At 41.3% G+C, this 72089-nt stretch overlaps 2 protein-coding genes and 1 pseudogene across 24 annotated transcripts in view; 1 reads left to right on the forward strand and 2 right to left on the reverse strand.

The window, feature by feature from the left end:
• Positions 1–6543: 6543 nt before the first annotated feature.
• On the reverse strand, positions 6544–6662 carry LOC111745987 (annotated as a pseudogene).
• Positions 6663–9572: 2910 nt separating this feature from the next.
• Positions 9573–37299, forward strand: LHFPL4 (LHFPL tetraspan subfamily member 4). The gene is made up of 3 exons (XM_023536911.1): positions 9573–10696; positions 32468–32704; positions 35145–37299. Exons 1-3 carry the CDS (start codon positions 10291–10293, stop codon positions 35243–35245), a joined length of 744 nt encoding a protein of 247 aa, XP_023392679.1. The 5' UTR covers positions 9573–10290; the 3' UTR covers positions 35246–37299.
• An 11138-nt stretch (positions 37300–48437) lies between these two features.
• The window catches only part of SETD5 (SET domain containing 5), a 73718-nt gene continuing 50066 nt past the window's right edge, over positions 48438–72089 (reverse strand). For 13 of the 23 annotated variants that reach the window (XM_023536884.1, XM_023536890.1, XM_011370629.2 and 10 more), the window contains 8 exons: positions 68021–68150; positions 61287–61543; positions 57981–58037; positions 55621–56091; positions 52977–53275; positions 51994–52127; positions 51424–51512; positions 50057–51092 (listed from right to left, as the gene is read on the reverse strand). In XM_023536884.1, coding sequence (XP_023392652.1) covers positions 50484–51092; positions 51424–51512; positions 51994–52127; positions 52977–53275; positions 55621–56091; positions 57981–58037; positions 61287–61543; positions 68021–68150 — 2046 coding nt within the window. In that variant the 3' untranslated portion in view covers positions 50057–50483. Of the gene's footprint in view, positions 51093–51423; positions 51513–51993; positions 52128–52976; positions 53276–55620; positions 56092–57980; positions 58038–61286; positions 61544–68020; positions 68151–72089 lie in introns of all 23 variants that reach the window. The other 10 variants (XM_011370638.2, XM_011370640.2, XM_011370637.2 and 7 more) reach the window with 3 other exon arrangements.

Below are 72089 nucleotides of genomic sequence, written 5' to 3' on the forward strand. Positions count from 1 at the left end.
AGTTGTGCAAGATTTGAATGCTGAAAACCACAAAACACTAGTGAAATAAAGCAAAGAAAACTGAGACAAATTGCATGACACCTTGCTCATGGATTATAAGACTCAATATTGTTAAGATGTCAATTTTCACAAAATAAATCTATAGATTCAATCCAATCTACTTCAAAATTCCAGCAGGAATTTGAGTAGACACCATCAAGCTGATTCTAAGAATTATGTTGACAAGTAAAAGAAATAGAATAATCAAAATAATTTTGAAAAAGAACAAAGTTGGAGGACTCATACTACCTGGTACCAAATCTTATTATAAAGCTACAGTAGTCCAGGTGAAAGAATAGACACAAATCAATGGAACAAAATAGAATCCAGAAAAAGATCCAAACATATAGTCAATTTATTTTTAAAACATATTTTTTTGGAGATCATTCACATACCATAAAATTCACCTATTTAAAGTGTACAATTCAATGGCTTTAGTATATTCACAAAGTGTGCAAACATCACTAAAATCTAACTTTAGAATACTTTAATGATGTCAAAAAGAAACCCCGTACCCATTAGCAGTTACCCCTCACTCTCCCACTCCTCCAACCTTAGGCAACCACAAATCTACTTTCTGTCCCTATAGATTTGCTTATTCTAGACATTCCATATAAAAGGAATAATATAATTTGTGACTGACTTTTTTTTACTTAGCATACTGTTCAAGGTCCATCTATGTTGTAGCATGTGTTAGTACTTCATTCCTTTTTATGGCTGAATAATATTTAATTGTATAGCTATACCATAGATATGTGTATTTCTACACCATAGAAAATGTGTCATTTTATGTTCTAGACATCAGTTGATGGACATTTAGGATATTTCCACCTTGGGGCTGCTATGAATAATGCGTTATGAACATTCATGCACAGGTTTTTGTGTATACATATGTTTTTTTTTCTCTTGGGAAGACCTCAAACTTGGAACACATGGATAACATTTAGTTGCCCCCAACTGTGTGTTAAGGTGTGTACAGCCTTTCTGGTTTCCAGATCTGAGGTTATGGTTTAGTGATTGTTCACCTATGTGAGGAGTAGAATTGCTGGACCTATAGTATTACTATGTTTAACATTTTGAGAAACTTCCAAATTGTTTTCCAAAGTAGCTACTCCATTTTACATTCCCACCATCAGTGCATGAGGATTCCAATTTCTACACATTCTTGTCAACACTTGTTATTATCTTTTTATTTTTAGCCACCCTAGTGGGTGTGAAGAGGTATCTCAATGTATTTAGATTGATTTTTGACAAAGGCTATTGAAAGGAGAAAAGACAGTCTTTTGACAAATAGTGCTGGAACAATTAGATATCCATACACAAATGATGAACATAAACCCTAATCTCTCCTCAAAAAAAAAAAAATTAACTCAAAGTGAACTATGTACTTACATGTACATAATCTTCTAAAAGGAAGCAGAGAGGAAAATTTTTATTACCTAGCTCAGGCAAATTTTTCTTAAATATTATATTAAAAATATAATCCATAAAATGAAAAAAATGATAAAATGGCCTACATCAAAATTAAGAACTTCTGCTCTTCAAAAGATATTGTTAAGGGAATAAAAGATGAGCTACAAATTAGGAAGAAATATTTGCAAAACACATATTTAAAAAGGACTAGTATCCACAATATATGAAGAACTTTCAAAACTTTATGAGATAACCAACAGCCTAATAGAAAATGGGCAAAATAACCTATACATGAATGTCTATAGTAGCTTTAGTTATAATTGTCAAAATGTGAAAACAATCCAAATGGCCCAAATAGCCTTCATTAATGAACAAATAAACAAATTATGGTTTACCTATACAATGGATACTATTCAAACTACTGATACACCCAACAATTGCAAATGCATTATACCAAGTTAAAGTCAGACTCAAAAGGGTACATACTATATGATTTCCTTTAGGTGACATTGTCAAAAAGGCAAAACCCATAGTGATAGAAAACAATCACATTGTTGCCCAGGGTTCAGGATGTGATGAGGAGCCAATGTCAAAGGGGAATCAGGAAATTTTGGGGAATGATGGAACTGTTCTATATCTTAACTGGGTAGTGGTTACACATCTCCATGTGTTTGACAATGCTGAAAAGAGTGAATTTATTGTATGTTAATTATCCTTCAATAAATCTGACTTTTAAAAATTATACTTTGGGGGTTTTCACTAGAAATGGAACTAAAAATACATAGGCAACAATAACAATGAAGATGGAAGAATATGGTTCTAAGTTAAAATATTCTAAGATCCATTTCTGCATAGGAGTATAGAGATCTTGATTTATTTTAGATATTAACTATGCATGTTTAAAAATTTAAGGGTAATCAACTAAGAGTAGACATAAAATACAGAAATCTCTTGCTTAACATCAGTAATCTGTGTTAGAAATCAGATGTTTTGTGTGAAAACACAGACTGGAAGGAAGCCTGGTTCCCATTATTTTAAATGGGAAATATTATATGCATGACATGTCAACATCAAGCCCCAAACAATTTCCTAAAACATAAATAAAATACAGTGAAACATCTATGTACAAAGCAACGATCTATCATGTTAAGATTTAATATGATTAAAACCCTTGCTTTCTTCAAAACAATAATGCTGGCATAAAGATAGACTTACAGACCAATGGAATAGAATAGAGAGCCCAGAAATAAACCCTCACATGTATGGTCAGTTGAATTTCAACAAGAGTGCCAAAATCATCCAATGAGGAATGGACAGGTTTTTTCAATAAATATTTCTGGGACTAGATAGCCACATGCAAAGAATGAAGTTAGACCCGTACCTTACACAAAAATTAATTCAAATAGATCAAAGAGCTAAATGTAAGAGCTAAAAACTATAAAACTTTTAGAAGAAAACTTAGGGGAAAACTTCATGACATTGAATTTAGCAATGATTTTTTTGGATATGACACAAAAAGTACAGGCAACAAAAGAAAAAAAATGATAAACTATACGTCATCAAAATTTAAAACATTCGTGCATCAAAGGACACGATCAAGAAAGTGAAAAGACAACACACAGCATGGAAGAAAATATTTACAAATCATATATCTGATAAGCAACTAATATTCTGAAAATATAAAGAACTCCTGCAACTCAGCAACAAAGAACCCAATCCCAAAATGAGAAAATAATGTGAATAGACATTTCTCCAAAGTACATGAAATCAGTAAGCAAGTGAAAAGATGTTTAACATCCCTAGTCATTAGGGAAATGCAAATCAAATCAAATTAAATTAAAGGGAGGTAATTAGGTTTAGATGAGGTCATGAGAATAGAGACCCTATAATGGGATTAGTGTTCTTATAAAAAGAGGAAGAGACGTAGAGCTCTCTTTTTCTCTCTCTCCTGCTCTCCCTCTCTCCCCGCTCTGCCTTTGCCTCTCTGCCATGTGAGGAAACAGCAAGAAGGTAGCCATCCATACCTATAAGGAAGAGAGCTCTCACCAAGACTCGATTATTCATAGTCTGGTATCTTGTAATAGCAGCCAGAGCTGACTAAGACAGTCAGTACGATTGACTAGCCTGGGACCTATATTCACTTCTGACCAAAGAGCGGGGAGGGGCAGTTCCCTAAAAGAAGCTGAGTACTATTATTAGAAGAACGGAAAATGGAATGCTGGACAGACAAACCCAGCAGATATTTCATTATTGCTTCATACATACATTTAAGGATTGATTCCTTAAGAGGTGACAGTGTTATTTATTTTACTCCTCACAAACACAATTGGATCTATTTTTTTGTTGTTGTTGATGTTTTAGAGACTTATAGATAAGTAAAGAGTAAATTCTGCATAGGGGTAAATATGAATCCTTTAGAATGTTCCATCTACCCCCATTTTTTAAGGATTAATAATGTTTTTAAGACAGAATGGTTTCATTGTCTCCATATCTGAAAATGGACTTTCTTTTTGTTTCTTTCTTTAGTCTATCTCAGTTTTCTTAAACTTTAGTACCTAAGAATGACAGGATGGGGTGGTATATGTGAAACTTTGCATACTGTACTTTATGAACAATTAAGAGATTTTTTTAAAGGGTAATTTATACCAGGGGTCCTCAACATCCAGGCTGCAGACTGGTACCAGTCCATGGCCTGTTAGGAACTGGGCTGCACAGAAGGTGAGCAGCAGACAAGGGAGTGAAGCTTCATCTGTATTTGCAGCCGCTCCCCAGTGCTACCAGCATCACCGCTTCAGCTCCATCTCAGATCATCAGGCATTAGATTTTCATAGGAGCACTGGTTCCTGATGCCAAAAAGGTTGAGAATCGCTGATTTATACCATATTTCCCCCCAATTGCATTTGTCTTTAGAAACTAACCTCCTACAAAAGACAAAATTCTCTACTAATGTTTACCGAGCATCTACATATTTTACCTCATTTAAACCATGTGAGGTTATGTAGTTGTTAGTTCAATTTTATAGATAAGAAAAATGAGTTTCAGAGAATTTAAATAACTTGCTCAAAACCACACAGTCTGGGTATCAGGGTTAGAATACAAACATCCATAGCTCTTGTGCCTCTCTGTAGGAACTCAGTAACTTTGTTGTTGTTGTCGTTGTTTTGTTTGTTTGTTTGTTTTTAGGGGAGGCAACCCTTGGTTGACCTCACAGATTGCAAGGACCTCGTCAGTTTACAATCCTTATTTATTTTTTTATTTTTTACGCCTACAGCACCTGGTCTTCCTAGGTGGTCTCCCATCCAAATACTAACCAGGCCCGACCCTGCTTAGCTTCCAAGATCAGAGGGGATTGGGCTTGTTCAGGGTAGCTCAGCAACTTTGGATAGTTCAGTGTAAGGGTTACGTGCATTAGCTTTGACCAAATCAGTTCTACGTTTGAATCCTGGAGCTCCCACTTTCTAGCAATGCAATGATAATAGCAAATAGCTTTGAATGTTTTCCAAGTGCTCAGCACTTTGTGTGCACAATATCTCATTCAACCTTCCTGAACACTCTTGAAGAAAGATACCACTATTATCATCAACTCCACTTTACAGGTGAAGGAACTGAGGCTTAAAAGCAATCAAAAGCATAAATAAGACTTGAAGCCAGATATCTGATGCCACTGCATGTGATTATAACCAAAATATATGGGTAAGAAAAGGAAACAAAGGTAGCTGAGAAGAATTGAATCCACCCTCTAGAATGATCTCTACGGTCTGGTTATTAAGAATGTGGACTATAGAATAGGCTACCTGGGGAACCATCTCAGGTCCTCCACTTGTTAGATGTGTGACTTTGAGCAAGTCATTTAACTTCAGTGTCCTCATTTGCAAAATGGGAATATAGAAGTACCTACATGTATTAATTTCCTAGGGCTGCCATAACAAAATACTAGACTGGGTGGTTTAAACAACAGAAATTTATTTTCTCACAGTTCTGGAGACTAGACATCCAAGACAGTGTTGTCAGCAAGTTTGGTTTCTTATGAGACCTCTCTTCTATGGTCACTTTATTTTTATGTTCTTCATTGGTGTTTCTTGGTCTGTGTCCTATCTATGTCCTCCTGATCGCCACTTCCTATAAGGACACAATCATATTGGATTAAGGCTCACTCATATAACCTTGTTTTATCTTAATTATCTCTTTAAAGGCCCTGTCTCCAAAATACAGTCACATTCTGAGGTACTGGAAGTTAGGACTTCAATATATGAGTTAGGGGTAGGGAACAATTCAGCCCATACACACAATCTCATAGGGTTATTGTGAAGATCAAATCAGACAATATATGTAAAGCAAAGGTAAGGAACCTAAAATGTTGTGAGAACTTAATGATTATGCAATGTAACTGAACACTTGACTTAGGCATAAGAGTATCTGGAAAGTTACAAAGCTTTCTTCACCAGAATATTGGCTGGAAGTGCCCTAGAGGCTCCTTTTCTCCTGATTTATATGGGGTGCTCAGTCCAGCATCATCTTTGCCTTATGGTCAATAGTCCCCATCTTGATCCCGCAACTGTTTCATTCTGGTCTGGCCACTCCCTGGGGACAATGAGAAGTTCTTTCTGTAGAGAGTGATCAAACTTTCTTTCTATAACTGCTCCAAGGTTCGTCTTTAAAAAGAGGAGACGTTCTGTCCCAGCTACTCACCACTCAGCAATTGCCTTTCCAATACTACTTCTATTTCTACTCCTTGGGCAATCCACTTATTAAAATTTAATGACAATCACTTATATTTATAAAGCCATTTTTAATTTACAAAGCTCTTTTCTATCCGTTATCTCTTTTAATCCTCACAACATCTGTAGGAAGGATGTTTTTCTCCATTTTATAAAAGAAGAAAATTGGGCTCTGCAGAGTATCATCACCATCCTGGGTCTCACAGTTGATCAGTGGCAGAGATGGGCCTCAAATTCTGGTCTTTTAATTCTAATATGTCAGGAGTAGCTCACCTAGTCAGGTATTCCACAATATAAATAATCCAGTATACCAGCCCTGCTCTCTTTTGGGGGAATGTAGGTAAGTTATTTGGACTTTTTTTTTTTTTTTAAACGCTTACAGCACCTAGGATTTCTAGGTGGTCTCCCATCCAAATTCTAACCAGGCCCGACCCTGCTTAGCTTCTGAGATCAGACGAGATCGGGCACTTTCAGGGTGGCATGGCTGTAGACTATTTGGACTATTTTGATTGGAAGTGGCAAAAACCCAACTCAAACTGGCCTAAGCAGAAATCGAACTTATTGGCTCACCTAACAGAGCAATCCAGAAGTAGGTCTTCAGGCATAGATGGATCCAGGTGCTCAAACTACATCATCAGAACTCTCTCTCTCCACTTCTTATCTTCCCTTTGTGTTCACCTTATTCTTGGACAAACTCTCTGCTTGGCATGTCAAAGATGGCCCCCAGTAGCTAAAGCTTACCATTCCCCCAGCTCAACAAACTTAGTAGAAGGAGAGCACCTTTTTCTTGTGAACTGCAACAAACGACCTGGATATTATCCTCAACTATTTGGGTTGGCTTATGAGCCCCACCCTTGAATCAATCATTGTGTGTAGTACAATGGATTATTCTCATTGTCCAGGCCTGATTACTTACCCTACTATGGAGAGGTGTATGATGGCAGGGTGAGTCTCATCAAACCTAGGGACTGAGTCGATGGAGAAAGGAATTTCTTTAAAGAAAGGTACTGATGTCAGAAGTGGTGTGGGTTGTAGGCAGATCTCTACAGAGTGCCTTTGCTCTGCAGAGCTAAAATAGAACAACCGGTGAGGAACTGGGGGGCTATCTTAGCAAGAACTCTCAGTTCTTGCCTTGGGAGTAGTAAGTGGACTTCTGTAGGTTTTTTCCTGGACTGCTTAGCTTGACTCAGCAGGATAGAAAAAAAGGCAATAATTCATAGCAGAGTAAAGAAAAAAGATGGAGTTTCTGGTTCCAATAACTTGTGTTCAGAATAGTACCCAAACTAAGAGCACCCATGGAAGGAGACTTTGAAGTACTCTTTGAAGATGACTACTTGCCTGCTCCCTCTTCCCAGCACCTTCTATCTCCCCATGAAGCTGTGAGCTTCAGGAGGACAGGGACCACATCTGTTTTATCCACCATCTTCTTTCCAGAGCTTAGCACTATACTTTGCCTGGAACATAGCAGGGGCCTATCACATATTTATGCTATGTATGAATAAACTCATGAATCAGGTTTATCATCCTAACTGGCAGGATCGATCTACTTCTTTGTATACTTAAATCTCCATCTTTTATTTTTGTTTTCCATCTGTGGGAGAAGGTATAGAACAAGACTCTCCACAGCCCCTTCCAGCTTATGATTCCATTATCTTAGGGCTCTCAGGAGACAGCCAAGATACCTTCTGCAATGAACTGATGTAAGGTAATCAAACTTATTGAGCACTCTGTGCTTAGGCGAGATGACCTCATATGGGTCTGAGGTCCCCAAATTGTGAGATTTCATGGACTCGTAATTTTTTTGCGGGGAGGCGGAATGAAAATGATACTGCTTATTTTTAATTTTGCCCAATAAGGACATAAAAAAATTCCTATTAACTATCATTACCATTTCTTTTAAAAAGGAAATTTTTACACTAAGATAGCAGGAAATACATAATCTCAGAAAAACAACAACCAATCCCTTTCCCTCCTGGAAAAAAGCTGGCAACCTTACATGATGATGATGATGATCATGATGATGATGATGATGATGATGATGATTTGCAGACAGATGTAAATTTCATCAGACTGATCCCTGCCTGGGGTCCAGTACTCGGAAGGCCACTAACAGAGATTAGTTTTCAACACCCCCTTCCACTTCTAAGTGGGCTTAATCTGCCTACTTTGCAGATGGAGAAACAGGTTCAACGAGTGCAAGTGCAAGGTCACAAGGATAGTAAATAGTAGTCAGTTCGTCAGATCCCTTGGCAGATTCCAAACCACAGCTATTTTCTTGTAGGGAAAAGATGACCCACACTGGCGCCTTTGGAATGCCCCCGAGGTATACTCGGCCTCACCTTGACCCTGGATTTGGATGCTTTGTTCTTAACGATGTGCCCACCTCATGCCAGGCACAAGCGAGAGTGCAGGGAGTGAAACCAACACGTTCCCAGCCTCCTCTCCTGTTCCTCGATACTTACCTGTTCCCCAGGCCCGGCTTCTTGTGCTGGCAGCCAATAAATCCCCACTGCAGGCGTGGGCTGCTAATAGTTTAGGGGTTCCCTCTCCCGGGGTGTTGGCAGTTTCCTAGGAGACTCTGGGAACCTTAACGCCTCCAAGACCCAAAGGACAGGAAGCGTAATGGCGCAACTTGAGGCACTGTGATAGGCTGCAGGGAAGGTAATTTGGGAGGAAGAGATCAGTTCAAACCCTATCAAATAATACCCCGTTCGGTCCCTCCCCCATTCCCATGGGCTTTGCGGGGACCCATAGCCCCAAAGCTTAGGCTGGAAGAAGGGTTTCCCCCAAACCAGAGGGCCCTACTGTGGAGAAGACTTGTTGCTCTGGCTGGGGGACTCTGGAGACCGTGTCACCGGTCCCACGTTCCGCCCCGCCTTGCTCGCCCGAGGCGGGAGCGTGCCTCCGCCTGGCTGAGCGGGTGCACGAGAGCGCGCGCCTCGGCGCGGGAGCGCGCCCAGGGGAGAGCCCGAGCAAGATGGAGGCCGCGCGGCGGCCGCCGCCTGGGCCAAAGCAGCCACTACTGAAAGCGCCGAGCCGCGGCGCCTAGGCTGTGCCAGTCCCAGACCCGCTGCCCCGGACCGGGCCCAGGTTGGTCTACCCGCACCCTCTCCCTGCGGCCGCAGCCTCTGTGCGTGTCCGGCCTAGGCGCGGGGCAGCCGCTCCCCCACCCCCCCGGGCCCTACCCGGGCCCGGCCGCTCCCCAGTGCCCAGGGGACAGCCCCCGCCCGCCGCCCGTCCCTCGCGGCCCAAGCTGCCTGCGGGCCCTAGTCCTTCGTCCTCTTGGCCTGGAAAGCCTCTCTCCCCAGCCTGGCCCGCCAATCCTAGGCTCCTTTCCAGCCTACATCCAACCCTGGCTTCTGAGGGACCGACCCCTCGAACACCCCCGCCCCATGTCCAGACCCTGCAGTTCCATTCTCCGACTCCCCTCTAGCCTCATCCTGATCCTTCCACTTCACCCTCTGAGACCCTCACACCAGCCTGCACTCCCTGTCCCAGCCCCCATATCACCTTCCCAATCCCTCAGTACCAGTCTGTCATATCTCCTTCTTACCCCCTCCTCAGAAGTGTCCCCCACCACAGCCCTTTCCTAGACACCCAATACTAGACCTTCTTCTACTCCTAATACCAGCCCTCAAATTCCCTTCCGAGCTCCCTATATTACAACCCCTCAACTAATCCTGCAATACCGATCCCCAGCCTCCATTCCACCTCCCTATGGTCCCCTCTTACTCTCCCAATATCAGCCCCCAAGTCTCCTCCCCAACTCCCCCATGACCACTTTCTAACTCCCTCATTCCAGCTCTCATATCCTTTTCACTGTCCCCTCATCCCAGTCCCCCCAACTTTCACGTGGCCCCTTCCTAAGTCCACAGTTAGAGATCTTTGCCAGTTCCCCCCACAGACACCAACCTGACATTCTCATGACCCCCTCCTAGCTTTCCCATACCTGCCTCTGGGTCTCCCCAGCTCCACCCCAGGCTCCACCCTCGCGAATTCTTTGGCTCAGGGCCACTTCTCGCGTGCGTCCCCAGCTCCCGCCCGGCAGCCCGGCGGTCGGTCCCGGGACGGCGGCCCCCGCCAGGCGCCGCCGCCGCCGCCAGCCCCGCCCCCGGGCATCATGCTGCCCTCGCAGGAGGCCTCCAAGCTCTATCACGAGCACTACATGCGGAATTCACGGGCCATCGGCGTGCTATGGGCCATCTTTACCATCTGCTTCGCCATCATCAACGTGGTGGTCTTCATCCAGCCCTACTGGGTGGGCGACAGCGTCAGCACCCCCAAACCTGGCTACTTCGGTCTCTTCCACTACTGTGTGGGCAGCGGGTTGGCGGGCCGCGAGCTCACCTGCCGCGGCTCCTTCACCGACTTCAGCACCATCCCGTCCGGCGCCTTCAAGGCGGCCGCCTTCTTCGTGCTGCTCTCCATGGTGCTGATCCTCGGCTGCATCACCTGCTTTGCGCTTTTCTTCTTCTGCAACACGGCCACGGTCTACAAGATCTGCGCCTGGATGCAGCTCTTAGCAGGTAGGGGAGAGGCGGGGGCGGGATCCCTAGAACAAGCATCGGGAACGGGGTTCCTTCCTTCTTAGATCTCTTCTTGGAGGGGTCAGAAACAAATTCTGCTTATCTGTCTAAAGACACACCTCCTTGGCTGTCACACCTCAGCCACTGGGGGCGGGGGTAGGGGTGAGTGGGATTCTATGAGAGAGAGAGAAACAGACAGAGAGAGAGACAGAGACAGAGAAAGAGACAGAGACAGAGACAGAGACAGAGACAGAGACAGAGACAGACACCTTGGGGCAGAGGTCAGAGCCTTAGAACCAGATATTTGGGGCTGCATTCTTGGATATGGACAGACTGCATTTGTTGATGGGTTAGCGTTATGTTAGAGTCTCTGAGAGTCTCTGTTGGCTGTTTTAGGGGAACTGATTATCTGAGTGAGGAGTTACTGTAAGTGTAGGTAATTTTTCTTTTTTGTATTGAAAAAAGCATGAGATGGGAAATCAAGAGATCTGACTTTGATCTTTAACCTGCTGACATCATTAACTTGGGTGTTTCACTTCTCCAAGGCTTGGTTTCTCATCTGTAAAACAGTGGAGAGGATTCAAGAACAATTGAAAGAGTATCTCGTAAACCTTAAAGTGCTGTGCTAAGATAAAGGAGGACAGGAGGAGGCTGTCTATAGTGTCTATCCAATGTTTGAAATGTGGATGGTTGATGGTACCTGGCAACATGGGTCTCTGGAGGACAAGTTTCTGTCCTCCAACCCTACCCAATGCTATGCCTGATGGGAATGAGTTCCTGGGACCCTCTAAAATGTTTGGCTAAGACAAACATCTTACCCTAAGAATCAAAGAAAGGCCTTTGGGAATAAGAACTGCTGAAACAGTCTTCCAGGATCCATTAGAGTCCCCCACCTCCACCTCTCTTTTGATGGAAGACAGATCTTGAAGATTCAGCACTTGGGCATTTGCCTAATTGCAGGCAGAGAAAAGAGTTGGACTGGGGAAAATGAGGGCAGAGGCTGGGGAGTTGGGCTGATGAAAGCTAGGAAAAAGTTTGGAGTCCTTTAGGGTGAGAAGGTGAAGGGAAAATGTGACAACCATGCAGCAAGATGGCTTTTCAAAATAAGCACCTCAGGGCATTCAACAAGTGTTGGCCCCTTCAAAAGAGACCCCCTGGAGTAGATGTTCCATCACTTGTTTCCACTGCTCAAAACATTATAGGAAATTGTCTTTGGAGCATGGGGTGTATTCTCTTATAGATTATCATTGAAGGGAAACCTCCATCTTTTAAAGGAGGATGATTTTTAGAAAGGGCTAGAATTCACTCAGGGCCAAGCACAGAAAATATGATGGGTGATCAAATTGAGAATTGTCACTTAGGATAAAAAGCCAACGTGTGAGGACAAAATTATGAAGCTGGTTTGCTTCCCCAAGAGGACTTCTACAAATGCAGGGAGGAATTACCATTCCATTGGAAGAATTGCCCAAACTCCCAAAAAGACTACAGTGAAGAAGGCAGCATTTATTGAAATATGGACATTCTCATGGGCTTGTTTTACTCCACTCAACTTAGATATGGGTCTTTTAGGATCTTTGAAGCAGGTGAAAAAGCAGAATTGTAGGATGTGGGGCATATCTCTTCATATTTCTCAGTGATACCCAGAAAGTGATTTTATGTATTTCCATTCTATTCTTCTAAAGGCAAGTTGGAAAGAATATATGCTCAGTTGGAACTCTCCGTTCCTTAACTCTAATTTGGGGTCTGCAGAGGGATTGCTTAACTCTTGGCCTTTCAATTCCCTGCAATCCATGTGGATTTAATCTAGGAGATTTGATGAACAGTTAAAAAATCCCCATGTAATTATCTAGTTTCAGAGATTTTAGAGATCAGCTCCTTCAAATACTGCCTTCCCCTGCTCCCATTTTAGAGAGAGAAAACTGGGCCTAGAAAAGTGATGGTCTTATCCAAAGTCACATAGCCAGTAAGGGAGTAAATTTGTCTTACTCCTAGCCTACTGCTCTTTCCCTTGTGTTACTGTTTCGCCCCTGAAGGCTGTTATCAGGTTTGAGTAGTTTATTCCATTTTGCTTAGAGATTTCTGACTTCTTTGGGCAAGAGACTGATTCACTTTGCTTAATAAAGTGATACTGGGACAGAGGTCAGAGCACTGGATTACGAGTCATGGGATGGAAAGTCATGACTGACTCTGCCTGTGATTCATGTAGCGTTAAGCTATTCTATTTAGCTTAAATCTCACTTTTCTCATCTGTACAGTGGGGACTAATCAGTTAGATTAGTGGACTTAAAGAATCTTTTTGAGCCCTGTGGAGCTCTAAAAAACTCTTCCGTCAAGATCATTTCATTCAGAAAGTGAGAAATCAGTCATCCTCAAGAGAACTGCAGAGAAGCAAGGGGTCTTGTTTATATTTGATAAGAATTAGAATGCCTGTTGCATGCTTCTCGTTCAAGTGAACTTTTATTCAAGGATTTTAGAGTCTTCTAAGTGCAGAGCACTGGACTATTGGGAAAATATGAAGAGATACTTTTTTCTTGTTTATTCCTCACCTGCTCTGTGATCATTCCTATGCTAGGTTATGTGCTGCAATACTGAGATCATCCCTGTCTCCAAGGATCTTAAGCCTATAAAGTGAAATCCCTGCTCTCAAGAAGCTTACCGTCATATTGGATCACTATATTGGTTAGCAGTCTTTCAGTGGCAAGAGACAAGAACCCAACTCAAACTGGCTTAAAAATTTAAAATAAAGTAAAGAGAGTAGTGTTTTTGGCTCACATAACATAAAAGTCAAGAGTATCTGGCTTCAGGCATGGATGGATCCATCTGCTCAAATAATGCCATTAAAATATGTCTCTCCATTTCTTGGTTCCTCTGTGTTGGCTTATTTTTAAGTCTCTTACTCTCTTGAAGGTGATAAATAAGGTTGCTAGCAGCCCTGAAATTACAATGCTTCAGCTTAGTAATGCCTGTGGAAAAAGAATACCTGTTACTCAGTGGTTCCAGCAAAAGTTCCAGGGCTGATTCTCTTTGGCTCAGCTTTGACCAAGAGCTTACCTCTTAATTAATCAGTGTGACTTGTCTAAGGCCTCAGATATGTACCCATCCCTGTAACACATGGACTGATAATGGAGAAAGGTCAGTTCCTGCAAAGGAAAGTCAAATGTGACCACTGGAAGAGGGATACTGTAGGTTAGACAAGTGCAGACGGAAGTGGAAACCCAGGGCAATTGAGGAGGCTGCTGGCTTAGTTGGAAGGTGAGGCTTGAGCAGGACAGGGTGTGAACAGGTGTGAGGTGTGGGAGCACATTCTGAATGGAGAGGAAGATCATGGGCAGAGGCACAGAGGTGAGAAAACCATATCTGGATTGAGTGTGACATCCATATAGGGGAACAGCGTGGGGAGAGACCAGGAAGAAATGATGGGGCAACAGTGTGCAAGGCTCTGGATACTGGGTCAAGGAATTTGGACTTTAATCAGTAGGCAGTTTGAAGTTGTTTTGATTGTTATTATTATTCAAGAAAAATAGTTAACATTTTCTGAGCTTTTACTATATGCTTGACTATTTGTTAAATATTTACTTGCATACTATTATTTAATCCTCACAATATTCCTATGGAGTAGGTACCATTATTGATACTTTATAGATGAGAACATTGAGCCTCAAAGAGGCAAAAGTTATTTGTCCAAGGTCACACAGGTGGTAAATGATGGAGCCAGAATTATAAATTGGTCTGTCTGACTGTAAAGCCCAAGGACTTATAAAGGAGCATTAATGGTAGGGGTAGTGGCATGATGTATTTGCCAGAAGAGTCAAAAGCAAAATAGAGCAGCTGGAAGACCCAGATGGCTCATTGTGGAGTTAGGGGTCAGCTTTTCAGGGTTTCTCAGGATATCTCTGCTACTCTTTACCTGGGCTTTCCCATTTACTAAGAACACACAATGTGCCAGCTTCTATGTTAGACATTTTCACTTTCATTATGTCATTTAATCTTCATCTGTTAAAGTGACTTGCCCAAAGTCCACACATCTAATGAAAAGTAGAGCTGAAAATTAACACAAGTCCAAAAGGATCAAGAACCTGTTCTTACCACTGAATTGGAACCCAGGAAGGAATACACAAATTATAAGCTACAGCTGTAAGCTCTATGTAGTCAACGTTTACCTGTGGGCTGGGTGAGGTTAGCCAAGGGGAGGTTGCTGGCTGGAGTAGAGACTCAGGGTGGAAGTCTGGTTGAGGGTCTGAGGGGGGCAGTGTGTGGTAGTGGTTTAAGAGCAGAGGACTTAGAATTCCCATTTTGCCACTTCCCAGTTGTATGACCTTGGATAAGTGAATTTTCTTCTTGGAGTCTCAGTTTCCTTATCTGTAAAATGGAGATTATTTTTATATCTACTTCATAGGTGGCAGGAAAAAATAAACAAATGGGTGTAAAATGCTGAGTGTGGTTCCTGGTATACAGTAAACAGTCAATAAATGGTCACTGTTTTTCCTGTGATATAGTCTGAATGAAGAACAGTTTGTAAAGAGTCCTTGATGCTCAGGTGGAAAAGTTTGGATTTGATGGGATTATCAAGGCCTTGAGAAGCCATAAACTATCAGATGGAAAGAGTTTTACCAATTAGCTTGCCTAACTCCTTCATTTTACAGCTGAGAAAACTGAGTCCCAGAGAGAATAAGAGACAAGTTCATGGTCGCAAAGTGAGATCCTCTATCCACAGAAGGGAGATGATTCTGACCACTATTCATTCAATATTTTTGTGCCTACTATGTGCCAGGCACTGCCTGGTGCTGAAGTCACAGCAGAGAACAGAGTGTGTGAGATGGAGTGGGCGCTGGGAGAGACTGAAGGTGGAGGTGGAAGCAGGGGCAGGTTGGTGATCCAGAGGTGAGATCTTCCAGCCTTCCAAATATGTGCCTTTAATCAGTGGGGTCTCTGGGCTAGAAACAGAAATGACAGGAGTTCCTGTCATTACAGCTTAGAATATGCATCCGCATTCCTCCCCATTTCTTGCTATTTGTTTCAGAGTGGTTTTAAGATTTTATTCATTCAGTAAGTCTTTGTTGATGTGCATGACAACTCCTAGCCTACTGCTCTTTCCCTTGTGTTACTGTTTCGCCCCTGAAGGCTGTTATCAGGTTTGAGTAGTTTATTCCATTTTGCTTAGAGATTTCTGACTTCTTTGGGCAAGAGACTGATTCACTTTGCTTAATAAAGTGATACTGGGACAGAGGTCAGAGCACTGGATTACGAGTCATGGGATGGAAAGTCATGACTGACTCTGCCTGTGATTCATGTAGCGTTAAGCTATTCTATTTAGCTTAAATCTCACTTTTCTCATCTGTACAGTGGGGACTAATCAGTTAGATTAGTGGACTTAAAGAATCTTTTTGAGCCCTGTGGAGCTCTAAAAAACTCTTCCGTCAAGATCATTTCATTCAGAAAGTGAGAAATCAGTCATCCTCAAGAGAACTGCAGAGAAGCAAGGGGTCTTGTTTATATTTGATAAGAATTAGAATGCCTGTTGCATGCTTCTCGTTCAAGTGAACTTTTATTCAAGGATTTTAGAGTCTTCTAAGTGCAGAGCACTGGACTATTGGGAAAATATGAAGAGATACTTTTTTCTTGTTTATTCCTCACCTGCTCTGTGATCATTCCTATGCTAGGTTATGTGCTGCAATACTGAGATCATCCCTGTCTCCAAGGATCTTAAGCCTATAAAGTGAAATCCCTGCTCTCAAGAAGCTTACCGTCATATTGGATCACTATATTGGTTAGCAGTCTTTCAGTGGCAAGAGACAAGAACCCAACTCAAACTGGCTTAAAAATTTAAAATAAAGTAAAGAGAGTAGTGTTTTTGGCTCACATAACATAAAAGTCAAGAGTATCTGGCTTCAGGCATGGATGGATCCATCTGCTCAAATAATGCCATTAAAATATGTCTCTCCATTTCTTGGTTCCTCTGTGTTGGCTTATTTTTAAGTCTCTTACTCTCTTGAAGGTGATAAATAAGGTTGCTAGCAGCCCTGAAATTACAATGCTTCAGCTTAGTAATGCCTGTGGAAAAAGAATACCTGTTACTCAGTGGTTCCAGCAAAAGTTCCAGGGCTGATTCTCTTTGGCTCAGCTTTGACCAAGAGCTTACCTCTTAATTAATCAGTGTGACTTGTCTAAGGCCTCAGATATGTACCCATCCCTGTAACACATGGACTGATAATGGAGAAAGGTCAGTTCCTGCAAAGGAAAGTCAAATGTGACCACTGGAAGAGGGATACTGTAGGTTAGACAAGTGCAGACGGAAGTGGAAACCCAGGGCAATTGAGGAGGCTGCTGGCTTAGTTGGAAGGTGAGGCTTGAGCAGGACAGGGTGTGAACAGGTGTGAGGTGTGGGAGCACATTCTGAATGGAGAGGAAGATCATGGGCAGAGGCACAGAGGTGAGAAAACCATATCTGGATTGAGTGTGACATCCATATAGGGGAACAGCGTGGGGAGAGACCAGGAAGAAATGATGGGGCAACAGTGTGCAAGGCTCTGGATACTGGGTCAAGGAATTTGGACTTTAATCAGTAGGCAGTTTGAAGTTGTTTTGATTGTTATTATTATTCAAGAAAAATAGTTAACATTTTCTGAGCTTTTACTATATGCTTGACTATTTGTTAAATATTTACTTGCATACTATTATTTAATCCTCACAATATTCCTATGGAGTAGGTACCATTATTGATACTTTATAGATGAGAACATTGAGCCTCAAAGAGGCAAAAGTTATTTGTCCAAGGTCACACAGGTGGTAAATGATGGAGCCAGAATTATAAATTGGTCTGTCTGACTGTAAAGCCCAAGGACTTATAAAGGAGCATTAATGGTAGGGGTAGTGGCATGATGTATTTGCCAGAAGAGTCAAAAGCAAAATAGAGCAGCTGGAAGACCCAGATGGCTCATTGTGGAGTTAGGGGTCAGCTTTTCAGGGTTTCTCAGGATATCTCTGCTACTCTTTACCTGGGCTTTCCCATTTACTAAGAACACACAATGTGCCAGCTTCTATGTTAGACATTTTCACTTTCATTATGTCATTTAATCTTCATCTGTTAAAGTGACTTGCCCAAAGTCCACACATCTAATGAAAAGTAGAGCTGAAAATTAACACAAGTCCAAAAGGATCAAGAACCTGTTCTTACCACTGAATTGGAACCCAGGAAGGAATACACAAATTATAAGCTACAGCTGTAAGCTCTATGTAGTCAACGTTTACCTGTGGGCTGGGTGAGGTTAGCCAAGGGGAGGTTGCTGGCTGGAGTAGAGACTCAGGGTGGAAGTCTGGTTGAGGGTCTGAGGGGGGCAGTGTGTGGTAGTGGTTTAAGAGCAGAGGACTTAGAATTCCCATTTTGCCACTTCCCAGTTGTATGACCTTGGATAAGTGAATTTTCTTCTTGGAGTCTCAGTTTCCTTATCTGTAAAATGGAGATTATTTTTATATCTACTTCATAGGTGGCAGGAAAAAATAAACAAATGGGTGTAAAATGCTGAGTGTGGTTCCTGGTATACAGTAAACAGTCAATAAATGGTCACTGTTTTTCCTGTGATATAGTCTGAATGAAGAACAGTTTGTAAAGAGTCCTTGATGCTCAGGTGGAAAAGTTTGGATTTGATGGGATTATCAAGGCCTTGAGAAGCCATAAACTATCAGATGGAAAGAGTTTTACCAATTAGCTTGCCTAACTCCTTCATTTTACAGCTGAGAAAACTGAGTCCCAGAGAGAATAAGAGACAAGTTCATGGTCGCAAAGTGAGATCCTCTATCCACAGAAGGGAGATGATTCTGACCACTATTCCTTCAATATTTTTGTGCCTACTATGTGCCAGGCACTGCCTGGTGCTGAAGTCACAGCAGAGAACAGAGTGTGTGAGATGGAGTGGGCGCTGGGGGAGACTGAAGGTGGAGGTGGAAGCAGGGGCAGGTTGGTGATCCAGAGGTGAGATCTTCCAGCCTTCCAAATATGTGCCTTTAATCAGTGGGGTCTCTGGGCTAGAAACAGAAATGACAGGAGTTCCTGTCATTACAGCTTAGAATATGCATCCACATTCCTCCCCATTTCTTGCTATTTGTTTCAGAGTGGTTTTAAGATTTTATTCATTCAGTAAGTCTTTGTTGATGTGCATGACACTGCTGAGCACATTGGGGGAATTTCTTTCCTCCCTTTCTCTCTCCCTCACTCAATATCTTTCTTCCTCCCCCAACTCCCTCCCTCCCTCCCTTCTTTCCTTCCTTCAAACTTCCTTCCCTCCCTCCTTTCCTCCATCATTTTTTTTTTCACACCAATTCCTTATTGACAGCCTCCTCTCTATGTCAGGCACTGTGCTACGCTCTGGGAATCCTGATTAAGAGTCCTCACTCCCAGGGACACATGTTTCCATAGTCTAATGGGAGAGGCAGGGAAGAAAACAGATCATCACACTATGTACAACACATAAAATGACTGAATCATGCACAGGGTATTCTGGGGGCACGAAGGGGACTTCTGACACAGTTAAAGATTGCCAGTAGAGTCTTGTAAAAAGTAACAGCCATTGAGCTGAGTCTTAAGGGGTGGGAAGAAAGGAGAAGGTCAACCAGGGCCAAGAGACAGTTTGATCAAAGCCATGGAGTTGGGAAATAGCCTGGTGTGTTTTGGGGACTAGAAGCTATTAGACCAAGGAAGGATGAGAGTTGTGACCAGGGAGATGGATTGTGAAGGCCTTCTAAGCCACGGTAAGAAGTTTAGACTTTACTCGTAGGCATCAGATAGTTGTTGACTTTTTTTAAAATTGCTTAAAATTTTCCCAGACATTTATTTACTTTTTAGAAAAGTAAATATATGCAAAGATACAAAATTCAAAAAGTAAAAGGTATATAATCAGATGTAAATCTCCATCTTGCCCTCACCCCTCATTGATCCTCCCAGAGACAACCACTATTACTAGTTTCTTGAGTATCCTTTCCAAGAAATCTCATAAAGATACCAGCAAATGCAAACAATATTTTTACATAAATGGTATATTAGTTATCCATTGCTGCATAACAAATTACTCCAAAACTTAAAGCAACAAGCATTTATTATTTCTGTTTTTGTGAGTCACAGGAATCTGGGAAGCTAGAGGAATCTAGCCACACTCATGTGCTGGCGAGAGACCTCAGAATGAGTGATCCAAGAGAGAAGGGAAGCTATACTGTCCTATCCCCTTTTTTGCTAACAGCTTTATTGAGATATATAGCTCATATGCCATACAATTCACCCGTGTAAAATGTACAGTTCAGTAGTTTTTAGCATATTCACTGAGTTGTGCAACCATTGCCATAATCAATTTTAGGATATTTTCATCAACTCGAGAAGAACCCTTATACCCTTTAGGTATCACCCCCTAAACCTATTTCTGCATCCTCTTCATCCTCCAAATAACCACTAGTCTACTTTTTGCCTCTATAGATTTGTCTATTCAGAACATTTCATATAAATGGAATCATATAAATGTGACAGTCTTTGTGACTGGCAGTTTCACTTAGCATAATGCTTTTGAGATTCATCATGTTGTAGCATGTAGCAATACTATATTCCTTTTTATGGCTGAATAATACTCCATCGTATGGATATATCACATTTTGTTTACCAGTTATCAGTTGGTGGACATTTGGGTTGTTTCCACCTTTTACCTGTTATGAATAATACTATGAACATTTGTGTACAAGTTTTTGTGTGCACATGGTTTCATTTCTCTTGAGTATGTATCTAGGAGTGGAATTGCTGATTCAGTGGCAACTTAATAACACTTGGAAGAACTGCCAGATTGTTTTCCAAATGGTGGCAATACTGGACATTACCACAGTGGGGTGAAAGGGTTCTCATTTCTTCATATCCTCATCAACACTTCCTATTATCTTACTTTGTGATTGTAGCCATTATACTGAGTATGAATTGGTATGTCATTGTTTTAATTTGCAGTTCCCTAATAATTGGTGGTACTGGGCATCTATTCCTGTGCTTACTGGCCATTTTTATATCTTCTTTGGAGAAATATCTATTCAGATCCTTCGCCCAATTTTTTTTTTAGAGTCATAGGAAAGTTTATTAGGAAAGGGGTAAACACCCCACAGACAGCATGGTTTCTTCTCAGAGACAAAGAGTGAGAGGGGCCCTTTGCCCATTTTTAAATTGAGTTTTCTTTTTATTATTGAGTTATAAGAGTTCTTTATGTACTCTAGATACAAGTCTCTTATCAGATATATGATTTGCAAATATTTTCCATTCTATGGTTGTCTTTTAACTTCTTGGTAGTGTTCTTTAAAGCACAAAAATTTAATTTGTACAAAATCCAATTTATCTACTTGTTTTTTTCTTTTGTTGCTTGTACTTTTGGTGTCATATCTGAGAATCCATTGCCAAGTCCAGGGTCACAAAAATTTACCTCTGTGATTTCTTTTATGAGTTTTATAATTTTACCTCTTAAATTTTGGCTCTGATCCATTTGAGTTAATTTTTGTATGTGATGTAAGGTGGTCCAATTTCACTCTTTTATATGTGGCTATCCAGTTGTGCCAGCACCATTTATTGGAAAGATTATTTTTTCTCAGTCGAATGGTCTTGGCACTCTTGTCAAAAACCAATTGACCATAGATATATGGGTTAATTTCTAGATTCTCAATTCTATTCCATTGAGCTATATGTCTGTAATTATACTGATACCAGGCTGTTCTGATTATTGTTGCTTTGTAGTGAGTTTTCAAGTCAGGAAGTATGAATCCTCCAATTTTTTTTCAAGATTGTTTTGGCCATCACACTGCCTTTTATGTCCTAACCTCACACATCACATACCATTACTTCTGCCACAATCTGTTGTTAGAAGTGAGTTGGTAAATCCAGCCCACATTCAAAGGGAGGAGAATTCAGCTCCTCTTCTTGAAGAGAAGAATATCAAAGAATTTATGGACATGAAAACCACCACGAATGGTAGTATACTAAATACTTGGTTTGTCTTGCTGTTTTCATTTCATAATACATCTTGGAGATAGTTCCATATTGCTATCTAAAGAGCTACTTTTTTTCTTAAAAGCTGCATAATATGCTTTTGTATAGATATCTCATCATGTATTTAATCAATATTTAAATTATTTACAATACATTTGCTATAACAATATTTTAGTGGATAATGTTATATATAAATAATTTGATACATATGTAAGTATAAGGATAAAATAAAAACCTGGAGCAAAATTGCTGGATTAAATGGTCTATATGTGCACGGTTTTGTCAAATCCAGCCATCGTGCCCTCCACAGAAATTGTACAAAGTCACACTCCCAGCAGCAATGTCTGAAGGTCTCTATTTCCCCACATCCTTGCCAACTGAGTGTGTTACTTTTGCTGACCCAATGGGTAAAGAATACTCTGTTATAGTAGTAATTTGCCTTTCTCTTATTATGAATGAGGTTGAGCACATTTTATATCAGTTCACGTATATTTCTCTATCAAATTAATGGTATCTTTCCTCTTTGTTATGTAAGAATTCTTTATGTATTAAGAAAGTTAGGGGGTAGCTCTATAGTGTAGTGGTTAGCACGTCTGCTTTACACGCAGAAGGTCCTGGGTTCGCACCCCAGATGGAGCCACGGACCATGCCTGGGTGCCCCTGCCTTCGGAGATCCAGCTCTTAAGAGGAGATGACAACATCTGTAGGTCAGGGGTGGAAGTGAGTGAGGATTAATGGGGTGGGGGGACGGAAGGAAAGAAAGTTAGCTCTTTGTCTGTGATATGAGTTACAAACATTGTTTCCCAGTTTATCTTTTGACTGTCTCTGGGTGTTTTCCCCATGGTGAAATTTTTCAACATAAGCAAATCATCAACTCACTCCTGTATGGCTCCTGGGTTTAGTGTGATACTTAGAAAAGTCTTAAAGTGTTTTGTACATGAGGAAACATACTAGATCTGGCCATTTGTGGAGAGGATGGGAGATGTCAAGAGGACAAGGGCTAAAACTATTCTTATTCTGAAAGCCTCTTATTTTTGTCCTTTTCTTTTCACTCCCATTTCATGTTATTCATCATTATCAACCTTACTTTAATCCCAGAGCAATTTAATGGCATAATGAGAGACCTGGATTAGGAGCCTGTGCCTGGCACATAGTAGGTGCTTAATAAGTGTCTACTGAATGAATGAATAAAGATGATATCTGATTTAAGTCCTAGCTCTACCACCCACTCATTTGGGAGTATATTCAGTGGTCAGACAACCTGAATTTGAGTCCCAAGTGTAGCATTACCAACTAAGTGTCTTTAGGAAGGTTATGCGATTTACGAGTCTCAGTTTCCTCATCTATAAATTGGGGACAAAAATAGTAACTATCTCGTTGGACTGTTGAAGGATTGATTTGAATACATGTATGGACCTGGGCACAAATTGAACCCTCAGTAACCGTTAGCAATTATTCTTAGCTGTTCTGTGACTTGCATCAAATAATTTTGGCTCTGACATTCCATGGTCTGTGCTAGAACAAGAGAGGAAAGGTTTAAAAGTGAGAAGAATTGGGAGATAAGCCTGAAAAGTAGGTAGGACTGGCCTATGGAGAGCTTTGAAAGTTGGTTCATATTCTTAGATCATGGGTATTCACTTTTAAGCATGGGAGTGACCAGGGCCAGATGTGGGTTTAGAAAGATGACTTGGGGGACAGCTGGAGGCTTGGTGGGAGGTAGTAGACCAGGGAGAAGGCGGTGGCAGTGGTCCAGGTGAGAGGTGCTGGGGCTGGGGGAAGGAGAGGAGGATAAAGACTAGGACCTATTTAGGAGACCAGTGGGTGTGCTGGGGTGAGGACAGGCAGGTCTTGCAGATGACTACAGCTTTCTCCCTTGGAAAATTGGGTCTTGGAGAGTGACATTCCCAAAGGACACAAGAGGAAGATCATGTCCGTTTGGAAAATGGTGAATTTGAGGTTCCTATGGAATATACGAGAGGAAAGGTCTGACAAGCAATTAGATATTTGGGTCTGGAGCTGAGGAGAGAAGTTGCAGCTGGAGGTGTAGATGTAAGGTGTCATCTTATGAAGCTGAGTCAGGGGTGAAACTGCCAGGGGAGAATGTGTGGAGGGAGGGAGAAGAGGAGACAGCCTAGAAACACCAACTTTTAAGAGGCAGGTGGAGGAGGAGCCAGGAAAGGAGGCTTGGAGAGAGGAGCCAAAGCAGCTGCTCAAATTAGCAACTGAGAAGCTGAGGATGGCTTTGAGAAAGGACACTTGCGTGGAGGAGCCAGAGGGGGACTAGAAAGGCATGGAACCACTTGAAAGGGCCATGTTCAGAACTGGAGGGAGTGCAACAGGAGGAGAGCACATCCTAGCACTGAGTGTGGCAGAGCTGAGCCTGGGTGAGATGGGATGCCCTGGGCAGATTCAAAAGTTAGTAAGAGGCTATGGTTTCCATACATGCTTGGCCTAGGGGTGGGGGGTGAGTATAAATACTGTTCTTAAATTATTACCACACAAAGTGATGTGCGTGTCATCTCTCCACAATGCCTATGACACTAGATACAATTATTTGTGTTCTTAGCAGTCCTCCACCTCTACTGTGAGCTCTTCAAGATCAGGAACCATGAGCTGGGGATTAAGTGACTTAGAGGAAGTGTGTTTCAGAGGAGGGACAGGTCAATGCGAAGGCTTCCAGATGGGACTGAATGTGACATGTTTTATGGAACAGAAAGGAGGTCAGTGTGGCCGGAGTATAGGGAATGTGGCAGGCCACATAGCTGGAGAGGAAGGTAGAGAGAGCCTGTGGGCCTCGTAGGCCCGGACCAGGCATCAGGGTTTTATTCTGAGTGTAACTGGGAGCTTTTGGAGGGTGTTAAGCAGGAGAGTGACACCATCTGTTTTTGAAAGTTTACTCCGAATGCTGAGTGGACAATAGACGGTGATGGGGCAGGAGTGGGAGCAGAGGAACTAGCTAGGAGGCCACTGTGGTCATCCAGGAGGGAGATCATGGTGGCTTGAACAGGTAGTGGCAGTGGAGATGGTCTGTCCTGGAGATTTTTGGGAGCCAATGGGCCTTGCAAATGGACTGGATGTGCAGGGTGAGGGAAAGGGAGGAGTCAGGGTGTCTCTTAACATTGGGGTGCTGGATGGCAAGTGGGGAGTCCAGGCTCAGGAGACCCATCCACCGAGATCCCCAGCTGATAGAGGCACTAAGATTGGGCCTGGATCTTTAAATCTAGGGGATCAGGGTCGACTGTTAGGAGAGGCCCAGTCTCCCTGGTAAGATAAACCCCTGCCCTGGAGGTCTTAGGGGAAGAGCAGAGCCAAAGCTCAGACCAGGTAGGGAGGGGCTTGTGGACAGCCTTCTTACCCTGGATAGGGGGTGTCACTCTGTCAGACATTTTCATGACAGCCTCCCTAGGGCACAGGGCCTGGAGAAGCATTCCCTTGGAGAGCTGTGGTACTAATGCAGACAAACCCTTCACTGGGCTCCTCTCAGCCCCAAACTCAGCCTGATCCTGTCCAGAAAAATTTTCTTACATTTTGGAGAGAGACTTGAAGAGGATATAAGTGGCCAGTCAGTCACGTATTCTATGCTCTACTGCTTCTGTGTATATCTCACCTTTTCTAATACTTACTGCTTTGTAAAATTATCATTGTTCTTTGTAGAAAAATTGAAGAAAATAGATGAGCAAAATTATACCCATAATCTTACAACTCAAAAACACTCATTCTTAACTGCTTGCTCTATATTCATGACGGTATGAAGTACTGGTTATGAGCAGACTCTTGAGCCAGGCCATCTGGGTTCAAATCCTGGTTCTGCAACTTACCAGCTGTGTGACCTTGGATAACTTGGATAACCTCTCTGTGCCTTAGTGTCCTAATTGGTAAAAAGTAGATAATAATGGTACCTACTCAGTGCTGTGGGGAGTAAATGAAGTAACCTGTGTACTTAGTATAGTGCCTTGTATGGTAATTCTATGTAACTATTTGTATATGTATTTTTCCCAAAGTGAAATTATATTACATGTTATTTTTATAGCTTTTTGAAACCTAACATATCATGAGTGTTTCCTGCATAATTAAACCTTTCTCAGAATAATTTTAATAGCTGGGCAGTACTCCATGGTATGAAATAGTTATATTTCTGTATTGTTGGGTATTAGGTGGTTTCTCTCTTTCCTCCTTCTTTTATTATTTCTCCTCCTCCTCCTCTTTCTGTTTCCTCTTTTTCTGTTTTCTTATCTTCTCTTTCTTATAAATAACAATGTGATAGGCATCCTCATAGCTAAATCTTAGAGAATACCCATGAGCATTTTCTTTTCTTTTTCCATGAACATTTTCTTAGGGTAAATTCCTAGCAATTGGCAAACTCAGTCAAAAGGGGCTTAGAGGTTTTTATTTTTATGTTTTTGTGATAAATCCATTATTTCTGTGAGTTACATTTGGCTTGTGCATTGCCATTCTTTGTTGCTTTAATTATTTCATTCCAAGTGAATGAAAGTCTCTGGCAATAGTCATTTATTGGTAGTCAATTCCACTCACCTCGTGGTTTCAATAGGTAACTTATTCACATGGTCTTGAATTCATAAGGTGCAGGAGGTTATCAGTGCAACGTCTCCCTCCTACTCCTGTCCTCTAGCCACTCAGTTTGCCTTCTTAGAGGTAACCAGGGTTATCAGTGTCTTATAAATCCTTCCAGAAATATTTTATGTGCATGCAAGATAATACACACACATACTCTTTCCCCACTCTTTACAGAATGCTAGCATTGTACCATATGTGTTGCTCTGGACCTTACCTTTCACTTAGCAGCATATCCAGATGTCATTCCACATCAGCACATAAAGCACTTGCTCCTTCTCTTTATGACTGCATAGTGCACTATTGCATGGTTGTGCTCTGATCAGTGACCTATGCGTGGGCATTTAGGTTATTTCCAGTGTTTACTTATTACTCACAATAGTATGAAGGCTTTTTTTTTTTTAAGTCAATATGTATAACATACTTACAGAAAAGTACAAAAATCATCGTGTCTGTAGCTCAGAGAAGTTCCACAAAGTGACAATGCCTATGTAAACATCGTCCAGATCAAGAACATTATGCACCCTTCCAATTGCTAACCCCAAAGATAGCCACTGTCCTGACTTTCATTCTTATAGATTAGTTTGGCCTGTTTTTGAACTTCATGTAAATGGAATCACACTTTTTCTCAGTGTTACAACTCTAAGATGCTTCCAAGTTGTTGCACGTAACAACAGTTTGTTCATACTCATTGCTGTATAATATTCCATTGGATGAGAATGCGCAATGTATTTCTCTATCACAGTGCGAATAGACATTTGAGTTGTTTCCAGTTTGGGGCTAAGAATCAGGCTCCTATGAACCTTCTGGTATATATCTTTGGTGAACAAGGCTGCATATTTCTGCTGGGAGCACCCTGTGGAGAGGATAGCTGGTTGCTTAGAGATGATCGAGTAGGCTCAGCTCACAGAGATGCTATGGCAAGCAGCTTTTTGAGGCTTGTGATCCAACTTGCTGGGCTGCTCTCCAGCACCTGCCCCCTCTGAATTGGTAGGCTCTTTCTTTTTCTTGCTAAGGAGGGTCCTGCCATACAGAGGCTCTGGGGACCCGTGGGCAGTGAAGGCTCTCTTGTACAGCCCCTCACTCTGCTCCAGTCCCCTGTAACAGTGGAGTCTCCTGCCCAACTGAGACCCGTTCCTCACATCTTGCTGAGCTTCCATCTTCAGGGCCTGGGTGTGAGAGACCCAGGCTTTTCAAAAAAGCAGAAGGTAGCACATCAAAGAGGCCATATCAGGAGAGAGGGGTGTAGGGCCTTGTCTTGTCAGCTTGGGTTGACACAACAAAATACCACACACTGAGCGGTTTAAACAACAGACATTTATGTTCTCACAGTTCTGGAGGCTGAGAAGTTCCAGATCAAGGAGCCAGCATGTTTGGGTTCTGGTGAGGGCCTTCTTCCTGGCTTGCAGATGCTGCCTTCTTGCTGTGTCCTCAATGGCAGAGGGGCAGAGAGCAAGCTCTTGCTGTCTCCTTATAAGGGCACTAATCCCATCAGGGGACCACCACTCCCCACCCCCCGCCTCATGATCTCATCTAACCCTAATTACCTCCCAAAGGTCCACCTTCAAATACCATCATATTGGGGGTTAGGGCTTCAACATATGAATTTTATGGAGACACAATTCAGTCTTTAGCAAGCTTCTTTGGAGTCTGCTCAGAGACAGAAAGCCTTGGGGGACACCCAATCTGACCCCCCAATAATTGGTATTAGCTGTGGTTTGTCAGGCATGGAGGAGACAGATGAGCAAAAATAGAGGCCTCCCTCTAGAAGTGCCTAGCTCAGTGGATGTCCTTTGAAGATGGTGTAACAGTATTAAAATAAAATTCTATTAAAGTAGCTAAGCATAAAATGCACCATTAAAAATCTTTATATAAAGTCACATTTATAGCAGAAGCTTTGTTAAAAAAACAAACACCTATGTATATAGTACATTTTCTCTTACTAATTCTTCACTACTCAGTCTCATCCTAGTTAAGAACTTTGTTTTGGTTTCGTTATACTTGTATTTATAGTTTCCTTCTATTTATAGCAAATGATCCTGGTTTCCTTTTCTTTGATAGTGATATAAGGCTTACTTTTTCAGTAAGCCTCTAAGTTAAAAAGTGACTCTATGCAAAGAAAAACATTAGGTAAAGACCTGTCTGGAACTGAATATAAATCCCCCCACTTACTAGCTGTGTGGCATTGGATATGATACTGTGTCCCTGTGAGCCTCAGTATGTAAAATGAGGATGATAATTTTTCCCACCTCATAGATTTTGTTATAGGATTAAATGAAACCATGCATGTCAGGAGCTTAGCACCTTGGCACATAGTTAAGCACTCAGTGCTATTTTTTAACATTATTATTGCATTATTAATAATATTAATATTCTTAATCTCATTTTGTCACAACACCTGGCTGCTTGGAGAAGGGAAAGTCAGTGGGCTGTAGGGTAGTTGTATAGAGATGCCCCATCCTAGGTCCCCCTCCTCTATCCTAGTTGTTCTTAACAAGGGACAGTTTTGTTCCCTAGGGGACATTTAGCAATGTCTGGAGACATTTTTTATTATGACCGGGGATGGCGGTACCACTGGCATCTGAACGGTAGAGGCAATGCACAGGACAGTCCCCTGCTGTGAAGAATTATCAGGCCAAGTGTCAAAAACACTGGTTGAAAAAACCTACCCCACGCCGCACCCTGCACTTACTCCTGTGCCTTGAAGCAGCCAGCTCATTATCCAAAAGAGACTTGCACTTGGACTCCAAAGATCTCAGCTTCTCTTTTCTCATCCACCAAATGGGAATGCTGAAGGGTGTCTTGCCTGTAGTCATTCCATCTCCTGGTGATTGAGTCTTTTGGTCACTTCCCTGGCCTCGACTGTCCCTAGTGGTCTTTTCCTTTATTCCCCCAGGTCCAGGGAACCCCATCTGATTGGCTTTTCTCCATTTGCTTGATTTCTGGATGTTTCCCACTCCTGGAGTGGCCACTGGGGCCCCATAGCCACCACCTAAAACACTGTGAGAGTGAAGGAGGCAGAGAGAGATCGAGAGATTCCACTGCTAGCCAGCTTCCACCAAGCACCCTGTTATTCTGAGTCTCAGCCCGTGGTCTGTTTCCTTCTAAGCACTGCTTGATATGTATAACTATTCTACTTGTGTGTTGACTTGATTTTATTCCTCTCAACACATCTCCACTCCTGAAGTCAGAAACCATGCCTACCAGTGTCCTCAGCATCCCGCACAGTACCTGGCACTCAGGATTTATATGTGGAACATATAAAGAGAGAGCCAGAGAGAGGAAAGCGCCAAGGGGTAGATACAGAGAAGGAAGAGAAGCTAGAAAAGGAAGAGAAGAGGAGAGGTGTTGAATGACTGTTAAATACTGAGCAATCTAAACAGAAGAGGAAAGAGTGAGGGTCGAGACCGAGACTTGAGCACGATATATTCTAGCCCAAGAGAAGAGGGAGGGATACGAAGAGACAGATGCAAAGAGAGAAAGATGAAAAGGGCGGAGAAAGATGAAAAGGGCGGAGGAAGAAGGGAATGGAGGCACGCCACTAGAGACGCATAAGAGGCGAGGCAGAAAGAGAGGACGTGCAGGCGCGAGCCACAGGAAGAAAACCTCACTGAGGCCTGAGCACGGGGTTGTGGAGGGTCCTATTGGGGGCAGGTGCTGGAGCAACACAGCTAAAGCGGTTTCCATGGAGACGGAAATGCTCCGGGTGGGAGAGGAAACACGGCACCCCGAGAGAGGAGGGCCGGAGAGGAGGCAGAGGGGCTGGCTGGGTTTGCCCTCTTCCCAAGCTCTTTCCTTTTTCCTACCTATGCTGGCGCAGGGTGAGAGGGGGACCACACCCACTTGGGGACGGGCCCTGGGGACGCCCAGCACCCGGCGAAGGGCTGCACTGAGTCAGCTCCTTATCTCCCATTCTTCCACCTCCTCTCCTCTCCGCCGGATACCTGAAGGGTTTTGCAGTGTCAGGGATTTACGGGGAGATGGGTGGGTCAAGCCTTCTCCATAGGCTCCTCCTCTCTTCCGCCCTGGAAATGCTGGAGTACTCCAGGGCTCAGTCCTGAGCCTTCTCTTCAGTTTCCATGACGTCCAGTCTCAGAGATTTGCATGCTCACAGCTCCCAAAGTTACATCTCCAGCACTGATCCCCCACCCCCATCCCAGCGTCCCTCTCCATTTAAGTGTCTAGCAGGTATCTTCAAATTTGTCGAATTCTTTAACTCGCCCAGCTCATTACAGGCCCGGAGTTTTTGCATTTGCCATTCCCTTTGCAGGAACTCTTTCCCCAGCCCTTAGGTGGCAGGTGTTCCACTGGAACTGAGCATCGTGTTGGAGGAAGTGAGCTCCGCAGAAGGGAGGAAGCCCTGCTAGAATGTGTGTGTGTGTGTGTGTGTGTGTGTGTGTGTGTGTGTGTGTGTGTGTGAGAGAGAGAGAGAGATTACACTGCTGTGCAGGAGCCCTGCATCAGCACAAGGAGCACAAGGGGGAATGGGGACACTGTTGTGTCATAGGAGTGGGGGTGAGGGCAGAGGAGGCCAAATGAGGAAGGCCAAAGAAGGCAGGGAGGGGCCCCATTGTGTGGCAGTGAGAGTCTGAGACCTTAGAAGGGAGCTGGCAAAGCTAAGGGTCCTGTCCTCATCCTGGGAACTAGATGGGCTTTGTGGACAGTGGGCAGAACTGACCATCCCACTTTGTCATCGCTGTCATCTAAAACTCAGGTTAAGTACCTTGTGGGCCTGGCATGGAACCTTTGGGTCCCAGACACAGTAACCCAGTTGCTGGAAGACCATCAGATACTAAAAAGGCAACATCAAACCGCAGACGCAAACCTCAGACAGAGTCACAAGTCATGTGGCCACCAGCACTGCAAGGCAAGGGACAGGCTGCAGCCTCTGTGGCCTACTGAGGCTGGTTGGTTTTGATTGGCCGTGTGGGGTGTGTGCCCCTCTCTGAGCCAATCAGTTGCCAGAGGAATGCACTGTGCTGGCTCAGACTTTGGTCCCACCCACTAGGCTAAACACTGGGAAGAGCCCAAGTGCCCAGGTGGGTCACTAAACACTGAGGGAGTGGGTGTCAACAAAGAAACAGCAGGGGCCCATTTCTGATTTTCAAAGGCTCTTCTTGGCCTTGCCCTTTCTCCCCCGTCTCCCCTCATCTAAAACCTAGACCTCTCCTCCCCAATTATTTCTTTATTTTGTGATTATTATTTTTATCATTGGCTAGTTTTAATAACAGCTAACTAACATCCAGAGCTTACTATGTCAAACACTTCATATCTGCTGCCTCCTGTAATCTTTACAATCGCTTGAATTCCTTCATTATTTCCATTTTACAGATGAGGAAACCGAGACTCAAAGGTGATAGAACTGGCTCTCGGTCACACGTCTAGAAAATAGCTGAGCCAGGATTTGAGCCCCAGCTCTCTTAACAGCTTCTGTCTAATGACCTACCACACTGCAATCTCCCTAAGGCTAAGAGTCCAAGTAACTCAGCCCCCAGCCTAATCCAGTGCCTGGTACACAGTAGGTCCTCAGTAGATATTACTTGAGTGTGTGGATGCCTGGCATGGTGCTAAGTGTCTTACAAGCATTACTTTATTTAATCCTTATAACCACCCTGTGAGGTAAGTACTCTGATTTCCCATCATACAGACACAGACAGGAGGCACCACCAAAGTCATACACTGAGTAAGTGAAAGAACTAGGCTCAAACTCCCCCATCATTCTCACCCCAGTCTGTTCTGAGTGCAGTGCTGAATAAGAACTTGTTTCTAGCATTTTGACAGAAAGGAAAATGGCGCTCAATATTTGTTGAATGAATGACCTCAATACATACATACATACATACTGATGAGGATGGGAGAGGGTAAGCCTGGCCAAGATTCTAATGGGAGCTGAAGGAGGTGACTGTAGTTTGCTATTTTCTCATATTTCCAGGAAGGCTTCCTAGAGTAGGAGTTGATTTGATGGTTGTGGGAGAGGGCATTATGGGTTCCCAAAAGCCTCTGCTCTCCGGGACAGGAGGTCAACCCAGGCCCTAGAGTTTCTGGAACCCAGAGGAAGTGGTTAACAGGCTCTTGGGTTGAAGGGCAGAGTGCAGGGCCCAGCCTGAGGAGGGCTCCTGGTGGTCCTCTGGGCTCTGGGGAGTAATCATCCCCTTCTCTCCCTCTTCCTGACCGCGATGGGGTCTGGGCCTTGCTCCCTTCAGCTCTGTGCCTCGTGCTGGGCTGCATGATCTTCCCCGATGGCTGGGACTCCGAGACGATCCGGGACATGTGCGGGGCCAAGACCGGGAAGTACTCCCTGGGAGACTGTTCGGTGCGTTGGGCGTACATCCTGGCCATCATCGGCATCCTCAACGCTCTAATCCTCTCCTTTCTGGCCTTCGTTTTGGGCAACCGACAAACGGACCTGCTGCAGGAAGAGCTCAAGCAAGACAACAAAGGCGAGTGCGCGCTTTCGGGTGGGCGGCTATCAGGGTGGAGTGGAGGCAAGGCCTGCCTCTCCAGGGCGGGCGACTTCAAAGTCCATAATGAAGCAAAATTTGGGAATGGTACAGAAGACAGTACAATCACTTTCAAAACAATTTGACTTATCCCTCAGACCTGAATATCTGTGCCCCTGTGACCCAGCAAACCCACCTGTGAGTATAAACCCATGAGAAACATGCAAAAATGCCCTGCACAGCAGTTTCAAGTAGCTAACAACTGAAAACCACCTAACTGGCCATTGACAGGAAGATGGATAAATAAATGGTGATATATTCACATCACAGAATAGTTCATAACTGTGAAAATGAATGAACCTCAGTTATATTAACAGAATGGATACATTCTGGAAACATAATATTGAGAGAGATAGGGGTAAATTAAGTTTCAGAAGATGACATAGTGAGATTTTTGTTGTGCTCAATTATCAAGCACCATTAAGCAATGTGTAGTTTAAACATACATATATTTATGGTAATACTTTTTTTTTTAAGCAAAGAAATGAGAAATACAAACAGTAAGATGGTGGTTATATGTGGTTGAGGTGAACAGGGGGAAGCCAAGAGCATGAGATGGGGGACAGGTAGATAGTTGCGTACAAATTATTGATAGAGTTAAAGTTCTTGCATGGTGGGCCCACAGACGTTTGTTACAGTATGCTTTATACTAGTATATTACATATATTCTTTCGTATATGTTAAGTAACATTAAAATACACTAAAGAAAAAACACACGAGGCCAGAGCCTCAAGGGTCGCCACTGTTATCAGATATTTATCTGTGCATCTTTATACCTCTTCTGCCCCTTTATAAAACAGAGAGTTATGTGCTTATATGACTTAGGACAAGCGTCATCCTAAACAAACTCCTCCTCAGATCATTTTTTGTGCTCCACTTTGGAGCATGCCATAAGATCTGTCTTTATTATTTCATGGAGAACCATCTTGCCCTTTTAATCCAATGCTCACCATTCCATACGATGAAGGAACTGTACTTTCTTATCATTATCCTTTTAGGGGCTTTTAAAGAGGTTTCCAAGTGTTTACTGGCAATGCTACAGTGAACATCTTTGTGTCTTATACACAAGTGTTTTCTTGGTGTCTTTCCAGAAGTGGAATTGCACACTTACCATAGTAATGATAGTGCTGTGGTGGAACCCTTGGACTGTGAAAGCAGATTGTCTGTTGGATGCAGGCTCAGCTAAGACATGATTTCACCTCCTTTTTAATTTTTAAAATTGTATTAAATTTATTAGGATGACACTGGTTAATAAAATTATATAGGTTTCAAGTGTACAGTTCAGTAATACATCATATGCATATTGCATTGTGTATTCACCACCCAAAGTTAAATTTCCTGCTGTCACCATATATTTGACCCTCTTTACCCTTATTGACCTCCCCACTAGACTTCACCTCCTTGAGCCTCAGTTTCCTGCATGAGGGTGGTGAGAAGGATATTACCTTATAGGGCTGTCTTGTGAGGAGAAAGAAAGATTATGCCTGTAAAGGGGCACGTGGTGAATGCTCAGCAAAAGCTGTCACTCCTTGCAGCTCCCCATCAGGCAGGCATCGTGAACACCATTTTACTGATGAGAAAGCCTAGATCTGAAGAGGTCCAATAACTTGCCCAAAGTCACCTAAGTGAAATGAGTGAAGCCAGAATTTGAACCCAGGTCCAAGTCCAAAGGCCAAGCTCTTCCTGCTGCCTGCCCCCTTTTTAGGCCCTTCCCTGGGCTGCTCACCTGAGCCCTGAGGCTCCTGCCCATGGACCCCCTGTGGTTTCTGTGGTCTTGGTGTGAGGTCAGGGCCTGCCCTCTGGTGGCAGCTTCCAGAAGTGCATGACCAAGACAGATCTGGCCTTTTGAAGGAGCGAAAGGATGTGACTGTGTGAGGTGGGGCCACTCAGCTTTCTCTTCTCCCTCCCCAAGCGCCCTAACATCTGTTTTAAAAGTGACATTAGGTGGCCCCGGTTTGCCTTTTTTCAGTGTCCAGGGATCTCCATCCCTCACTGGAAGCTCAAGATGGGTGAGACTCACAGTTCAGTTCTGAGCCAAAGACTTCTGGAACAAAAGTAAAAAATAAAATACATTGCTATCATTTCCAGCATTTACTATGTGCCAAACGCTGTGAAGAGCCCTTGGCTGGTGTTATTTGTGTCTTTCTGACCTTTTAGAAGCACTCTGTGAGTGAGGCTGTTCTGCCCATCTTAAAGGTGAGGAAGCTGGAACTCAGCGAGAATGGCCTGCTGAAGGCCATCTGGCTAGTCAGAGGCCTGGTTGGCATTTCAGAACCTGTGCAGCTCATCCCTCTGCCCACGTTTGCCCTGAGGATTAGCCGAGGGTAACCCCATACCCCAGTGATCTCTGACTTTCTCTAATTCTTTCTCTCTCTCTTAGATTTTGTGGGATCTACAGTAAGCTCCGTGTTACGGCCAGGGGGTGATGTCTCTGGTTGGGGAGTCCTCCCCTGTCCCATCGCTCACTCACAGGGACCTTGAAGGACAGGATCACAGCCCAGGAATTGACCTGACCTCAGCGTGTCCCATCTCCTGCCCTCTCATCCCTTCATTCAAGCTCCAAGGGAAGACCTCAATTGTTCTGACTTCTCACCTGCTACCAACGCCAGCACCAGGCTTTGAAGAGAGGTTGGGGCTGGATGTGGCCTGGAGGAGGAGATGGCTCTGCAGACTCTGGAAGGGCCTGATTCTGCTCCTCCCTCAACTGACCTAAAGGAACAGATATCCTTTGGGCTTCTCTTCTTTCCATCCTGGCCTGGGGGACCTGCAGAGTCTCCAGGAGAAGAAGGCACTGTGATTTTGATTCCTCAGGCTCCCTCAGTCTGGGGGCTGCTGCCTGGCTGTATCCTTGCCTCCTCTGGTCCCTGCCTCCTGCAGAAACTTATTCAGCAAACTGTCCCAGGGCGACCAAACTCTTTACTTTTTTTTTTTTTGCTGGTGATGGTTCCATCACATCTTCGCAGAGCTCCAGGCACCACCAGCCTCCCCAGGGCTGCTCTGCCATCACTCTAGCCTGCTCCCAGCTCACCCAAAGGAGTCTGAGCCGCACTGAGGGAGAAAGCACAGGGTTTCCCTGTCAACTGCTGACTGGGGCCCTGTCCAGACCAGAGTCTGAGAAAAGACAGACAGGCTCTGGGCAGCTGGGGCTGGGAGCGGCTCTGCCTGGGGCTGGCCTGGCCTCTCTGCCGAGACATCTCGACTCTGACTGGACCCTTGACCCCAGCCTGTTTTGTACAGCACGGACTCCTTGGCCCTGTTGTCAGGGTTGGAGGTTGGGGAGGGGGCTTCAGAGTGGGGAATTAGGGGATACATCACCCCTCTGCTCCTCATGCTGCCTGACCCTGGACATCTGCCAAGGGCAGAGACTGTCTTGCCTCTTTGATACTTTTCTGCATAACTTGAACTTGCAGGTCACCTCTGAACAGGGTACCCCCTGTCCCCATCCCCAGGCCTTGTAACCCTGTCCCCACCTCTTCCTCCTTCTTGCCCACCTCTCGCCTTGTGATATGCCCAGGGTCTGCGGCCCAATGGGCAGTGCTTGAAGCCGAGGCATGAGAGTGTGCGCGTGTGTTGAGCGTGTGTGAGCGTGTGTGTGTGTGTGTGTATGTGTGTGTGTGAGTATGGTGGGGCAGACGAGAAGTCTCTCCCCCTCTCCACCCACTATGGGGAGCATCTCTTTCCCATTTGGCAGGGAGCAAATAAGGGAGACTCCAGGTGTTTCTGGACTCCCCTCGCTGCCACATGGACCTGGCAGTAGAGCCATCTGGCCTGGGGTGCGGGCAGCCCCTTTCAGGCCCTAGTTCAGGTGGCAGGTGGGCTTCCTTCGGTGTGTCTGCTCTGTCTGCAGGTCCTGGCTGCCTGGCCCACTGTGGAGGAGTGAGGCCCCACCATTTCATTATGTTGGCCTCAGCCAAAGAAGGGGAGAAAAGCAGCGAGTGCCATGTATTTGCCAACCTTGTGTTCATTTCCATCGGACTTGGACCTGAGAGGGAGGGTTCCCAAGACAGACCCTAGAAATCCTCTGCCTGAGTCCCCCATCGGGACCATAACTGAAATGGGATGCTGGGTCCTGGTAGGATTCCTGAAACCTGGAACTTCCCAAGTCCTGACCCCCCACCCTCTTCCTCTTTCCTCCTGGGCAAACACCTTCCCCCTGTGCTCTGCCCAGCACTGTGTTCCCCTCTCTTCTCCCACCAAGCCCCACACTGCACTGCTATTGCCTGTTGGCACCTTCCCCAGCAGGATGCCTGTGGATGGGGCTGGACACCAGGGTCCCAGGTGGAATGGGAGAGTGAGGGGAGCCTCATGGGAGGGAGAGGGTGGGGGCAGATCCAAACCAAAGCCCAGTGTTGGAAGGTTGCAGGGGGAGGGCCAGGAGCGAGTGATTAGAAATGGAGAGAAGACAGATGTAGGAAAAAAGAAAATAAGAGACAAGGGAGGAGAGAGGGAGACAAAGAGGTAGAGAGACAGCAAGGAAGAGGGGGATCCGGAAATGGAGAAAGAGGATGAGAGTGAACGGGGGGGCGGGGGGCAGCGAGGGCAGAGAACCTGGGATATGGGGTGGGGGTGGGGCTTAAAAGATGGAAGAAGGAATAGAGAGAGGGAAGGAGGCAGATGGAGAGCCGAGTTGTGGGAAACCAGACTGGGATGCAGGGGGAAATGAAGGGAAGGTAGAAGAGGAGGATGAAGGAGACAGAATGCTGAAGAATAGGGGAACAGCTCCTGTATGCGCTGTGCGAGGAAAGAGCTCGGTCCCCCCAGATGACCCACCACCCAAGGGCTCACCAGACCCCTGTGCCTTGTGGAGAAGTTAAAAACTACTCCCTAAGAGGCTGAGGCCGGGGTTCCAGGCGGCCAAGGGGTGGGGTCTTCACATCAGGGTCACATTCCAGATGGTTGCTGAGTGGTAGCACCACTGAGTGGTTTAGTGGTAGAGAAGAAAGAGGTTAATTCCCTTTGGGGTGGTCTGACAATGTTTCCATGTCACCATTATCCACTCAGCCAGATGCTGCCCTGACGAGGCATCTGGGGTTAGGAAAGCAGGGTTGGGTGGGCTGAAGGGGCACCAGGGTCACACAAGGAAGGGAAAGAAGTTGGACTGGGGACCAAAGCAGCTTTGTCCCTGGGGCTTCAGCAGAGGTTGGAGCAGAGCAAGTAACAAACTTCAGCCAGCTGTCCCATGGGAGGCCCAAGTATGGCCACACCCGTGGCCCACATGGCTCCTGGGGCAAAGAAACCATCATGGCCGGGGGCGGGGAGTGGGGGTGGGGCGGTGGTTTGCCCTTTCCCCAGGTGGGCTTTAGCCTGGGGTCGGGGGAGATGGAAGCAGAGGAGATGTCCCACTGACTCTTCATCCTTGAAAGAAGCCAAGGTGCTCCTCCCCTGATTGTGACTGCAGAAGAGCTGTCAGACACTCCCATTTTCTCTGTCCTGGTCTGGGGACTCATTCAGGATAGGTCAAAGCAGCCACAACCTAGATGTGATTCAGAGAACTAGACATGGTCAAGTCCTTCTGTGTCCCCGGGATGTGAACACTTTCCTCTCTGGGGACCAGTACCCATGGAGGAAAACATTGGTTTCCTGAGGGAGTGAGGACCGTGGGTAGGATCAAGATCTTTTTCATGCCTGGAATAGCCAAGAGATTGGGAGCTTACAGACAAGGCTGTGGGGAAGAATTCCTTGGCCTTCTTTTGAGATTCCTGCTTGGGCCCAGGAGAATCCTCCTTCTCCAGCTTCCAGTGTGAACTAAGAAAGTGAGACCCTCTCTTTGGAGAAGCTGGGATATTCCCAGCACAAGAAACCTCCACAGGCTTCTGCCTGGCTCAGGGCTAGCCTTTGTGGGGGGTGGGACTGGAGTTTCCCGAGAAGGGAACACAGGAGCCAGTCCTCCCCAGAGCTCTGACCAGCAGACCTCAGAGGGCCTGTGCTGTGTCGTTAGGATAGCTTGTTGTCTACACCTCATTAGTAAGTTTTGTCTGAATGTGTCCTCGCCGTTCATTGTCCAATTTGGTAACACTTATTTCGGTCCTGACCCCTTATGCTGCTGCTGGATTTGAGCTTCAGTGCAGGTGGAATAATGTTCAAATAAAGAAACACTTTATATCACCCATGCTGGCTTCTTCTCTGAGTTGGCCCCCAGGGGATCAAGAGGAGGTGAAATTCAACCTGACTCTCTGTACCAGGTTTGGTTGCATATTAACAGAGCTCTACTACTGAAATGTAACAGGTAGTTTATTTGCCCATCACATGAAGTCTGGAGGTAGCCAGATCATGACCAGTCTGGCCCACAGTGTCATCAGGACCTAGGCTCCTCTTTCTGCAGTGCCATTTTTCAATCCTGGCTTCCATCCTCAGGGATACCTCATGGGCCAAGGTGGCTGCTGGGCCTCTAGTCACATGGTCCACATTTCATTTTAGGGAGACTTCTGGAAATCCCATAGGACTGACTTCAACAGCACACCTAGCTGAAATGTAGTCTGTGAACTGGGCGCATTACCACCCCCAAATAAAACAGGTTCTGTGACCAAGGAGAAAAGGGAGAATAGATGGAGTGGAAGGGAGAAGAGCTGGCAGTCTCTACACGCTCCTGATTGCATAAGTATGACTTTGGACTTAGGACTCCGACTAGAGCAAACAAGGCTCCATCCTTTCCTGCCTGTGTGGCCTTGGACAAACCCCTTCACCTCTCTAAATCCCCATTGAATAAATGGGGATGACGATAGCGATCTCAGAGAAGTTTAAGGAACAATGAGGGATGGATGTGACTTGCTTCATGATGTCTGGCACATTGTAACCTGCCCCATAGGGCAGCTATGTTGATTACAATTTTGGCACTTGGGAATTGAGTATTCAACACATCTTTAGCACTCAGTATGGACTAAGCATTTAAGGAACAGAAACAGAGACCCTTGATTTGACTGTCAGTCTGGTAGGGGAGATGACATGGAAAAATGTAAAGTTTGCAAGGTGCAGGGTATTGTGGGTGCCCTGGGTAAGGACACTTTATATGACTTTTGGTGGGGTGGGTAGAATAGGGGAAGGGTTCACTGTAGGATCAATAGGAATAAGGCAGGCATGGGTCAGGAAAGCCACTCAAGAGAGAGAAAAGGCCGCTTGAGGAAAGAGATTGAGGTAAGAAATAGAATGATTGGTGCAGAGAACTATGCTGAACTGTCAAGTGTGAGGCAGGGAGGGTCAGAGATTAGTCTGGAGAGACAGGCAAAGGCCAGATGATGACAAAGCTCAGAGGCCGTGTACAGGGACATGAGAGCAATGGGGAAATACGGATTTTAAGCAGGAAAGGGACACAATTTAGATTTGCATTGCAGAAAAATAACTGCTTGCAGTGTTAGGGAGCTGAATTACAGGGAGACAATTTTAATGAAAGGGAAATCAGAAGTCTGGTCTGAAGCAAGGTGGTGGCAGTGGGTCTGAAAGAAGTAAGAAATGTGATATTTAGGAAGTAGAATTGAGGACATTTGGTAACCGATTTTGTGGATATTAAAAATAACCGATTTTTTGGCTTTTGCTCGGGGAGAAAATTTTCCAGTATAGCAGGGGAGCAAGATGATCCGTTTTAAGTTTGAGGTGTGATAAGTTTTAAGATGCATGTAGGGCATCCTGGTGGAGTTGTCCAGTAGTCAGTTGACTTATGTGGTTTGGGATCTCAAGAGAAAGAAATATGAGCATAAGGTAATGGTTAAAATGTGAAGCACAGATGAACTTGCTCAGAGTGACTGTATAATGTGAAAAGATCATGGGGCTCAGGAATGCTGAAAAATACCATCATACAAAGGTCAGAGGAATGTATGTCCAGGGGAGGACAATGAAAGAGCCATGAGGACTGTGAGAATGTGGTGTCATGGGAACCAAGGCTTGAGAGTTCGAGGGGAAGGTCAACTGGTCAGATGGACCAGAGGGGTCCAGAATTAGGAACTGAATGGGTCCACCGGATTTGGGAACAATGAGTCCACTGTTGAATTTGGCAAGAGCATGTTCAGAGGAGTGCGAGGAGAGGGAAATTGATGTCTGTTCAGGGAGAGAATGGGAGGTGACTGAGGATCACCTTTTGGAGAAGTGTGGATAAGAAGTGATCTAAAATAATAAAAATGATCTAGAGAAGACTGTGGAATCTCTTTCTTTAAATATGGAAGAGTTCTGAATGTTCAGAGGTCATGGCCAGAAAGAGTTTAAAGATAAAGATGACTAATGGAAAAGGAGAGGAAGTCTCTTTTTTTTGGAGTAGAGGGAAGTACAAGGTTTAGGGATCCCTTGCTTGATGGCATCCTTTTTCTTGGCGAAGCAAGAGGCAAGATTGTCTACTCAGAGAAAGAGCAATGGGCAGGGGGTTTGAGAATAGTGAAAGTTTGGAACAGTTGCTAAAGCTGTCAAAGAATTAAAGAAAAGGATCAATGGATGACCATGAATTTATGATGGCACCAACAGATAGGAGAACAGGCACAGAGAAGGTCGGCAGTAGATTCGGAGGTAGGTGCAAGGTAAGCTGAGTGTCCCAAGAGTGTTTCAGAGATCCACCATGAGATCTAGGCTGGGTATTGAAAAAGGAGAGCCTGTAATGGGGCGGGTTGATGGAGAAAATGAGGAACTAAGGGACTTAGGGTCTCGAGTTTATACGAAAGAGCTGGAAGGAAAGGAGATTGTGGTTAGAAAACTGAGTGATCTGAATATTCTGGGTAATTCTTAAAGACTTTGAGATTCAAAGATCCTGATTAGGATGTCCACTTAAATAATGAGGATAATAGCGGAAACTGGGGAGAAGAGGAGCCAAGTTTGTCCAAGAATCAAACAATCAAAGAGAGTAATTGAAAGGTTAAAAAATGACAGAAAGAGGGCTAAAAATGCAATAATGAGGTATTATTATTATTCCTCAAGCAGAGCAGGAAATTTTATCTGGGGGGCAAGATTTATTTGTCTGGAAACACTGGGTTAGAAAGAACCTCTATGCAACAGGATGTGAAAGGAGCAGCCTGCACTTAAAAGGGCTGCAAAGGAGGTGGTGGTCTAAAGAGAACCAAATTTCAGCAAAGGCCAATAGACAGGATGGAGGTTTGTCTATCATAGTCTCTGAATATTTTAAAACTATTATTCCATTTTCCTTTGCCATAAAGTGTTACTGTCAATACTTAATTTTTTTTTCCATATAGGTAATTTTTTTTTTTTTTGGCGGGGGAGGGTCTGGGTATCCAAGATTTTTTTCCTTTTCTGTAAACCCCAATTTTACTAAGAATGATATTGGTCATTATAAGTTGAATTTGCTAGGTATGCAATATGGTTTCTCAACCCGTAGTTTAAAATATTTTGAGAAAGTTTTCTTGAATTGTTAACTTTTGATACTTGTTCTGTTCTCTTGCTTTTTGTGTGTGTTGTATACACATGCTGTGTCTTTTTCTTTTTGCCTGTCTTTTATTTGTCACTTTTTTTAAAAAAGACCATTTTTTAGAGCACTTTTAGGTTCATAGCAAAATTGAGTAGGAAGTGCAAAGAGATTTCCCAGTCGCCCTGCCTCACGCATGCTTAGTCTCCCATATTATCAATTATTCCCCAACGAAGTGGTACATTTGTTACAATTGATGGATGATGAATTGATACATCATTTTCACCAAAAATCCATAGTTTTCATTAGAGTTCACTCTTGGCATTGTACATTCTGTGGGTTTGGACAGATGCATAATGCCATGTATTTACCATTATAGTATCATACAAAAGTTTTACCATCCTAAAAATTCTGTGCTCTGCCCATTCATTTTTTCTCTCTCCCCTCAACCAATGGCAACCACTGATCTTTTTACTGTCCCAGTAGTTTTGCATTTTCTAGAATGTCATCTAGTTATGTGCCAGTTAATGACAGGGATACATTCTGAGAAATGAATCATTAAGCATTTATCTTTGCGCAAACATCATAGAGTGTTTACACAAACCTAGGTGGGATAGTGTCATATATACCTAGGCTATATGGTACAGCCTTTTTGCTCCTAGGCTATGAGCTTGTACAGCATGTTACCACTTAGGTTGTTTCCATATTGGCTACTATAAATAATGCTGCTATGAACATGGGGGTGCAGATATGTTTTTGAGTTAGTGTTTTCATTTCCTTTGGATAAACGCCCAGAAATGGAATGCTGGGTCATATGGTAGTTTCATTTTTAATTTTTTGAGGAACCTCCATACTGTTTTCCATAGTGGCTACACCAATTTACATTCCCATCAAAAAAAAAAAAACAGAAGAAGGCCCCCCTAACAACAACATCCCCAACAATAGTTATCACCTTTTTTTTTAAAAAAAAAACCAATTTAAAAAAAGGGAAAGGAAAACTCATTGTGGTTTTGACTTGATTTCCCTGATGATTAGTGATGCTGAGCACCCTTTCATGTACATGTTGACCATCTGTATGTGTTGTTTGGAAAAATGTCTTTTCATATTCGCTGCCCATTTTTTAATTCGATTTTTTTGCTACTGAGTTGTGAGTTGTGCATTAAGCCTTTACCAGATATGATTTGCAAATATTTTCTCCCACTATGTAGGTTGCCTTTTCATTTTGTTGGTTTCCTTTGCTGTGCAGAAGCTTTTTTTAGTTTGATGTAGTCTCGCTCGTTTATTTTTGCTTTTGTTGCCTATGTTTTTGGTGTCAAATTAAAAAAATCGTCACCAAGACCTATGTCATGGAGCTTACCACTGAAGTTTTCTTCTAGGAGTTTTATGGTTTCAGGTCTTACATTTAAGTCTTTAATCCATTTTGAATTACTTGTTGTGTATGTTAGACAGTGGTCCAGTTTTCCCTATATTACATATTGAAGAAACTGCCCTTTCCCCATTGTATACTCTTAGAATCTTTGTCAAAAATTGACCTTATGTGCATGGGTTTATTTCTGGGCTCTATTCTATTGAGCTATGTGTCTGATTTTAAGCCAATACCATATTGTTTTAGTATAACTTCATAATATAGTTTGAAATCAGCAAGTGTGGTGCCTCCAGCTTTGTCCTTTTAAAGATTGCTTTGGTTCTTCAGGGTCTTTTGTGGGTCCCTACAAATTTTGGGATTGTTTGTTCAATTTCTGTAAAAAATGACATAAGATTTTTGGTAGGCATTGCATTCAACCTGTATATTACTTTGTATTCCTATTGCTGAGTTTTAAGAGAGCTCGGTATATTTTGGATAACAGTCCTTTATCTGATGTTTTTTGCAAGTATTTTCCTCCAGTCTGTGGTCTGTCTTCTTATTCTCTTGATAGTCTCTTTTACAGAGCAGAAGTTAATTTTAATCAAGTCTAACTTACCAATTATTTCTTTCATAGATGGTGGCTGTGGTGTTGTATCTAAAGTCATTGCCAAACACAAGGTTTTCTAGATTTTCTCCTATCTCTTAGCTGTTCAGTAGTTTTGCGTTTTACATTAGGTCTTTGATCCATTTAAAGTTAAATTTTGTGAAAGGTGCAACATGTATCTAGATTCATTTTTTTGTGTGGATGTCCAATTTGTTCCAGCACCATCTGTTGAAAGGACTATCTTTTCTCCATTTTATTATCTTTACTCATTTTTCAAATATCGGTTGACTATGTTTTGTAGGTCTATTTCTGGGCACTCTATCCTGTTCCATTGACCTATTTGTCTATTCTTACTCCAATACCAACCACATTGCCCTGATTACTGTAGCTTTATATTAAGTCTTGACGTCAGGTAGTATTTAGTCTTCTGACTTTGTTGTCAGTATCACGTCAGCTATTCTGCGTCTTTTGCCTCTCCACGTAAACTTTAGAATCAGTTTGTTGATAACCACAAAATAACTTGCTGAGATTTTCATTGGGTTATAAATCTATAGATTAAGTTAAAAACTGACATCCTGATATTGACTCTTCCTATACATGACCACGGATTATCTGTAGTTTTCTTCTACATAGGTCTTGAGGTAATTTTGTTATTCGAGTGCTAATGTAAATATTAGTTTTAATTTTTAAATTCCAATTGTTTGTTGTTAGTATATAGGAAAGTGATTGACATTTGTATATTAACCTTGTATCCTGCAACCTGCTATGATTAGTTCAGCAAGTTTTTAAATTTTTTTTGTCAGTTCTTTTGGATTTTCTACAAGAAATGTTATCTGTGAATAGTCTTATTTCTTCCTTCCCAATATGCATACTTATTTCCTTTTTTTATCCTATTGCATTAGCTAGGACTTCCAGTACAGTGTTGTAAAAGAATGGTGAGTCAATATCCATGCCTTGTTTCTGATTTTAGTGTCAAAGCTTCCAGTCTCTCTCCACTAAGTATAATGTTAGCTATAGGTTTCTTGTAGCTATTCTTTATTAAGTTGAGGAAGCTCCCTTCTATTCTTACTTTCTGGAGATGTCACTTTATATTTATCTGCATGTCTTTTTTGCAAGCTTTTATTGTCTGTGGTGATATTATTCTGCTCCTTTGACATGTGGTTTCGATCCTTTCCATTTTTATAGAAGTTTTTCTGTAATTTTGAGACATGATTTGAGTTTTTCTAGTTTCAAGGTTCTACAGTACTTCTTTTTATGTAAAATATTAAAATATGGACCGTACAAACAATAGCTGTTTAAATTCAGCACAGAAGATGCTTACACATTTAAGTCTAATTGTTTCCCTGGATTTAAAGGGACAATCCTAGTTTCACTTATTCACAAATACTTTAATGTGAACCCCCCCCTGCCCTTACATCCATCTCTATTTTGACTGTCTTGCTCAATTTGGATTCCATTAGGAGTATCTTTTCAAAGAGGAGCTGTATCCTGGGGGCTTTGCTGCTAAGATTTTTTTTGAGCCCAGAAGGCTCTAGACCCTTGACCTAACCATGTGTCCATTTTACTCATTGCAAACCTTACCCAGTTTTAGCTGTTCTCAAATTGGCTTGCTGAACTTGCAAATGAATATTTGTTGTTTCATGTTCTAAGATCAGATGCTCCATTGCTCCCTCTGGAAAAGGTGATACCATGCAAGTCTTGTGACTAATGGTGGTTTATTTCTAACCACCTTTTGTTTTAGGGCTCATGGGAATACTGTAGTTTTCCTGTAACGTTGCCCAAGGTTTTGTTTTGCTATCATGACTCTTGTGTGTGCTTTTATGGGGGGATTTGAGAAATATTCAAAATTATTATCTCAGAATCTCAGTTGGGTAAGCTTTTAACGTAGAAGCGGGTAAAAAATATAGGGGAACACCATCTCCTTCCATAACTATGCTTTTCTTTCAGCTATTTCCCTTAGCAATCTTTAGCACAAGGTATAATAAGAACCCTGGCAAACTCCTTTATCTTTCTGAGCCTCATAGATTATGGAGGCTGATGAGCTCTGGCTAGTAAATTGATAGTGTTGTTTCAAAGCAAGTGGCCTAACTTCATGTGGACAATTGTGCATTTTTTCCCCTACAGGGGAAAAATGCTGAACAGAGAACCCTGGACCATCAAACTAATGCCTGAGGGCCCAAAAGACCAGAGTGTTGTTTTTTTTTTAAATTAAGTTTATTGGAGTAATATTGGTTCAGAGTGTTATTTTTAAGGTACGAAAGGGAGTGATATACTATTTTTTCAGCTAGTTAAATGATTTCTACTCATAGTTTCACAGCATCTCTAGCTGTCTCTCATTTCCTAAACTGCAAAATTTCCAAGACTGTTGGTTTGGGTCTGCCATTTAGCAGACAGAAATCTTAGACCTAAGTTATATTCTCTGAAATTCATTTGAAAATTATAAAAATGAGAATAATATATGTTAAGTGTGAACGGGATAGCTGATGACATTAAATGGAAGTTTGGTAAACCGTAAAGTCTTATATAAGGTGCACTTTGTACTAGTTTACTTCTTTAATACTGTTCAGCTTCTTACATTTATACCATATCAAAGTACCCAGAAATAAAGTAGGTATTTGATAACTATAACAAATAGACTACTGATTCCTAGTTGGTAGCTGGCTGTCCTAATCACCTTCATATCACTAGCACTTTATCCATAGTCCACTACACAGTGTTTAGTAAACAATGATGGAATATAACCTTCCAATTCTGGCAAAAATTAGATGGGCTTATTCATAATCAGAAGCCCTGTGGTACAGATGGAATATTGCACTAGGCCTCAGTTTCTCATCTTTAAATCCTAGCATCTGACTTGCTTTCACCACAGAATTATGAGACCAAGTAAGAAACTGTAATATGGAAATGCTTTTTAAAGAAGACTATGCAACCTATTCTCTTCTTACCTCAGGTAGAATTTAGTTTAGGCTGATGGAAGGTTATCTAGGTATTCCTATAGGCATTTTGGAAAAGTTTTCTAAAAAGACAGTTGTTTTTATTATGTCTCCAGCTGGTTATTTCCTAAGCTACTTAACAAAATGGATACCATTTTTTTCATCTTTGAATCCCTTATGTGCTTAGCAAAATGTAGTCTCAGATCTCAGTAAATACTTGTCTAATGTTAGAACAAAATGCTGCCACACTAATCCATCAGCAAGCACTGCTGTTTACTTGTAAAACATACTCTGATTCCAAGTATTTCTCCTTATCCCTGATATTACCTTCTTAGTAGAAGCCATCATTGTATTGCTGATCGCTGGAATAACTGCTATAGCTTCCAAACTGGTTTCCTGGTGCCTATTTCTCTCTCCTCCAACAGGATCAAAACAGAGCAATTTAAAAAAACTAACCAACAAACCATAAATTAGACCATGTGACTGCTCTGCTTAAAACCTTGCAGTGACTTTCCCACTGCATTTACAATCCAGATTCTTTAAACCCACATGCTCTATATCAGGGACCAGCAATTACAGCTTGCAGGCCAAATCTGATTCGCTGCATTTTTGTAAATATAGTTTTACTGGAGTACAGCCATATACAGCTTACAGCTGTTTTTGTACTGCAATGGCAGAGTTAAATAGTTGCAGAGCCTAAATATTTCTCATCTGGCCCTTCACAAAGTTTGCTGACCCCTGCTCTGTATGATCCAACTCCTATCTTCCTGGGTATCTGCTCTCTTTCCCCACTCTGGTCATTCACTATATCTTAACCAAGTCTTTCCTTCCTCAGAAGCTTTACACCTGCTGCTGTAACTCCCCAGCAAGGATCTTTATTCATATAGTCCCATGACTACCTATCACTGAGGTCTCAGCTTAAACGCCAACTCCTCATGGACGTTCCCTGATCAACCAATCTAGAGTGGCCTCTTCAACCTCCCTAGGTACATATCTACTATGAAACAAAACATGGTAATAACTATTTGAAATTATGGATTGGTTTAGTTCTCACCCCGCTTTGGAATATAAGCTCCACGAGAGCAGAGAGCTTTTCTGCCAATGCCCATGCCCCATTTTAATCAGTATAAACTTACCACAAAAAACAATGCCTGGACTTGTTTTAGAATGAGAAAGAAAAAGGCCAATAAATAGTTGCTGAATGAATGAGGCCAAGGTCAGGAACTCCAGTCTGGTTCAAGTGCAATGTTCAGTTCCACTGCTGCAGACCAGCCCTAATCATAAAAGGCTAAAGGAAGATAAGCTCACATTCCTTGCCCCATTATGGCAAAACAACTCCACCAAAAGCACACCCTCCTAAATGTGGGTCCACCTTGCTCTCTACAGGTAAGGAAATGGAGTTATGAAAACCAGGCAAGGCAAGGTCACAGAAATAGACAAAGAAGTTCTCAACGTTATGATTATTATGGTTAAGAATTTTATTATCAAAATTATTACATCTCTTGTGAAAGTTCAAATGTTACAGCAAGGTGTAAACACTCCACTTGAGAAAGAAGTGATACTTCTTCCCTTCCAAGAGTTCCCCCCACCCCCTCCCATTCCCCCCTCCCCACCCCCCCGAGGTCTGGTCTTGACAGCACCCTGCCCACACAGAGTGGCTGGGGTCTCTGCACGTGCCAGGCAGGGTGAGGGCCGCCTGCCCGCTGGCCTCTCCCCTTGGTTAACAGCCAAGGGAAGAATGCAAACCCCAGCCCAAATGGAGAGACATTTACATACGTTTTATATAATATACAAAGAAACCAGCATCCCAGGCAACATGATTTCCACTCCCAACGCTCTCCCAGACTGATGGGTTTGTGGGGGAAACAACAAAAAGAAAAGTATTCTGCTGAGGTCTCAGCACTAAAAAAAAAAAAATCTCCCCTCATTTGAGCAAACACCTGATTTAAATTTTGAAAAAGTGAAAATCTGTAACAGTCACACACAAAGAGAGAAGACTGTGCATATGATAGTTGTAGTAGAGGGTAGAAGGAAGAGGATGCAAGAGGCTAGGGGGAAAAAAGGAGAAAAAAAAACTGAAGGGAAGGGAGGAGACTCACAGTATTATCTTGTCCAAAAGAAAAGAAGTAAGGTCCACTGCAGCACCAGGGATTACACCTGTCATAGATCTGCTACCCCTACCATGGTTATAACTGAATACAAAATTAGATAAATAAAAACACGCCGGATATTACAGTAAACAAGTGAAAGAAATAAGCTGGCAACCGTATGGAATTTAAAAAGATTGTGTACCCCACCTGGGCTGGCTCCAGGGCTCCTCCAGGGGTGTACAACAGGCACAATGCACTGATGGGGAGAAGCCAGTCTGCTCTTGTCTCTCATCCAGAACAGTAGGTGTGTGGGTGGCTTTATAACTCTCTCACCTGTGCCACTCTCAAATAAGCACCCCCCAAAGAAATGTGGGACATGCCCACACACAATCACAGTCCTGTCGGTGCCATTCCACACACATCTTTCCATTCCTACCCTGCAGTCACGAGTGCATGCTCCCCAATCATGGAGGCGGTCCTATTCATGGGATCGTCAACTCCTGATTAATTGGGAGTAGAAAAAATACAATTCAAAGAATTCCCAAACCACTTGGGATCCATCCTAATTAAATTTATTGCCAAGAGCTGATAAATAGCAATGCAATTGGCCCATCTCACTTATCATTTCTCTTTTCTTTGCCTACTTACTTCGTGGGTTATTGAGCTGTGAAATAGCTTGGGGAGGGGGAGAGGGATGGTAACAGCTGGGGGCCCAGACAATCCACTAGGATAATCTGCTCCTGAATAATCTAGAGTTGATCACAAGCTCTTCTTCAGAGAGCCAGGCACTCCTCAGTCAGAACACATTCCAAGCTTCACTATCCCTGCCTATTTCTTGATTTTAAGACAAAGGTAGGGAGCATTCTTGGTGGACACATCTTGGCTGGATGTTTTCGGAATGGTTATCTTAAGGTGAACATTTACATACCATACCTACCTTTTTTCTTAAGTGCATAAACCCCTAACACTACTCAGATGGCTTGGGCTTTGAGATTGGCTCTTTTCATGTTTTTTTTTCCTTTTTTTTTTCCTTGAAAACTTTTTTTTTGGATTTAAAAAGATGTCCTCACTGCACAAGTGACTACAGGTTACAGGCAAGGATGGGAGATGGAGGCTTCAACACAACTCATTGCACTTAGAACCGTCACTAACCGAAACACCGTTTGCTTGTCAACAATGTACCCTTAACAGCAGGGAGAAACTTCTTTATAGTCTCTGCTTCAGACAAGATTTACATCTTTCTCCAAGGCCAGAGCCAGTCGCGAGCACAAGTCTTGTTTCTTGTCGACCAGACCCAATCCTCTGGCACCTTGTACCCCCTTCCCCAGCAATCTGCTCGGCCTAGGTTCCAGAGGCAGCTGGAAGGAAGCAGCTATGGGCTCATTCAGTTCTGTTTGCCCAAATCCAGAAGCCCTAGGAAAGTCCTGTCTGAGTCTTGACTCCTGACCCTTGCAGCGGCTGGAGTCGGTACTGGTGCACACCCCCACTCCCGCGGTGTGGGTAGTGCTGTGAATTGGAAACCGCAGATACCCTGGAGGCCTGGTAGGCAGTGGACTGCCCAGCACTGGGCAGACTGATAGTCCGTAAGTCTGATGGCAACGACGACCTAGAGTTCTGAGGAAAGGAGGTGGAACTCAGAGTTCCTGTGCTGGACTGGGAAACCGAGTCTGAGGTCGGTGAGTCTGAGGGGCCCTGTGGGGTAGGGCTAGCAGCACTAGAAGGGCAGCTCCTCCTTGAAAGATTGCTGCCCGTGCTATTTCCAGAATGTGGCTGGCTGCTATAATACCCTGGTGTCCCCGTAAACTGGGCCAACGAGTCTGTGGACACAGGGTGGGCAGGGCTGGAATAGGATGTAGAAGAGAGGGAAGATTCTGAAGAACCATGAGAGGGGGCGTTTCCAGATCTCAGTGCAGTAGTTCGATAACTGTATCCTGGAGACTGGGTGGGATGTCCTCGAAAGGGGGAGGAACTTTGTTGAAGGAGGCTTTGTGATTCTGTCCGTGGACTATCACACTGCAGGAGCTAGAAAGAGTTGGGAAGAAAAGCATAAAGAAGTGAAAAAGTCCCTACTTAAGCTCTTTAAGTTTGTGAATATTTAAAATACTCTATTTTTTCTTCATCTTCCTAACCATTCATTCTTTTTAGGACATTAAAGATGGCAAAATGGCTATCTCTGGTCACTTTATTTTTCTGCCATGATTTATTACTTGAAGGTAAGCAGATGACTTATTTCCAAGGCTGCTGAAATTATATGCAAAGATGACATCTCAACTGCAAAAGATGGCCAGGATCACAAACATTTGGAATCCAGAACATACTCCTATGCTCAGAGATGAGCAATTTCTCGTCTCACCTGGTAGCTGTATCTGGAAGGGCTGTAAACGGTTGCTCCTTTAGAGAGTGCTGAGCTCAGTGTCTCCGGGCCTTCTCCATCTGCAGGGTCTGGAAGGTTAATACAAAACCAACTTGGCTTCTTAGAATAAGTGAGAAATAGCCATTGTTCATTCAAATCACCAATGAAATCACTAACCCACGCTGCTCTCTTCCTGACAAATCAGATGAGTGCAGCATGCCAGAAGGGCAAAAGGAGTGGTTAATTATGGGCTATGTCTTAAATGTCTGATCTGATTCTTATCTTCTCCTTTCTCTTCATCATTCATCAAGGTAGATTTCCAGGCCTTTAGAGAGATGTGTTACAAAAAAGCATCCCTTGGGAAAAAAGAGCAGACAGAGAGCAAGCAATACTAGATCTTAACAATGCTGTATTCCAAAAGACTAGAGACAAGAATGAGACGGAACCTTGTACACAGTGGAGCCCAACTACAGAAACAGCCGACTCACCTCAGCCTAACATTTGGTATGAACTGTGTGGAGCCTGGCTCGTGTGTCCCTGAACTTGTTTGGCAGAAAGCCACAGGCTCACCTGAGTCTTTCTCTGTGATGTTACTCTCCCATGTGGGAGAAGGCTCTCCTTTTTGGGCCACCCTCACACTGCTTCGGAGGACTTTGGGGATGCTCCCTCCTTCTCGGAGTCGTTCTACTGAAGTGGGAACCATCCTGTGAAGGCAACCAGGTGCAAGTTTATGCCACAGGACTTTAGAGTCTGGAACAACTGAAGCTCTGACAAAGGTTGTACAACACAGCCTCTTAAAAACATCCTTTTAAACATCATTTTCCTCAGGATCAATTTAAAATAAGGTATTTTCTCTGCGCCAAACTATGTCAGGCACTGAAGAAAAAAACATAAAAAAAAATCAATCAAGGAAAAAGTAAATTTAAGGATGTTACTTCTTTTAATCTCCTTTCTGAAATGCTAATAATTTTCCTCTGTGAAGTCATTGCCTGGCACATAGTAGTTTAAGAAATATTTCACAGGTTAATAAACATTATTCATTTGAGCCATGTGCCTTCTTTTGCAGCCTTCATTTCTTCAGTTCAAGTCACTGAACTGCTTTATTCTCTATTTCACTCATTTCATATTGAGTACTTGCCACTAGTATTATTTATTTGTGGTTTCCCCTAAACCAGACAAGTCCTTTCAGAATGTCATGTCTCTCTGTATATACTAGCTGTGTGACTTGAGACTTCTGTTGGTAATTTAAGTGAAATTGAGCTCAACTTCTGACTTACCTTTCATATAAAATGAGAAAATAGAAAAAGCAATATTACTGCCCAACAGATACTAATGCTCATCTGTGTCCATAACTGTATGCAGTCCAAATTGGTGTTCCACAGACTTGGTGGCAATTCTTTGCTTCTGTAAGGCTGGGAGGTTGTGGCTGATACTATTAAATCAGTTAGATGGCACTGCACTTTGGCTGGCTTTCTCAGATAAGTGTTCCCATAGATTTTAGGTAAAACTGGGAAAGATCCATTTAATGATTAAAGCATCAAACATCAACTTACCACCTACTGCTGATATTCTCTTGAGGTCTGCAGTGAGATGAAGTGCCTCTGGAATCGGATGGGCTTACCGCCTCCAAATGGGACATAGAGGAATGCGATGGGGAAAATTTTTTGTGAGGAGAAGATGGGGTTCGGGTTGAGGATCCCTGCACACCATGGGCACCAGTGTCAGAAAGTGAGTTACTGCTGCCTTGCTCAGCTCCTGCAGACTTGCTTTTGCACTGTGCAGAGTCACCTCCCCCACCAGCAGAATTCTCCTTGGCTTCTTGTTTCCGTTTACGGTACTCCAGCAGGGATACCTAGGAAGGAAGTAAGAAACAGGACTCTCGCTAGACATTGTTAGTGGATCAGCAGCAATGGGGAAAGAAGATGGGACCTTAGTAAACCACTAGTGAGCCATGTAAACAAAGTAAACAACACTTGTAACTTTTTTCAGGTGTTAGATCTGAGCAGAGCTACATATTTAAATCAGTCAGAAATTGGTAAGACAAGACACTAGGAGATGACATCTTTGTTCACCAGTAGAATTCAACCTTTTTTCTGCCTTCAGAGAAACCTGTGAGGTCACAGTTACCCCAGTAACAGAAATGTGCTATCAGTTATCTGCAACAATGGTGAGCACCTAGAAAAGGGAGGGTGAAGAGTTGGGAGCTCAAGTAGTTTAAAAAAAAAAGCCTCCCAGGTGATTCTGATAGCTCTTCCTTAGGCCCTAGGAATCCTTACAGTTTTTGTTTTGTTTTGTTTAAGAGAGAAAAAAAGAAATAACAATTGCTTCAGGGCTCTTAAATGTACTCGATTTTCTAAGACACACCCAGGGATTTATTACTGATTCTGTCTTACACATAGGGAAACTACCGTAAAACTAGAAATGATTTCTGGTTTCTGTTTTAGCAAGCCAGCTCTATTAAACCTACGCATACTTGGAAGTTTCTTCGCAGCTTGCTGTTCATCTACCTCATTCTTTCCTGACTGCCACAAGAGAACCCTCTCCCTGACCCACCTGGCACACCTCCTCTGTGCTGTTTTAGTACACTGTGCTCACACTGGCTATCGACCCATTATGTCTTGCTTGTTCCCCCACTAAACTGTACGTTCTACAAGACCAAAGACCTAATTTATTTGGCTTTTTTTCTTTAACATTCAGCACAGAACTTGGCCCATACAGGCACTCAACAATATTTTTGAAATAAATCAGGATTTCAAGCACTGTTGTACATTAACAAATGAAACCAGAAATTCAAAGACTGTTTTCATTTCTGTTCTTAACAGTCAATGCTGTTCATGCAAGTCTTCTAAACCCACTGCTATCTTATTCCAAATTATTTGCTAGTTTCCTCTTCTTCTATCCACTTAGAGCTCTCATTTTTTGTGCAAATTAAAATATAACAAAAATGCAAAGTTAGACAATTTTGTATATGCGTTTTCTATATCCAAAGGAGTTAATAATAAATTCTGGTCATGTATTTTATTGTAATGCAAGTATAAAAAGCCAGTAGGCTACATTTCACCAAGAATACTATGGATATTTTGCAATTATGTGAGACTGTCACACACATAGAACATTTAGCATTTCTAGTCCTGCCCAATAAATAAAAGTTGCTGTGCCAACCCAAAATACTCCCATGCATTTCCAAATGCCCCTAGTTGAAAACCACGGACATAAAAAGCAGCTTGGCTCTGCCCATCTCTACAAAGTCTCCTCTTGAGTCTCCCTACCTTTCCCCTGACACCAGGACAACATTCAACTGTTTGCAATCACATCACATCCCTGCCGCCCACCCAATGGAGTGTCAGTTACTTGTTCTGCTCCCTCTTCTGTAACAACCTCACCCTCATTTGTTGTCTAATTGAGTCCTACTTAGTGTTTGAAATCAGCTAAATCAGTGACCTGTCACCCCTCACTCCACTACCCCTCAAACTGGCCAAGAGCCTCTTTTTGTTATTAAGTACATAACATTTGTTATGTACTCACCACGTATCTGACTAGGCTCGGTTTCCTGGTTAAGATGTTCCTACCACATCTGAACAACTCCTTTGGAGCATCCACCACCATTGTAATTAATCGTTTATTAATATAATTAATTATCTGCTAAGCTCAGTCTCACTTGCTATAAGCTTCATCAGGGCAGAACCTAAGAGGCAATATAGCATGGTGGCAGTAAGAGCATGCAATCTGGAATCAGACAGACCTGGGTAGTGTCCTGGCTCTTCCGTTTACTAGCTGTGTGACCATGGACAAGTTATTCAACTTGCCTTTGTTTCCTCATCTGCAAAATGGGAAATTACCCATCTTACAGGATTACTGTGAGGATTAAATGCATAAGAGCTTAACAGTGCCTAGAACATGGGACGTGCTAACTAATACAATTAATTAGCATTATTCTTTTTCACTGTTCTATCCTTTGAACTGCCTAGCAAATGTACAATATGTATATGGTAGGCATTTAAATTTGATGATTATTTACAACATTCATCAAATTGTATTAAAACAGTCTTTCGCCGGACGTAGCAGAGACCATGTCTTAATTATCTTTCTTTTCCTCACACTGAGAACAGTGCTGAACACACAGTGGTTAGTAACTTAGTAAATTTCTATTGAATGTTAATGCTCTTCAAAAAGCTCTATATAAAGTGAAAGACTTACCTTTTTCCTCTGTGGTGGGTTCTGGGGGGCAGATGGGACTCCTTCACAAGCCCTTTCACTACCAGGTGACATGGATCCACGAGAGAGGTCTTTCATAAAACCATGCTCATATCTGCTGGAAAACCCTTCTGCCGGGGAACAATATCCCCCATCCAAATGTAAAGGCTTCCTATCCCCTACTAGGGGAGACCCTCGATATAATCCATCTGCTCGAGGCATAGCGTTCAATGGGGAGTAGGCATACATTAGGTTAAACTCTGTCCGAAATGCCTGGTCCGAGTTTCTCACAAGGGTCTGATGTCCATCGCCACTCCTGCTTGGAAAGCCAGTGTCAGAGGTGGGCCCAATCGAGGGATGAGGAGCCAGGTCAGAATGACCTGAGTTGATCAGGGAAGGTCTGTCAGCACAGCTGTTAGTGTTGGAGTCAAGGTAGCCTACTTTTGTCAAGTCCAGGTCTTTTCGGTGACAAAGCTGAAAGAATAAAAATCAATGGAGACATGGGATAGGGAAGAATGGAAAAAGTTAAAGGGCGGAAAGAAAGGGAGACAAGAGGGGCACAATTGAACAGGAAAGAGGAATGGAAGCAGAAGAGAAAAAGCTATTAACATCTGAAAGAATCCCATGTAGCAACAGTGTATACAGGGCAGATCACTAAAGAATCCTCATCTTTCCCAAAATGCTTTCAAGTCTTTCTGAAGAATACTGGGAAAATCAGAATTAGATAATTGGCCAAATGTGACTACTTTGCCTGCTTAGCCTTTCATCAGGTTTGCTGAGTTACCCTGCATTAAGGGACTGGCAGTATAATTAGGGATGGACCTGATCCCCATGTATGCTACAGACATGAGACTAGTGTCTTAAGATAACTGGCTTCTGATGTTATTTATTTCTAAATTAATATTGATGGAAAGTGGGAGGAAAAAAGGTGAAAGAAAGTAGACGAAATATTTAAGGTACTGGTTCAGTAAAGGAGAATGGCATTAAAGACATCAACCAACCAGTTCACTCATTTTCACTATTATTAAGTGGATATGTTTCTCACAAAACCTTCTGGCCACCCTTTTCTTCTTTCTTTACCCTCTAACGTATGTCGACATACCACAAGACTACTAATGTCCATCACTGCAGAGTATCTGAAATGCTAAAATGTATAAAAACAAACCCTGTCTACTATTTGATTTTCACTGCCTCCTAATACCAAGATTTTCCATGACTAGGGTCAACTAACTCTCTAGAAAGAATGGTTCAAGAAACCCAGATAACACACGTCAGCTTCCAAATTACACTATCTTGGAATCTTTAGCAGCTGAAGACACAGCGCTTTACTTTCCTTATAAGATAGAGCAAAACCACCCAAAAAACCTGTAGTATACTAGAATACCACCTTTCTCAGTTTTACATTGATCTATCAAATCCTACTTATTCAGATTTTGGTCAACTGTCACTCAGTTCAATACTAATTTTTTATTAGAAGGAAGTGGGGTTAACAGTTAACTTTTAAAAGGTTTTGAGAGACTATAGCTTTCTCTTTAAGAGGAAAAGTTCCATATGGACTCATAGAGTCAATTACTACATTTGTCCAAATCTTCTAATAGTTAAAAAATGCTACCAATAAAATCTGAATTTAGCGTCTCCACTGTAGTAGGGTTTCTGAGCAAAGCACTCAACTGATATCCTAAGAGATAATACTTGTACGGCAACCATATCCCAACCACTGCAGAATGGAGGCCTGTGTCATAAAAGCCATGGGCTGACAGTTTCCTTGTATATGCATTAAGGATTGATAAAGAAAATGTAGAAAGTGGAGAAATATGACTCTCCTGTCCTAAAGAAGCTGCTCAATCAACCAAAGCTGAAAACAACAGAGCTCTCAGATTAACCTGGGAACAGGCATAAATCACAGCCTAACTTCTCCAACATAAGCTGCTCCTTTATCAGCTCAAGATAATAAATATCAAAAGACAGGTCCTACTAACTTTTGATTCAACTTTTCTTATTTAACAGACATTATTTGTTAGATTTCCTTTAACGAGGCTCCTCTATCACATCTTCGGCCTCCTTTAAACTTTACTTTTAGATTCTACTTTTCTTTTAAAAGAACTCTTTAACCACCCCCTCCCCCAAACAACAACAAAAACAAACCCCACCATGCACACACACAGGCACTTCATTTATCTCCACCTATATTGAGAGTTCTGAGTAATCACAGTCACACATGGCAAGATTCATTCAACTTACAGTGACCGAATGGCCACCCTCCAGCCCAGCACCCCATTCACTTGGATACCTCAGCCCTTCCCACACACTCATGCACACTCACTCTTAACCTCCAAGTGTGATTGAGATGGTGTGATAACTACCTCGGGTGACAGGGACTCGGGCCTATTCGCAGGGTAACTCTCAGGGGAGGATATGTTCTAGAGGAGGGAAAAGCATCTTGTTATTCATCTACTTGAAGTCAAGAAGCAAAACAAAACAAAAAATAAAGTAAAAGCAAGCATAGATGGTTAGCCACAACTTTTTGCAGGGACAGGAGTAGGGATAAAAATGCACAGGGGAAATGTTTAACTACAGAATTCATCTCAACAGACAGAATGACTTGTTAAAATGCTTCCTGGTGCCTTAATGTTTCATGCTATAAGTAAACATCTCAAGCAGATCTTAGGAAAGAGATGGGTGAAATTTTACACTGTTACAGTTGACCCTTGAACAACACTGATTTGAACTGTGCAGGTCTGCTTTTATGTAGATTTTTTTCAATAAATACAGTACTGTAATCATATTTTCTTTCTTATGATTTAAATATTTTCTTTTCTCTAGCTTACTTTATTCCAAGAAGATATAATACATATAACATTCAAAATGTGTATTAATCAACTGTTTATGTTATTGGTAAGACTTCCGGTCAATGGTAAGCTATTGGTGCTTATGTTTTGGGGGTGTCAAGTTATACGTGAATTTTTAAATGAGTGGAAGCTGGCATACCTAACCCCTGTATTGTTCAAGGGTCAACTATATATTTCTTTCTATGTTAGATGAGAGTTTAGCAACCTATAGTATTTGTTATTGCCAGGCACCCTACCACTTAATCCTTCGAAGGAGAACCTTTTTCCTTCACCCTACACCCCATTCTGAACATCACACTTCCTCATTCTATGAGACTCAGGCTCGCCACTGTTATTCAGGGAAACTGCTTAGCATGCTGGGGCTGACAGGGCTAGGGAGATGGCCAGTTCCTCTTATGAGTTATAGAAGATATGACTGATAGAATCTTCAGCTCATAGATGAGATACTTCTTGGCATAATCTAAATGGATCTGAGCACTCCCTACCAATATTCTCTTATGTTAAAATTCATTGTACTTTTAGCAACAGAGTGGGGGAAGCAGGTGTCTACACTTCAAGTCCCTGTGTCCTAAACAAGTTTACACTTATTAGGGCGTTCACCTGAGGCATCAATTCCATATCAAACAGAAACTGGGCAGTGAACTCTAAAGGGAAGATGTGAACTGTACAATGAGAGAATGATGGCGGTAGTTGTGACAAGGGTTTAGGGTGCCAGGGGTAAGGTAAGAGGGGCAGGGGATGTTCCTTATGTTGTAGACTATGGACATCTGTGTCTGTGGTAGGGGAAATAAGGCTGCTTTAGCAGAGCCACATATTGGCTGTTAGTTTTACTTGGTGGGATGGGTAGTGTGAGATGGATAGTGGAATATGGATCTATTTCAAGGCAGGAAGAGAAGAAAAGGGTTATTCTGGTAGAAAGAAGGGGCTGATTAAGTCTGCCTTCCTAATGTTGCTTTCATTCTTTTTCCTTGATGCTTCCTCCTCCTCATGATCATGTTTCCTCAACTCCTTTCCTTAGCATCGGAGAGATTTCTCACTTTTCTCCTGGAATGTTTATTTTTCCTTTCAAAAATATTCTTCCCCCATCCAAGCTGATCTTTACTTGTAACACCTATTGGATATTTCTCTGTGTCACAGTTTTGGATGGAAATAAGGCTCCCAACTACCTATTCTAGAAAATAGAAAAAAGCGTGGCAATTAGAATGGTGATAAGGATGGTCAGGATCCTTAGGTGAAATGTTTTTTTATTGATTAGAAAGGCAATACATTTCCTCAGTTAAATCATGGGATTAAAATAGTAGAAACATGCATTCAACTTCTTGAAGGGATGGGCTATTTAATATTTTTCTTTCCCTCTTGGTATTCTCACATTATGCTTAGACTATGCATCACTAAAAGGATCTTTAATTTTTTTAAAAAGGTAGAACACATTAAATTTTCAGTGTTTCATAGTTATCTAAAGTGCTACACTGAGTGCCAAACTTGGCTGTTTGGGAAGGCAACTTACCTTCTCATTTTTGTAATTTCATGTTTAATTATAATAAAACCTGAAATGACAAAGTATTAAACCCTATTCCTATAATATATTGCCCACAAGGTGAATATCCTTTAATGCAATTTTACTTATTAAACTGTAGTTGCTAACTAAAAAGTTAATTGTGATTATACCAGGTAAACTTAGTAAGGGCCGAATCAGCTCCTTTACTACCTGATTAAAAAGAATACCACAGGGAATTTGTTAAAGAGTAACTTTCCTAGACACCAAATGTAACCAGGAAATCTTTTTACCCCCCCCAGAAAGATCTGCTCCAAAAGTAAGTTAATATGATCTAATTGAAGTACAGAACATAGTTGTGTCTCTTGCTTTCAAGGCTGTTAGCTATCTCTGAGTTAGTCATTTAAAAGTCCAGGTATTTTTAATCCCCATGCACTCATAAAAGCTGAACAGGGAGGATGACACTGGTTAGAACATTCACCTTTATAAAAGAACACATCTGTAGAAATGCAAGCTAGAGGCAGAGCTGAGTGTGTTTAGTGACCAGAACAAATTTTTCTGAGAAGGAAAAGACAGTATCTGTTTGATTATAAATCAAAGCAACATGCAATCGATGTTTTTTTATACACATGGAAACCTCAGCAAACCTGCTGTCGCCCAAACTTGAATTAATTGATTCAGAATTAACTTTCTGAAACAGCTGATATACATTTCTAACTTAATCCAGAGAGTGAATGCAACCAATTTTGTCTTAATAAATGCATGTCGCTAGCTTCTATGTCTCATTCTTAACACATTATAAGATGGAAAAGTAACCTGAAGTAGGAAAAAACCTCTCACTTGCCATATATCATATCCCAATGCTTTCTAAATTTCCGTTCACTGAGGCCATAATGAGACTAGAAAACAACAGGGAAAGACACTTCACTGATTTAGCCTAGAAACAGAAACGATTGTTATGAGTTCATAGGCTGGTATCATTAATGATAACGCGGCAGCTAGAGGCCTATGTTAACCAAAGTACAGACTAAAGACAAAGATGGAGATCTAGCATGCTTACTACCTAAAGTTAAGAGACTGATGGACTGCATGCAAAAGGCAAACAAATGTCATCTGTGGTAGAATTATTCCTATTTTGGAAGTACAGAGACTGCCAAGATGAGAGGCTATCAGGTAACAGTTCACACTGACCCTGAGGTTTCCCATTCTCTTGGTGAGACAGGCAAGGAACATGGTAAAGAAGCATTTGAAATGATATTATATTTGAAATGAGGTGTAAATGATGACTTCATATTCAGCACTCCCAATAACCAAACCCAAATCACCTCAAACTGCAGAGGAGTATTGCAGCGACTAGCAGTAAGAGATGTGATTGGTGAGAACATGAGGCTGTATCCATTTCGACATTCCTCTTCTGGGTGAGATGGGCCAGGTGTGGTCAGCTGGGGGCTCTTTGAGCCTGGATTGGGAGGGGGTGGTGTGACTGGAGAAAGAGGTCTCAGTAACTTGGTGACATTCTGCTCCATCAAATAGCGAGACTTCCATTTCTTTAATGGACTCAACAAGTCTGTGAAATACAAAGCTTGGATGAGAGGACAAAACCATAGCTTAAAAGGAGGCTCTGTAATAAAGCCATTAATCTATAACCCACAATGGCTCTTAACTCCTCTTTTGCCTCATCCCATTGTTATCTCCTGCCATCAAACCAAAAGCCCAAAGAAGCTTAATTGCCACACTTAAAGTCATTTTCAAAACTATTTTCCAGAAAATTGCCAGATGAATCGGACACTTCTGACTGATCATGGAGCTAATTAATCTCTTTCAATGCAAAATATAATTTTTTTTACACTGAGTTTCCAAAAATCCCAAATCTGTGTCACTTTGTTAAAATCATCCTCTATTTAACTGTCACCAGTACAAGCTTCTGAAATGCTAATACTTCTTTTATCTTCTCTTATTTATTTTTTGCCATTTCCCAGCAGCTTTCTCTAACAGTCTGCTTTAGTAGGAAAGTTACACATGATTACCTGATCCATACCTAGCCCCTAGTTTCTAGAGTGCTTCGAACTGTGAAATTTCTATAAAAACTCCCAGCCATTTTCAAAAACTAGGTTAGTACTTTTTCTCATAAGAATATCCTACTTTCTATACTGCTTAGGTCCACTTAAAAAGGAAGTTACTACTCTGTTTCAGTGACCACTTAGGCCAAAGTACCTATCTCGCTTTCTCAGAGGAAAAATTAACTTTTATTATTTACAGCAGTTAAAAGATATTTATTTACTTAATACCTACTATATGAAAACCACTGAATGAGGTTATATGGAGGAAATGATCATCATGTAGTCTATTTAAAGGGGCTTACAAATTTATGTATGAGAGAAAATACATGTAAAACATGTTTAATATAAGTTTAAGAATCTCAACAGAGGTGATCACGCTGCGTTGTTAGTGAAAAATAATTATGCTTTTAAGTACTTATTATGTGGCAGGCACTATAGTTCAGGCTTTATATGAATTATCAGATTTAATCTGAACAACTCCATAAATCCAGCACTATTATTATCATCCTCATTTAAAAGATGAGGAATGTGATGTGTAGAGAGACAAAGACGAGATAATCTGGCTCCTATCTATGTTCTTAAACACTAGGTTAAATTATATCCCCCCAGCTTGGCAGAAGGAGTAACATTTACCCTAGGCCTTTGAGGGCACGTTTTGGGACAGTAGGTCATGATCTGAGCTATCCTTCAGGAAGATTACTCTGGCAACAATGGTTAAGATAAGATTAGACACTGGGAAACCATTTGGAGTTAATGGAGTAGATAACAGAGTTAGGAGACACTGAACTACAGTAGCTGAAACAGAAGTACAATGCAAAAAGTACTGGAGATGCATATTTTCCTTTCTGATATCTGAGAATTTATTTTCCTAGATTGGAAGTATATTCGAATTTTCCTTTTGTTCCACATACTAAATTTTCTTATTTTTCTTTTCTCCTTTTGAAAAGTGCCTAGGTATAAAAACAAACAAACATGTGATTCATGACTTATATTTAGAATACCTTCTCTATATTTCAAGAGTCTTAAACAGTCAATCTTTTAAAACACCTCTATATTGCTAGGTCCAACACTGTAACTACTAAAGGCAATTATATAAGTGATGAAGTTCATTGCAGTAAAGTTAGAAAGTACAAGTGAACTCTCTCAAATCAACTTGCAGGTTATTCACGTAACATATATTTACTGAGTATTATGATAATCATATTCAACAAAACATGCCTAATGTCCGCCGCCTTTGTGAAGTTTATGGGCCAGTGGTCATTTACCTACTTTTTTCTATTGAAAGCACTATACTTATGAAAAAGTTTTTTCAAGCTTCATCTTTCCTGTCATACAGAGCTTTCAAATTTTATGTGGTTAAACCTATCTATCTTTTATCATTTTTAACCTTTACTCAAACGCTTCCCAAGTCTATATAAACAAACATCCACATATTTAAACACACGACATTTTTACACCCCTCCCCGTCCACCAGTAATTAATGCGCTGCTAATCTCCTGGTGTATTTTCCTCTAGACCTCTTTCTTAAGATGGCCTTATTAACTCTTGCCTAGATCGCACTGCTCAACAACCTACAACTTTCACTCAGAAATACATGGTAAAGTTCTTTCCATGACAATAAACAGAAATCTACAATTAGCTTTTAATGGCTGTATGGCATTCATATTATTAAAATTTAACTAATTTAAGTACTTTTCAAAAATTTTTTTGCTATTATGAATATGCCTCAATGACCAATAATCTTGTTCTTACACATTTCTGAATTTATTTTTTAGAACAAATGTCTAGACGTAGAACTGTTAAATGAAAAAAATATTTCTACAGACTCACTAGCTTTATATTTATTCTTGTGTGAATTGTCAGCTCATGTTCTTTAGCCTGCATTCTAGAGGTTTTGATTTTGTTCTTCATTTTCAATGGCTCTTTAAATAATAAGGATGTTGACACTTTGTCAAACATAATTATATTTTCTCAGTTTGCTAACTGCCTTTTAATTTTATTCTTTTTTTTTAGCTATATAATGTTTTATCTCTATATTTAATTTTTTAACTCAAATAGAGTACAGGATAGTGATTATTTCTTTTATATGCCAAATGGCTACCATTCTTCCAAAATATTTTATAATTATAGAACTATAATTTCTCTGGATTTGAAATATGATATTTACTCTATTAGACCCTGTTATATACATACTGGGCTTAGTTCTCAATGTTATTTTGTATACTTGCTGTCCAAACAGCATTAATATCGACATACAGTTTTAAGTAAAATTGTTTGGGCAATACCAGTTATTCTGCTCTAGCTCTCCAAACTATTTTGACTATTCTAGCAAATTTGTTCATGTCATTGAACTATAAAAATCATTTGTCAACCATGTTGATCTACCACCCTCTAAAGTTAGAATTTTAATTGGTGCTGTATTAAATTCATGAGTAATCTGGGGAGAATTCACAGCACCATGGCATGAACTTTCAGCTACTCATGCCTTCACTTATATACCTCTTCATACAGATTCATCACATTTCTAATTAGGTTTACTCTCTAGTGTTTTCTATTTTTTGGTTACTACTGTGGATTGGACATATTTCTCCCTTTATGTTAACTCAATGTTATTGTTAATGTATAAGAAAATATTTATATATTTTTGTACCCAGCTACCCTTTTGATCTCCACCAGTTTTTCTGTTAATTTTTTTTCCAGATACGTCATAACTGGCAACTGTTTTCAGACAGATATAAATAAAAGTAATTTTATTTTATTATTAATCATTAAATTCATTTACTATGCTATTACTTTCCCTCCTTCAATTGGCCTGCTAATAAATTATTTATATAAATAATAGTGAACCACTCGTATATTCCAAGGAGAAATTTTATTTAGTCATAATATACTACCTATTCTTTTAATAATCTTATAGATTCAAGATTCAGATCACTGAAATCTAATTCAGAAGTAATATTACGCTTTTTTGGGGGGGGGTTAATTTAATAAAATGAATTGAGTAAAAAATTTTAATGATCCTGCATAGTAGTTCATTAACCACTAATTCTTTCATTCCTTTATCAACTGAAATCCAAGTTGTCTTTATCCTATATTTTTGCAATTATCAATAATTCTATGACTAATGCTTTGTGCCAAAATTTTGGTTCACACTTATTTCTGTAGAATAGATACCTAGAAGAACAACTACTAGATTAAGGAGTATGAATATTTTTAATACCTATGATAAATCTTACCAAATTGTTAGTAGGGATAATACTCCGTGTCATTTTTATTGCAAATCCTTTCTCCCAATATATTTATCCTCTGTTATTTCAGAGACAATATAGAAAAAGAAACATTGTTTATCCAAGTTTGATTTAAAGAAGTATTTAAATATGTGTAGAATTTGCTTTGGCAAGAATCTTAATCTTTCCTATCACCCAAATAAGATATTTTCTTGGACTAGCACTGAACTAATTTAATTACTAGCTTCCAGCTTCATATTAGAAGCAAGTTTTATACTCACAGGAAGTGTATGTTTCATTATTCCTTTTCAATTTTTTTCTTGGTTCATTTCTTTTTTTTTTAAGATAAACCTCAATATCATTTAATCAAATTTCAAAAACAAGCTTGTTTGATGGAAACTATATCGTCAGAGAGAAAGAGAGAGCATGCGAGCATGTGCAAATAAGAGATATACTAATTGATTACATTTACTCTTTCCATTAAGAAATATGAAGTTTCTTTTCATTTCCTCAAGACTTTAAAAATATTTCTCACTAATAGTTTGCTCTACATGTCCCACTAATGTTATTCCTAGGCAGTTTCTTAGTTTTGCTAATTTCGGGAATAAAAAATTTTCTTTATTAATTTTCTTAGCACATAAATGCTATTAATTTTTGCATATATACCACTTATTAAACTTACTAATTCTACATTTTTCAGTAGATTTTTAGGCTCTCCTAGGTATATATTCACATAATTTATAAATAATGAATATTATAAACTTACCTAGCTCAATAGAAATAGCTTTCATTTCTAGACAACTTTAGCTTTTAGGAAATTAGAATCTTTAATCTTTAAGGTACTGTCTGTCATGTCTAATTTCTGTAAATGCTCTATAAATGCTCAACAAGAAAGAGTTCGAATATTGACAGTAATAATTCCTCTTATAGGCCTGATACTGTACTAAGCACTTTATACATATCATTTAATTTAATATCCTATTAGTTCTATGAAGCAGATATTACTATTCCCATTTACACATTGGGCTCAGATATGTTTAGTAACTTGCCCAACATCATATAGTTAATAAAGGGTAAAGCTGGTCTTTGAATTCAGGTCTGTTGGAGTCTTTCTACTATATCGATCTGTCTACCTTTCTTGATCAACATCTCCTTGGTCTTTTTGAGAAAACAAACAAACCAACAACGCCCCACCCCCCAAACAAACAAAACTCCTAAACCAAGAAATAAAAATAATTCCGTGTAAAAATAATTACACGAACTTGTAGCAATATACAAATCACCCATTTGACAACTGCTTGGTTTGAATTAACACTGTCCATCTATTTATGTTGCTACTTAAGGGCAAGGTGTGTCCTTTGCATGTTCCTCACTGCTAGAGATGAAAGCATTAAGTTCAATAGGGGTTGGTAACCAACAGTCCCAATTCCATTCCAAACAAGGCACATAGTAACACAGGCACTTTTTTTAGGAGTCTTTGCTGGTCAGGACATGAACTGCTACACAACCTCCTTTTCCAAACTTCAAATATGGACACACATCATACACAAATACAAATGTGCATATGTGTGCATACTAAATGGAAGATTTCAGTTAAGTTATATATTCTCACTATACCGTAAAGGTTGCCAATAAATTGATAATATTCAAGGACATCTGGTTTGAGTAAATTTCCCTAAATCTCTGAAGAAGTGAGTAAAGTACTTTAAATATACATTATCATTTATATTCCAGATGTTCCACGGTGGGATTTTTATCTTGGGATTACACATATGATAATTTGTAAGGTATAATCCAATCCAGAGACAGAAGAATATACTAAGTCAATAATTTGGGGGGGGGGGTGTTGGTGGTGGAATTTTTAGTAGCCTACTTTTCCCCAAATACATTATACAAAATTTTAATATAAAGTAGATATTAGACAAATCTATTTAAGTTTGTATTTACTCAGTAGGTCAATGAATACAAATGAAGTGGTTTTTATGAAAATCTGAAATATTATCATGTTAGCTGTAGCCTTATATGACTTTTAGCATCTAATTTATTTTGGCATTTTGCTCTGATTGCATAACAACCACAAAATTTAGAGATAAACTTATGAAAATCACAGAGAACTTTTCGATTAAGCTAATATTGGCAGGAGAAACTGGTAAAAAGAATGTTTCAAAATAAGTAAGTTGGTGTCACAAGTTCATGCACCAATGCTTTCAACTGCAATTTAATCAAACTCCTTGCAAGAGTCACTGTGAAAAACAATGGATAAGATGACTTTTCATGATCCTGTAGTTTAAAAATTTATGAGGACTTTAAATTAGATTCAGGGCCATGTCCTCTAAAAAAATTTTTGCTAACTGTGCAAGCACTTTTAAAAACAACCAATTCATAGTAATTTCTTATTTATTTCATTTATCTCCTGACCCTTGAACCAAGCCATACCCAACTCAATAACCTACAACAGTGTCCCACACATCTTTATTTTCCCTCTTATAAATATGGATAAAGATTTCCTAAACTTACTACTTTAAATGTATCTAACCTTTTAATAACCATTTCTGCTGTTATCTGTACACTGTCTAGTTCCTTCTTTGTCGTCCTGGGAAAACTGATCCCTGACTTGAGATCTCTTTCTTCCTCTGTAAAGACAGATGTAAAGTAACTATTTAGAGAGCAAAGCTATTTCCTCTTTGTATCAGACTTTTTAAAATACTCATACTGAAATTTTTTATGTGGACCTGAAATAATCGTTGCTCATATATTCCAAAAAGTACATACCTGCATTGTCTTTGTAGATACTAGAAGTGTTACTATTCTCATTACTTTGGTATAGATGCTGAGTTCTAGTCTCTTGCGGTACAGATGATGTTTGAGTCATTCCTTCTTCCAAGGCTTGCTTTATCCAGCGCTATAATGGGAAAAATCAGGGAATTGTTAATAATCATTTAAAACTATTTAGTATACCTATTTTAAATGCATTAACCAAATCATTACATATCAACTGGTGAGAGATGCAATCCAACACATTCATTCAATTCCACAGTCAAGTAATTTTTTTGCCTTGTGTTTCAGCACATTAGAATATTGCCTCATCAATTCCTTCTACTGCGCAAAATTGAGAAAACCTGGATTACACATAATGACATCTCATCAAAATATCAAAACCAATAAAAAATGATTACTACTCAACTTTTCATATGGTTTAGAATGGGGTAAATGGGAAGAAAGAAATCTTAGCATTTAAGAAAGACTCAGATCATATAGATAAAACTAGTACATAAAATAAGTGCCTAGAAGGAAGATAAAAGGTCTTTTAAGAGTAGCCTACCCTGTGCTGGGGATATCTGAGGAAGTAATAGAAAAGATTCATAGGAAGACTTTGAATGAGAACAAATAGCTCTTCACTACGAAAATACTTCTAAAACGTCTACTATCAAATGGAATATCCTTGAGTTTTTTCTCCCTATCAAGTGGTTTGGTTAAATTATGCATGAATAATGAAAATCACCAGAATGACCTGCAGAAATCAAAAAGGGGAAAAAGTCAAAAGGAGCTCTCTTAATCAGTCACATTTTTTGTAGTGAATATTGGAATCTAAAGGAGGAATAAATTTAGGTCAGAAAGTAAGCCTGTGAAGATTAGTGTAATAAAATTATGCATCCTGTGGAAGAGAGAAAATTTCTTACCTGTAATTGTGTTCTCTTAAGATACACAGTTGTAGGTTGCTCACCACTCTGTGGCTCTCCTGCCCTGACATAAGACAGATCGAATTTTGATAAACATCAATTTCTGAGTCAGACCCTCCCCCAAATAGGAAGAGCAAAGGTGATTATAATTTTACACCTTTAGAGAACAAGTATTACAGGTAAGTAAATATTCTCTTCACCAAAGAGCAAGTCTAGTCGATTTATCCTCTTAGAAACTTAGGAAATAATGTGAAAAAAATTTCACCAAGAAAAATTTTACATCATGTAAATGGCATTGTAGTCTGCCAAATGAAAGCAAAAATAAAGTTGAAAACATGAGGTAAGAGCAAATAGGTATATAAAAAAGAGATCTCAATGGTCAAGTGGATCACATCAACATTGTAGGACATGACCAGGTCAAAACGAGACCAAGAATAAATTGCTTTATACAGAATACTCATGTAAAGACAAACTGTCAGAACCATATCTCCTTACGACTTAGAAGATTGTAGAGATAATCTTGTCCAAAGCACTCACTGTATAGATGAGAAAAATTAGGCCCAGAAGAAAATGGGTAAAAAATCATTTGTTGCAGTTTAGTACAAGTTTTTCTTTTCAGAGCAGATAACAGGATTCAGATAACTGAGGTTACTGTGCTTTTCTACTAGATAAATTAATTTCTTTATTTCCTTGTCAACAGATACAATACACCCATAAAAGAATTTACATTCCGGATCTGATGACTACAAAAAGGGAAAATAAAACCAGGACACGGGCATTCTGAGGAGTAAGATGCTGCTATGATTAGATATAAGGTCAAACACAGCAAACATGACCTAACCCATTCCTCCCTCCTGGCCCTACTGTTATGTCCACATGGTATTTTAGGGCCCATAAAAAAGTAATATGAACATCTGTTTGTATCTAACAAGTTCTAATCATCCCTATAGATAATAAATTAATTTCAGACACCCCAACTCTGAGTTCTAGCTACAGTTAACTAAGATCAAAAGAATATTTCTTCTTTCTCTGAAACTCTGTATGAAAAAGTTGTTTAGGAAGCTCAGAGATGAGTGAGAAATGTTTTAAAGCAGGGGTCTCCAAACCCTGGGCCATGGACTGGTATCAGTCCCTGGCTTGTTAGAAACTGGGCCACACAGCAGGAGATGAGCAGCAGGAGAGCAAGCGAAGCTTCATCTTTATTTGTAGCTGCTCCTTATCACTAGCATCACTGCCTCATCTCCACCTCAAGTCATCGGGCATTAGAGTCTCATAGAAGCACCGGTCCCTGATGCCAAAAATGTTGGAGACTACTGCTTTAAAGGATAAAGAGTAAGGAAGTAATTTGGGTTCTGGAGTCCAAAGATCTAGGTTGAAACTTGGCTGTGTCTTTTATTACCTACCTAACTCCGGGCAAGTTACTGAACGCTTCTGAGCCAAAGCTTCTGATCTGTAAATTGTGGCCAATAATCCCAACTTCACAGGGTTGTCATGTAAGACAATAGGCTAAGTAAGACAATATATGTGAAGACAGCTTATAGCACAGAACTGGGTACACATGTTCAGTGAGGACTTGTTTAGTTGAATTTCAATGCTATGTATAGAGACAGAGAGATTAATAATCCTCCAATGTATACAATGAAAGAGCAATGCAAAAGCACAGTGTTTCATTTTCAATCAGGCTGATTTTCTAAGAAGTCTGGGAGACTAAATGACCCATAAGGTAAGTTTAGAGAAGATTTAGAGAGAACAAGGTAAGTTTAGAGAAGATTTAGAGAGAACAAGGAAGGACACCACTGAAAGACTTGTTAGCCACTTATAAATGCTTCCTTTCTAAAATAAGGATTGAAGCAAGGCTCAATGAAAGATATACATACCATAACATGCTTTTTAAGAACTATGATTCAATTTACTTTAGACACTCCAGGGGCATCATAAAATGTTCTGCCAAATACTCTACAAATCTGGGTGCAAATATACACATGCAACTTTACACCAAGTTTAACTTATGAGGCTTTTACCTCCTTTAATTAGATATGAAACAGTAGGCCTATTAAGAATATATACTGTTTTAACTAATCCTGCGGAAGATGGTTTTTCTCGTCAGTTTAATTATGGAAATCTTCTCAGGTCCTACACTAAATACTTTCTAAGCAATCTACAAATAACTCTTCTCCATCCTCATCCAGGATAAAGCTGAGTTCGATTTCTAAATAAAAGACCCATTTTCATTAGTGTTGCCCCATAAAAAGCTACATTCTGGTTTTATAGTATAATCTTGATATGTGAACAGCAAATCTTAAAGCTGTGATTTAAACATAAACAATTCAGATCTAAACTTAAACAAGATCCAATTTAAGTAAGGTAATTTTACTATGATAATTCAGCATACATAGCCTGAACTTTTCCTGAAGACTGGTATGATACATATAGATGAAAGTGCCTAAGTGGAGCTCATATAAAACAAGACTAAGGACGGTCAGACGCATTTGGAGAATATAGTATGGACGAGTTAAATGGAACTTCTATCTGTTGCCAGTTGAGATACAAAGATGAACTATATAGATACAAGTTCTAAACCATAACCATGTAAAAAAAAGCTCTAAGAAATGGATATTCTATCAGATTTGAAGTCAAATTCATAGACATTTTGGTTTTTACAGGACTCTGCTAGTTGGAAAAGCAAGATGGGAACAGAAGACCATAGCCCAGCACCAGAATGATCAAGGCATCATTTCAAGAGGCTAGTCCATACTATTTACAATTTGGACTTCACTATTAATCTGTACTAAATAACTGTCTACCCTTTGTGAAGAACTGAAATAGGAGATTCTACTACCTTGCTTGATAAGATGCTTCAACAGTTAACACCTTTAGAAGTCTAGTAGTATATCCAGTCAAAAACAGAAAAAAGAAAGTTTCTTTCATATATATATTGAGCCATCTCTTAACTTGCTCCTCCAAACTAAAGACCATATCTATACTTTCTCTAATTGTTCAATACTACTCTGAAAATGCAGTTAAGATTTTGATCTGTTACTATTAATAAGGGACTGAGCAAAATGTCATAGAAAGGTTAGTTTCCCATGTCATACCAGAGTTATTACAACTAATTATCACAGAATAAGGGTAATCATAAAGCTTGATAATTGGCAAACATT

This window comes from Pteropus vampyrus, unplaced genomic scaffold, assembly GCF_000151845.1.
Source record: "Pteropus vampyrus isolate Shadow unplaced genomic scaffold, Pvam_2.0 Scaffold171, whole genome shotgun sequence".
Classification (NCBI taxonomy): domain Eukaryota; kingdom Metazoa; phylum Chordata; class Mammalia; order Chiroptera; family Pteropodidae; genus Pteropus; species Pteropus vampyrus.

What these genes read in the sequence shown, in the direction of transcription:
- LHFPL4 (XM_023536911.1), top strand. Translation starts at nt 10,291, where the DNA reads ATGCTGCCCTCGCAGGAGGCCTCCAAGCTCTATCACGAGCACTACATG. An exon ending in CTGGATGCAGCTCTTAGCAG is followed by an intron (nt 10,697 to 32,467) that starts GTAGGGGAGAGG and finishes TGCTCCCTTCAG; the next exon opens with CTCTGTGCCTCGTGCTGGGC. An exon ending in GCTCAAGCAAGACAACAAAG is followed by an intron (nt 32,705 to 35,144) that starts GCGAGTGCGCGC and finishes TCTCTCTCTTAG; the next exon opens with ATTTTGTGGGATCTACAGTA.